Source organism: Nicotiana tomentosiformis, chromosome 4 (genome assembly GCF_000390325.3).
Source record: "Nicotiana tomentosiformis chromosome 4, ASM39032v3, whole genome shotgun sequence".
NCBI lineage: Eukaryota > Viridiplantae > Streptophyta > Magnoliopsida > Solanales > Solanaceae > Nicotiana > Nicotiana tomentosiformis.
In genome coordinates this window covers 126046943-126119031 of record NC_090815.1, presented here as the reverse complement: position 1 = coordinate 126119031, position 72089 = coordinate 126046943, and the positions used below count along the sequence as shown (strand labels likewise).

Sequence of the window (72089 nt, the reverse complement as noted above, 5' to 3'; positions counted from 1 at the left end):
TTCTTCACCCAGAATTTATTATATTCCATGATTTTATCTTTATTTTTATCATTTAATTTATGTTTTGAGTTGAGGAAAATGGAGGTTTCTGAAGAAAATTTTTAAAATGAAAAATTATGATTTGAGGGACGAATTGGTATCGGAATTTGATAATTTATTATGGTTGAACTCGTATCGGAATGGGTGTTCGGGTTTTGTGAAATTTGTCGGGTTCCGAGGTGCGGGCCCGGGGGTCGACTTTTGGGTCGATGTTTTTTGGATTTTGATAAAGATTGAGGCTTTATGATCCGAAATAGTTTCTTATGAGTTTTATTTGTGCTTTGAAGTTATTTTGGTTAGATTTGAGCCGCCCGGAGGTCATTTCACCCGAGAAGTTCATTTTAGAGTATCGGTTTGTCTTCTTTGAGATAAGTATCTTGCCTAACTTCGTGTGGGGGAACTACCCCTTAGGATTTGAGTCTTCTATGCTAATTGTAGTCCGTGTACGTGAGGTGACGAGTACGTTCTCGGATTTATTTGTGGAAAGTTGGCCTTTTAGGGTTCTTAGGTCCTTGTATTCACTAAATATGCAGTTTTTCTCGTTATGATTACGTTTCTAAATTACTAGTTTCACCTCTACCTATTTTAATTTGAATTAATTGCTTCATGATCCGCACTTGATGCTTATTTGAGTCATCTGTGCCTTAACACAAATTGTTATCTCTTCTATTGCCATGTTATCTTTCCCCTAACTGCTTATTTTTATTTGAAGTTGTAGTTATCCCTTTTGTAAATGTTCACCCTTAATTGAGGCTATGGTTATCTTTCCGCCACCTACCTTTCTTTGAATTTGTTGCATCTCTTTCGTAATTTTCCAAACTTAAAAGAAGCTTAGATATCTTATGTCTTAGTTTATTTGCCCTTATTTGGAATTATTTGACTCGTGTTAGTTTTCTTGTTGTTGAATCGTATATTGTGGGATCACTGTTACATATTATTTTCTTCCCTGCTGAGCTGTTCTTATTACGGCTAGTATTCTTTATTATGGCTATTCCTTGCGAACTAGTTTTACCGTTTCTTGCGATCGAAGGTTCTTGAGTTGATTTATTTGTCGTACCCTTGTATTAGTGTTATTGTTGTTGTTGTACTTGTTGTTCTTGCATATTTACTTTGGGACTACGAGGCGGTACTTCGGGAGATCCCCCTGTCTTGCATATTTACTTTGGGACTACGAGGAGGTACCTCGGGAGATCCCTCATGTCTTGCATATTGACTTTTGAGACTACGAGACGGTATCTCGGGAGTGCCCTTTATTGACATCTCTTTGTTATGGGGTTGCACGAGGTTTCTGCCGTGCTATTGTTATTATTGATATTTGCACATGCGGCGTGATAAGGTGGGATATATATATATGTGGGTTGCGCATGTGGCGAGACAAGGTGGGAACATTATTATGCACGTATGGCGTGACAAGGCGGGCATTTACTTTACTATTACACATGTGGCGAGACAAGGTGGGATGTGTCAGGGATTGATTTGTGATGATTTGTGATAGCCTGGGGCATCCTTGTTGTTGATATTTGTGTAGTGGTACACTTACCTATGTGAGCTTTATCTTGTGAAAGTTGTGAAGAAACATTCTACGTGTTATCCGTTCTTTTCCCCTTATGCTCACTAGCTGGTATGAACTATGTTAGGACACTTGCACAAGAATACACATAGTTAAGCACTCTTATCGGATAAGAGGTTTTCTTGATATTGTTGAGTACAGATGTACACCCTTGCTTATTTGCCTTCTATGTGAGAATGACTCTATTTGGCATGCGAGTCGTCAGTGCAGTTATGAGGTGTAATGAGGGCACAGGATGCCAAGTGTTAGGGTTCGGATATTGAGACCCGTGAGTTGTGAGTTTGATTCCATGGCACCATATAGTGACTCTATATTGTTGATATCCGTATTTTCACCATATGATAAAGTAATTGAGCCATCAATCATGCTAGATATAATGTTTAGGCTTTATGTAAGTACTGTTGGGACCCCTAGTGGTCGTTTCTTGTTGTCATCTCACTGATTTCATTGATACTTTGTATTTAATCATGTTCATGCATTTCATATCATATCTCAGTCTCAGTTGTTATTTATCGACACATCATATCATTGTTTCAGGCTAGTTTTCATGACATTGTGAGCCCGTGAGTGAGACTGGAGAGATTGATAACTGAGTGAGGCCGAGAGCCTGTTTATGAGTGACAGTTATGGGATCAGGCTGCACGCCGCAGCGGTTATACTAATTTGTGATAGCGCTTGGGCTGTAGGAGCCCCTCCGGAGTCTGTACACACCCCCAGTGAGCGCGATTGATATTATCGAGGGATGGATCTTCCCTGGACATAGATCTTGTTCGAAGTACTTGATACCTGGAGATGGATCTTCCCCATAGGGCTGGATTGGCCTTCCTCGGTACTGGGTGACTGATGGTCAATGATGTATATATTCCGGGATGGATCTTCCCTGGGCTGTATGAGCCATATACAGTACCGAGTGGTTGAGCATTTGAGAGCGTGAACACATGAGGCTGTCAGTATGGTGCATCACATATAGTATGTGCATTGGCATGTAGAAGTAGAAGAGATATATTCTTCACATTGTTCAGACTAGATCTACTTTACTGTTTTGACCTATCTATTTAACTTGAAAGCATGCCTACGTTTCTGTACAGTTATTTCTATTTTATTTGTGCCGGTTGAGTTCGTCACTACTTTCAGCCCACAGTTTGGGTTTGTTACTTACTGAGTTGGTTGTACTCATGCTACACCCTGCACCTCGTGTGTAGATCCAGGTACTCCTGGCTACGGCTGTTGCTGATTGAGGAGACAGGATCTCGGAGACTATCGAGGTAGCTGCATGGTATTTGCAGGCCTTGACTCTCCTTCATTATCTTTATCTGTACTTCAGTTTTTACTCCTTAGATATTGCAGTAGACTGTCTTCTGACATAGATGCTCATGTACTCGGTGACACCCCGATTTTAGGATGGATTGTACTATGTTGCGAGTTATTTTGTTTTCAAAAAAGGGGTTTTCTTAAATATTAATTGTTTCCGCCTATATTTTAAAAGCTGGTAATATGTTGTGATAGTTGAGTATTGGTTTGCCTAGTTCTACGATAGGCGCCATCACGATGGTTGGTTTTTGGGTCGTGACAAGTTGGTATCAGAGCCTAGGTTACATAGGTCTCACGAGTCATGAGCAGGTTTAGTAGAGTCTTGCGGATCGGTACAGAGACGTCTGTACTTATCTTCGAGAGGCTGCCGAACCCTTAGGAAATTACACATTCTTGTATTCTTGTCGTGCAAATTTGTTGATTTTGGTAACTAAACTTTTGCTATTCTATTCTCTCACAGATGGTGAGAACTCGTACTACTGGGCAGCATGGACAACCACCAATACCAACAGTTAGGGCCGTGAGAGGCCGAGGTCGTGACAGAGGCCGCAAAAAGGGCAAAGGTGTAGCTCGCACAACAGCTAGGGCAGCACCTGCTAATACACCGGTTGCCCCAGTTCAGGAGTAGGTTCCAGTTATGGACGAGCCTGTGGGATTAGCTCAGGCACCAACTATGCACATTGTGATTCCAGGCCTTCAAAAGGCTTTGTCCCAGATATTGACAGTTTGCACTGGCCTTGCTCAGGTGGTTTCGGCTCAGGCTGCACCAGCCACTTCTTAGGCCGGGGGAGGTATTCATACCCCTGTTGCTCGTACTCCAGATCAGGTAGTGTAGGGACTTCAGATGCCGGGGTTATTTTCAGCCCAGCTGGCTGCAGCTGCTCAGGCCCCAGTAGTCCCCGTTATGGCAGACGATGAGCAGATGAGGCTTGAGAGGTTTGGAAGGCTTTGACCTCCATCATTTAGTGGTGCTGAGTCAGAGAATGCTCAGGGTTTTCTGGATAGGTGCAAGCGGATGCTTCAGACAACGGGTATTCTGGAGACCAATGGGGTCTCGTTCACTACTTTTTAGTTTTTTGGGGCTGTCTTCAGATGGTGGGAGGCTTGTGAGAGGCGCAGGCCAGTCGGTGCAGCACCACTTACATGGCCGGAGTTCTCCGTTCTCTTCTTGGAGAAGTTCGTGTTGCAGTCTCATAGAGAGGAGCTGCGTAGACAGTTTGAGCAGCTTCGTCAGGATGACATGTCTGTGACGCAGTACGAGATAAGGTTTTCTGAGCTGGCTCATCACGCATTTTGGCTAGTTCCTGTTGATAGGGAAAGGATTTGAAGGTTCGTCGATGGCCTCACATATTAGTTACGGTTGCTTATGACTAGGGAGAGGGTATCTGGTGCTACTTTTGATGAGGTTGTCTATATTGCTCGGTAGATAGAGATGGTCTGCAGCCAGGAACGGGATGAGAGGGAGGCCAAGTGGATCAGGTGATTTCAGCGGTGTTCCTTCAGGGGGTCTATTTTACCGCGGCAGGAGTCGACCTTACAGGCACGCTCAGACAGGTCGTCCAGTTCACCGTGGTGCATCATCCAGCCATGGTTCATATAGTTATCATCAGGGCTAGTCATCTCTCGGTGCCCTACCAACTCAGAGTTCATCCCATGCACCTTTAGTTCAGGGCTCATCGGCACTGGGTTCTTCTAGCGGGTATTCTGTTGCTCGGGGCTCTCTCAAGTCCCCACCGCTATTTGCAGGGAGGGTTTGTTTTGAGTGTGGAGATATGGGTCACATTAAGAGGTATTGTCCCCACCTTACGGGAGGTCCAGCTCAGCAGAGGAGTCAGCCTATGATTCAACTCCCGTTACTTCACCGCCCGCTCAGCCAGCTCGGGTGGAGCTCAGCCAGTTAGGGGTCGCCCCTAGAGGGGAAGGCCGATTAGGTGGCGGTCAGGCCTGATTATATGCTATTCCTACCAGACTATATGCTATTACTTTAGACACAGTGATCACAGGTATTGTCTCAGTATGTCACCGAGATGCTTCTGTATTATTTGACACTGGTTCCACCTATTCATATGTATCATCATATTTTTCTCATTATCTGGATATGCCCCATGAGTCTTTAGCTTCATCAGTTCATGTATCTACGCCGGTGGGCGATACTATTATCGTGGACTGTGTGTATCGGTCGTGTGTAGTTACTATTGGGGGATTAGAGACCAGAGTTGATCTCTTGCTGCTTAGTATGGTTGATTTCGATGTGATATTGGGTATGGATTGGTTGTATCCATGTCATTCTATTTTGGACCGTCACGCTAAGACTGTGACGTTGGCGATGTCGGGGTTGCCGAGGATTGAGTGGAGAGGTTCTCTAGACTATGTTCCAAGTAGAGTGATTTCATATTTAAAGGCCCGACGGATGGTTGGGAAGGTTTGTTTATCTTATTTGGCCTTTGTGAGGGATGTTAGTGCAGATGCTCCTACTATTGATTCTATTCCGGTGGTGCGGGAATTTTCGAATGTGTTTCCTGTAGACCTGCCGGGCATGCCGCGCGACAGGGATATTGACTTGATGCCGGGCACTCAGCCCATTTCTATTCCACCATATCGCATGACACCAGCTGAGTAGAAGGAATTGAAGGAGCAACTTCAGGAACTCCTTGATAAGGGGTTTATTAGGCCTACTGTGTCACCTTGGGGCGCACTGGTATTGTTTTGAAGAAGAAGGATGGTACTATGAGAATGTATATTGATTACAGGCAGTTGAACAAAGTTACAATCAAGAACAAGTATCCTTTACCGCGTATTGATGATCTGTTCGACTAGCTTCAGGGAGCGAGGGTGTTGTCCAAGATTGATTTGAGGTTTGGGTATCACCAGTTGAAGATTCGGGACTCGGATATTCTAAAGATAGCCTTCAGGACCCGTTATGGTCATTATGAGTTCCTTGTGATGTCTTTTGGGATGACCAACGCCCCAACAACATTCATGCATATGATGAACATTATGTTTCAGCCTTATCTCGACTCATTTGTCATATTGCTCATTGATGACATCCTGGTGTACTCTCGTCCCCAGGAGGAGCATGCCCAGCATCTGCGGATTGTGTTGCAGCGATTGGGGGAGGAGAACCTTTATGCCAAGTTAACCAAGTGTGTGTTTTGGCTCAGTTCAGTGGCATTCTTGGGGCACGTAGTGTCCAGTGAGGGCATTCAGGTGGATCCGAAGAAGATAGAGGCGGTTCAGAGTTGGCCCAGGCCGTCCTCAGCTACAGAGAGGGCTTCTCATCTATTACGTCGCCCTTGACCAAATTGACCCAAAAGGGTGTTCCTTTCAGGTGGTCGGATGAGTGTGAGAAGAGCTTTCAGAAGCTCAAGACTGCCTTGACCACAACTCCAGTTCTAGTTTTGTCGTCAGCTTCAGGCTCTTATACAGTGTATTGTGATGCTTCTCGGATTAGCATTGGGTGTGTGTTGATGTAGGAGGGTAGAGTGATTGCTTATGCTTCGCGCCAGTTGAAGCCTAATGAGAAAAACTACCATGTTCATGATTTTGAGTTAGCTGCCATCATTCATGCATTGAAGATTTGGAGGCATTATCTCTACGGTGTGTCTTGTGAGGAGTTTACGGATCATCAGATTCTCCAGCACTTGTTCAAACAAAATGATCTAAATTTGAGACAACAGAGATGGTTGGAGCTGCTAAAAGACTTTGATGTCATCATTCTGTATCATCCCGGGAAGGCTAATGTGGTGGCCGATGCCTTGAGTAAGGCGGTGAGTATGGGTAGTCTTGCATTCATTACCGTTGGGGAGAGACCTCTTGCAGTCGATGTTCAAGCTTTGGCCAACTGGTTCATGAGATTGGATATTTCGGAGCCCAGCCGAGTTCTAGCTTGCGTGGTTTCTCGGTCTTCCTTATATGACCGCATCAGAGAGCGTCATTATCATGATCCCCATTTGCTTGTCCTTAAGGACATGGTTCAGCACGGTGATGCCAAAGATATGACTATTGGAGATGATGGGGTATTGAGGGTGCAGGTTCAGATTTGTGTGCCCAATGTGGATGGGCTACGTGAGTTGATTCTTGAAGAGGCCCACAGTTCGCGGTATTCCATTCATCCGGGTGCCGCGAAGATGTATCAAGACTTGAGACAACACTATTAATGGAGGAGAATGAAGAAGGATGTAGTGGGGTTTGTAGCTTGGTGCCTTAACTGTCATCAGGTGAAGTACGAGCATCAGAGGCCGGGTGGATTGCTTCAGAGGTTAGAGATTCTAGAGTGGAAGTGGGAGTGGATCACCATGGATTTTGTAGTTGGACTCCCACGGACTTCGAGGAAGTTCGATGCTATTTGGGTGATTGTGAATTGACTAACCAAGTCTGCGCACTTCATTCTAGTTGGAACTACCTATTCTTCAGAGCGGTTGGCTGAGATTTACATCTGAGAGATTATTCGCCTTCACGGTATACCAGTTTCCATCAGTTCAGATAGAGGCACGTAATTTACATCGCAGTTTTGGAGAGACGTGCAGCGAGAGTTGGGCACTCAGGTTGAGTTGAATACAACATTTCACCCTCAGACGAACGGACAGTCCGAGCGCACTACTCAGATATTGGAGGACATGTTGCGCGCTTGTGTCATTGACTTTGGGGGTTCTTGGGATCCGTTTCTGCCACTCGCAGAGTTTGCCTACAACAACAACTACCAGTCAAGCATTCAAATGGCTCCGTTTGAGGCTTTGTATGGGAGACGTTGTAGACCTCCGGTGGGTTGGTTTGAGCCTGGGGAGTCTAGGCTATTAGGTACTGACTTGGTCTAGGATGCTTTGGATAAGGTTAAGATGATTCAGGAGCGGCTTCGCACGGCGTAGTCTAGACAAAATAGTTATGCTGACAGGAAGGTCCGTGATGTTGCTTACATGGTTGGGGAGAAGGTACTACTCAAGGTTTCACCCATGAAGGGTGTTATGAGGTTCGGGAAGAAGGGCAAGTTGAGCCCTCGGTATATTGGGCCATTTGAGGTATTTCAGAGGATTGGGGAGGTGGCTTACAAACTTGCCTTGCCATCTAGTTTGTTGAGTGTGCATCCAGTATTTCATGTTTCTATGCTCCGAAAGTATGTCGGTGATCCGTATCATGTTTTGGATTTCAGCATAGTTTAGTTGGAAGGTGATCTGACTTATGATGTGGAGCCGGTGGCCATTTTGGATCGGCAGGTTCGAAAGTTGAGTTCAAAGGACATAACTTCAGTAAAGGTGCAGTGGAGAGGTCGGCCAGTTGGGGAGGCTACTTGGGAGACCGAGCGGGAGATGCAGAGCAGATATCCACACCTATTTGAGACTCCAGGTATGTTTCTAGACCCGTTAGAGACGAACATTTGTTTAAGAGGGGGGGATGTAACGACCCGGCCGGATATTTTGAGAGTTATAGCCCTGTTCCCCCATTTACTGCTCATTTGTATACCTTATATCGGTTATGTGAATTGCCGGGGTAGTCGGTACGGGTCCGGTGTGATTTCTGGAAAAATCCATCCCCAAATATATATGTATATCCATCAACTGACAGTCAGTCACTCGGTATTGTATAAGGCCAATCAAGCATAATCACTTTTCAATCTCTACAATGGTTATGCATTTAAATTGGAAATTTACGGCTTCCAATCACCATACCATGATTTCTAATACTTGATTCATACTCATATTTCCATAATAAATTCGTACATGTAAGTCTAAGGGTGTAGGATTACCTTTTTGGAAGAGATCTTGCAAAACCCTCCTTTGAGTTCTTGAAGAAATTTCTTGAAGATCTAAGGATTTCATGGTGGATTGAGTTAGTTTTATGGTGGAATTGATAGAATGAAACACCAGATTAGTAGGGATTAATCACCTTGAAGATGGGAGGAGTTAGAGTTCTTGAGAGAGTGGAGGAAAACCCCAAAGTTCGGCCAAGAGAAATGGGGGAAATGAACCCCCGAATTGACTTAAATAGATTTCAGGTGGGGGTAGAGTGCCAATGCCAGCGCCAACTTCTATACTTCACTGTTTTTTCAAACTTGATGAGAGGGCTGGCATGCCACAGTTCGCGTGTTGCACGGACTCTAGCACGCTTCTAGTGGTTTTATTTTCCATCTCTTGCTTCTCTACTCACCCTCACTTGATACCTTGTTATGATATAGATCCAAATTGACTACAAATTTTGCACACAAGTCTCATTTGACATTACGGACGTACTCCAACTTCCGGAATCGAAATCCAACCCCGATATCAAAAAGTCCACTCCCGGTCAAACTTCCCAAAAATTCAACTTTTGCCATTTTAAGCCTAATTCCACTACGGACCTCCAAATAATTTTTCGGATACGCTCCTAAGTTCAAAATCACCATACGGAGCTATTGGAATCATCAGAATTCAAATCCGAGGTCATTTACACATAAATCAACATCCAGTCAACTTTTCCAACTTTAGTTTTTAATTATGAGGCTAAGTGTCTCATTTCACTCTAAAATCCTTCCGGACCCGAACCAACTAACCCGGTAAGTCATAAAATAATTGTAAAGCATAATTTGAGCAGTAAATGGAGGAATGAAGTTGTAATACTCAAAACGATCGGCCGGGTCCTTACAACACAAGAGAATAAATAATTTAAAATAATTTAAAATACACACATACTATAAGATCACACTCATTTTTATCCTACAAATAACAGGTCCTTGACTCGCCCCTGCAACACTAATGGTATCTTACATAATTTATGTAATAACTCAAGTATAGAGTATTGTATAATCTTTAGATAGAAGATTGTACGTTCAGTTGGCAATACCACGATATAATTTACATACATATCGCATCTTGCATACTTGTTTTATTATTCATCACATAAAAACTAATGCATTACATATCTTCGTCATATCGCAATTGTTGTGTTATAAGATTAGTATAACTTGGAATTATCAAGTACAATAATAATAATAATAATAATCCTAGTATAATTTCACAAGTAAAATTTGGGAAAGATAAAACATACGCAGACCTTACCCCTAACTCGTAGGCTGCTTTCGAGAATTCTCAAGTACATGACTAATAAGAATATATGCAAAAAGACGTGATGGGTTAGAGAGAGAAACTCCAACTTCTCACTAACCATCCACACACTGCACTTTCTTCATCATTCTTCTTCCTCCTTGAAACTATCGAAACGATGACTAACACTCCACCGGTTATCCATACAGATCCGCCTGATCTAAGTTCAATGAATATTGTCGACCCAATCACTACACACCAAAATTCATATTTTGTGCAAACACTACTAAATAACTACACTATGTCTTTACCCCATCTCTACTGGAGTACCCAATACTATCTTGACATGTCTACTGAAGTAGTAGAGGACCCACCTCCAGAAAACTTTATTTCTTTATCCACTGAGGACAAATTCAGACTTTACTCTCCTTGGAAATACTCAATTATTGTTAAGGTGTTTGGCAGGAAAATGGGCCACTTAGCTCTTAAACAAAAACTACAAACATTATGGAAACCCATGGAATCACTGTCACTCATTGATTTAGGGAATGATTCTTCCTAATTAAATATCAACAGAAAGAAAATATGAATAAAGCATTACATGAGGGTCTGTGGTTTGTTCTAAACCATTTCCTCTCAGCTAGATGCTGGGAACCTAAGTTCTTAGCCTCTGACGCCAAATTTACCTACACTACTATATGGACTCGACTGCCAGAGCTATCCACGGAGTTCTATAATATTGAGATCTTAAGAAAAGTGGGAAACAAATTAGGTAAACTTCTCAAAATCGATACATGCACGTCGTTTACGACTAGAGGGCGTTATGCTCGAATATGCGTATAAGTACCCCTAGAAAAACCACTCAAGTCACATGTCTTCATTGGGACCCATAGTCAACAAATCCTTTATGAATAAAATATATAATGTACCGCTTGTGGATGTATAGATATATTCCTGTCAATTGCCCCAATCACAATACTCCAACAGTTACATCACAACAATTGAACACAAATTCATCGACTAAAGATAATGATAGGAAGGAGGTACAAGGTTAAGAATCGGAATGGAAAACAATCATATTCCCCGAACGACCAACAAAACACATGATGAAACAACACACACAAATCCCACGCAGCAAGTATACACATACGTCCACTTCAACGAGTTCCCCTAAAGGAAACCTACTATCAAATTATCATGTGGAGGTGATTAAGGAAGATTATCCAGGTACGCACTATATTAATATTTCTGCTACCCCTAACCCTTGTCTTATCACAGAAAATAACAGATAACAAATTATTAGCAATAAAAATAGTTTTGACATGTTAAACAATTTTAACGACCAGATGGATCAAATTACTGAATCTACAAATGCAAGCCCAACCCAACACCAACAAGCCTAATAACCAAACACGGTTACATCCAACGGGCACACCCTTTTACTACCTCAATTACAATTACAAAATCTAGAAAATAACCTATCTACTAACCTTACCTCACACATTACTAAGATGAATAGTATACCTATGGACACTACTCCACTACATTCACATGCCACGTTAGAGGCACCTCACAAACTAACCAATCAAATTCTGGGAGAAACCCACTATGCAAACCCTAGCACAAGCCCACACACAACTGCACAAAGAAATCATGACCCCGCTACACTATACCCTAAGCCCAATTCACAACACAAGATTTCCACTCCAGTTCTCATGCAGACTACCCAATCGATTCCTAGCCCATGTGATAAGACTACTATACACAAAACTAATTCTTCTACTATAACACAATCGCCTTCATTACCCTCTCCCACCTCTACTAATACTGACAAGATATCATTAATTTAAGACTCCCACATACATTATACTCCTTCTAACTCATTATCTATATCATACTCTAACCATGCAAGGACGCCATGCACCAGCGTTCCCTCTAAGAACTCACCACCAACGACCATCCCAAGTCCCATATAGACCACTCAACATCCACTTCCTAGCCCCAACAACCATGCAAAACCATACATTACCTCCCCTAATTTTTCCAGTGATATACATATCTCAAGCACCAAATCCCTTCCACCCGCCTCAATCATAGTTGGAAATGGGATTACAAAACTATGCACTCACTTTCTCAATGATAGTGAACAACCAAAAGGTGATAGTTCGACTCCAAAACCCACAAGACCTGGCCCATATAGTAACGGAGGGCATCGCAACAACCATGACTCTCTATGGCTGGTACCATTGGGAGACAACACAGATGACACAAACCACCACATGGTGGAACCCTATTCCTCATCTCCAGAATCAATTCACTCATCCAACCTATGCAAAGCTTCCTTTTTACCCACCATCACAGTCTCAAATTCCTTGGATACACGACTACAAACACATGCCACCTCCCGTAATTACCATGTCGCCAATGATCCCATTCGAACCACTCACTCCCTCAACTAACTCAGTGAGTCCACAACCTCCAAGCCCAATAGATCAAGAAATACTCACACCCCAGAAAGTAATGGAAGAAATGAGGAAAACAAGAACGGAACCAGTATGGCTACGGATATCTCCGTCCTCAAGGAGCAATACGAAAAAAATACTACTCAATTGTTCACCAGAGGTGACCAAGTGCTTGATCAAACTGAAACTAATAGTGAACCCAGAAGCGGGAAAATTTATAGTGGTGATCACACCAATACTCAGGGAGGCATATCAGCCAAACAACGAGGAGAACCAAGTAGTGGTTGAGCATGAAACAACCCCCAAAACAGCTAGCTACACATATTAAATCCATAAATTTTGTCATCTGGAACTGTAGGGGTGCCCAAACTCCAGAGTTTAGAAGGAATTTTTGATCCATGCTGAATTACTATAAGCCACCACTGGTCGCGCTCCTAGAAACATACTAAATGGATCATGCACTACTTAAGGAAGATTTTGACTTCACAAATATCTCACAGGCACCAACGAGGGGACAGACCCGCATAGTTGTTTTATGGACTAATACTCTAGTTAATGTTACTGAAATTATCGTCATAAACTAGGAGATTCACTGCATTGTACAAGAATGTCCCCAGGGTCCACCTTTTTTTTTTATTATCAGCTATTTATGCAAGCACATTATTATTATCTAGGAAATTATTATGGAAAAATCTAATGGTTATCGCTTATACTTATAAAGGTTCATGGGTCGTAGGTGGTGACTTCAACGACATACTATATTCGAATGAAAAATTTGGCGGTTGTGCTTTAAATAACAATAGAGCAGATTGAATGCTAAATTATTTTAACTATTGTAATCTCATAAACTTAGGTTTTAGGAGAAGTAAATATACATGGACAAATAAATGTAGAAGAAGAGCCATGATATTGGAAAGGCTCAATCGCGTAATTGCAAACTATGAATGGCTAACCATTTATCCTGAAACCCAAGTTCACCACTTACCAAGAACTCATTATGATTATTGTCCATTGTAGTTAACTCTCCACAAAAAACCCCATCAAGAACTAATATTTTTAGGTTCAAAACTATGTGGTTAACACATCAAGAGTTTCCTCAATTACTAAATCAAATGTGGAATGACAACCCTTCTTTAATGGAAGCAATTGATAATTTTACTAACTTAGTTCAAATTTGGAATAAAGGAACCTTTGGCAATATTTTTTACAAAAAAAATAATATTACTACCAGACTAGCAGAAATCCAAAAATTACCAAATTACCCCACTAGTAACTTCTTACAAGAACTGGAAAAATAACTTATTTACCAATATAATCAAGTACTAACTCTTGAAGAGGAGTTTTGGAAATTGAAATTGTGTCAATTGGCTTAACCAAGGGGATGCAAATACAAGATGTTTTCATTTATCTACACTAAAAAGAAAACGTTGTAATCGCATAATTACCCTCAAAGATTCATCCGGCAATTGGATTTCAGATCACCACCAACTTCAGCAATTAATTACGGACTATTATCAAAGCCTTTAGACAACCTTCCATACAACCTCTCACAAAGGTTACCCTACAACTAATTATAATGCACTATCACAAGATGATACTAGCAATTTAACATCTCTAGTAGTTGATCAAGAAATCTTTGAAGCTATCCATTCTTTCCAGGCACTAAAATCACCACAACCCGATGGCCTCCTCCATTATTTTTTCAAAAATTCTAGCCTAAAATAAAGCAATCAGTAATTCACTTCTGTAAAAATATTTTCCATCAGGCATCCTCATTGAGTTAAACAAGACTTATATTTGTTTAATACCAAAAATTAAAAGTCTATCATCCACGATTCACTTCAGACCTATAAATTTATGCAATACCCTTTACAAAGTCATTACCAAAATAATTGTTAATCGCATCAAACTTCTTCGAGACAAAATTATTCACCCGACATAGTCTGCTTTCCAGAAAAATCGACGAGCGGCAGATAATGCCATAGTTGTTCAAGAATTACTAAATTATTTTAGAAATTTTAGGTCAAAATGCTCAAGCATGCTTCTAAATATAGACCTCGAAAAAGCTTTCGATCGAATGAAATGGAGCTTTATATGCCAAACATTAACCTACTTTAATTTTCCAAAACAATTAGTATCACTCATCATGTCATGCGTATCCACAACCTCTATCGCCATACTTTTAAATAGCTCCCCTATAAATTTCTTCACACCGACTAGAGGTATTAGGCAAGGTGTCCCTCTATCACCATACCTTTTTATTATGTGCATGAAAATGTTCTCTCGGAGTATAAATAATGTTATGGACTACAATCAATGGAAACCGATTTTCTTAAATGCCAAAGCTCCTCAAATATCTCACTTGTTCTTTGCGGGTGATATTATATTGGCCTAAAAATAAACACTCTTAGTTGTCATAAAATTATTGATTTGCTGGATCAATTAACTCAGTACTGGGGGTCAAAAAATCAACTTTTCACTCTCCGAATTTTGATCCTCACCTTTCTGGTGCCAAAGACCTACCCTTCCACTTTACAGGAAGTTCTAAAGGAAGAAGTCGAAAAGGAAAAGAAAGTCACCTTTCCTGCCAACCTCCTGGTTTTATTCTTGTACCGATCAAGCTTTGGAGTGGTTGTGGATGGTGTGCCACATGGGTACTTTTCAGCTTCTCGAGGGCTGCGACAAGGGTTTCAAACCTAGCCTGTTGATTTTTGCTGAAAAAAATCAAGAGTTTATTTCTCCAAAATTGTACACCGGCGAATAAAATTTCATACTTATTTCTTTCAATGTGACGGAAAGAAAATCTTTTGGCAAATACCTAGATTTTCCTCTCTTTACTTCCAAGCCCACCAAAAGGGATTTTCAATTTAGCCTTGATAATTTCACAAATAGGCTTGCAGGGTGGAAAACGAGTCATCTCACAATGGCAGAGCGTACTACCTAATAAAGGCAACGCTGAATACCATACCCAACCACATAATGCAATTTATATCACTTCCTACTCATATCATTCCAAAATTAGAAAGCTACCAAAAGAATTTTCTTTGGGGTACTACCTCTCAAAAAAGAAGGCTTCACCTTCTTAAGTGGGAAAAAATAATTGCTCCAAAGGAACAAGGAGGACTAGGTATTCAAAGACTAAGGGATAAAAATAATTCCTTACTAGCTAGTACCGCTTGGAGACTTTTTCATAACCCTCATGCACCTTGGGCAGTCTTTCTAATTTCTAAATACATTAGTACGGCTAGGCACCCTCTTAAAAGAGCCTCCACCTTATGGAAACATATCTTAAATGGGTGGAAGGCATGTCAAAATGGATTACTTTGGCACGTCACAAGAGGTACCCATGTAAGATTGATAATTGGCTGGCTCCAAATACAACTATTCAAAGCCTTATTCAAGGGCCTTTAAATCGTAACGAAGATAATTTAAATATCTCTACTGTTCTACACCTTAATAATAGCCAACCCACTCACCTATCATTTGATTTACCAATAAATATAGCTGACGGAATAAAAAGCACGTACATACCTTTATACGCAATAACTCTTGATCGTATCGTATGGGGTCTAAATTCAACGGGTAATTTTACTGTCAACGTGTGCTATAAAGTGCTCACACAATCGCACCAGGGAGAAAATAATCATGGATGGATTTGGCGAATCCATATAATGCCAAAAATTAAAATTTTCGTATGGTTGATTATCCACAATCGACTGCCTACAAAATCTTACTGACACAAGTTAGGAATTACTTCTTCTAACGTGTGCACAATTTGCCAATTAGGGGAGGAGCCAATAAATCACATTTTATTACATTATATAAATGCAAACCAATGCTGGCAAGCTCTAAAATTAAGGTACCTTGTACCATCAATAAACACTGCACGAGTTCCAAATCATGTGTAGCTTAAACAACTCATTCTCCCTAAGGCCAACCACATACAAACGCCATTCCTTTACAACAATTAATTCTTTTTACCTTATGGCATCTATAGACTATTCTAAACAAAAATTGCTTTGAAAGCGTTAAGGTGAAGCCATGTCCTAACACAATTTACAAACTAGCTAACGAATACCACTACCTAGCAACCACCTCAGTCCATAAGAACACTAAAGTGCCTATGTATGTCCAATGGAAACCTCCCCCATATGGAAATTTTAGGTTAAACACGGATGGGGCATTCAACAAAACAAAACACTACGCTGGCTTTGGGGGCGTATTCAGAGATGACAAAGGGGACTGGGTAATGGGCTATGCAAGACAACACCCAATAACCAATGTTATCGATATCGAACTGCTGCCATTGCTACATGGATTGCAAATTGCAGTCACACACAACCTAACTCCACTGAAATTCCACATGGATGCACAAGAGGTAATAAAAATGCTTCGCAGCCCACTCATAATGTACTCACCATTGCTAACTGATTGCAGATTTCTGATCCAGAGACTGAGTAATCCACCAGTAATGCACACTTACAGGGAGCAAAATATGGCAGCGGATCAATTAGCACACTTTGGAATGGAACTGACGGGCAGCACTATCACTTTTTTGGCAAATCCTCCACTTTATTTGGCAGCAACTCATGTAAGACGAGCAGGGCCATACGACACTTAGGATGGCTAGTATAAACAATACCACAAACACATGCTCCAACACAATTCTAGTTAATGAGCCCGTCAGAAATATTAGCTATAGTACTTATCGCCATGCACAAAGGCACACTAGTGCCGATAGTAGATTTAATAGGATTTTTTGTAGTTCTGCCCAAGAGCAGATGCTCCCTGTAATTCATGTTTAGTTTTTTAATATAAAGTAGTCTTTTAAACCAAAAAAAAAAAGACTAATAAGAATATAGCTCATTGTTTTAGGGTCCAGATGCTTTCCAAAAGAAATAGGAAAAGCTTTTGCCTCCTGTTCATATATTGCATCTAGATCTAAATACTAAATAACTTTAGAATAAATGATTTTAAGCATTTAAATGTTGATACTTCATCTCTATTTAAAATCTAACAGATAGAATTCGAATAATTATCAATAAATAGTATATCCACAAATATATTAGACAACATATAAATTTACTTGGTAATATATATTGATTCTTAAATGAAGTATCACTACTAGAAATACCACGGCGATCCATCTTATGTGTTAGACTTCAGTTCAGTTCAGTTGGACAAGGATCTATCTTATGTTGAGGAACCAGTGGCTATTTTGGATAGGCATGTTCGAAAGTTGAGGTCAAAGAATATTGCTTCCGTGAAGGTTCAGTGGAGGGGTCATCCGGTCGAGGAGGCAACTTGGGAGACCGAGCATGATATGCGCAGCTGTTATCCACACTTATTCACCAGCTCAGGTACTTTTTCTAACTCCGTTCGAGGACGAACATTTGTTTTAGAGGTGGAGAATGTGATGACCCAAAATATCATCTTTAAATTTAATGATTAATTATGTGTTCTAAGACCTCAAAAAGTACTATTTATCATTTCTCGACTTGCGTGTGCAGTCCGTAAAATTTTTCGAAAAGTTTTCAGGTGAAAATGGATTAAAATGTGAATTAGAGCTTTAAAACTCAATTGAGTTGACTTTAGTCAATATTTTGAGCAAACGGACTCGGATCAGTACTTTGATAGTTCCGGTAGGTCCGTATCGTGATTTGGGACTTAGGCATATGACCGGAATCAAATTACGAGGCCCCTAGCCCGAGATATGGAATTTTGATGAAAAATAAAAAATTTAAGTTCAAATAGAGACCGGATGTCAAATTATGTGCAAACGACCCCATAATAGAATTTTGATGATTCCAACAGCTCCGTATGGTAATTTTGGACTTAGGAGCGTGATCGAAATTTTATTTGGAAGTCCGTAGTGGAATTAGGCTTGAAATGCCAAAAGTTAAATTTTTGGGAAGTTTGACTGGGGGTTGACTTTTTGATATCGAGATCGGAATCCGATTTTGGAAATTGGAATAGGTCTGTTATGTCATTTATGACTTGTGTGCAAAATTTGAAGTTATTCCGAATTAATTTGATGTGTTTCGGCACAAAATATAGAATTTGAAAGTTCAAAGTTCATAGATTTTGATTTGAGGTGCGATTTATCGTTTTGATGTTGTTTTATGTGGTTTGAAGCCTCGACTAAGTTCGTATGGTATTTTGGGATATGTTGAAATAATTGGTTAAGGTCCCGAGAATCTCGGGTGGATTTCAGAAGGTAAACAGAATGGATTTCGGACAAAGAGTGCTGGAAATTTTTGTTGCAGAAATTTCGCGTGGAGCCAATTTTGGAAGCTTATATCTCGCAATTTATAAGGAATCAGAAATTTTCAAAATATGAAAATTGTAGTCGTTTGATTCTAGTTTCCAGAAAGTTAAACCATTCATTATTTGGACATTTGCACAGAAAGTTATGATAGATTGAATGAAGGCTGGTACAGCAGTTTCGCCAGAAATTTCGCCAGAAATTTCTGATGCGTGGAGCCGATTTTGGAAGCATATATCTCGCAATTCATAAGGAATCGGAAAAATTTTAAAACATGAAAGTTGTAGTCGTTTGATTCTAGTTTCCAGAAAGTTACACCATTCATCATTTGGACATTGGTACATAAAGTTATGATCGATTGAAGCAAGACTGGTACAAGCAAGTTATGGTGGACTTTTAGTGACGGAAAATGGACTTTTAGTGACGGATAGGCAGAAACTTAAGGACCAAAAATTGTCATTTCCTTCATTTCGTTTTGGATTTTTGGAGCACGGTTCTTGGGCGATTTTTACGGAAAAATATTGGGGTAAGTGTTCCTTATCCTATATTGATTATATTTCATGATTCCATAGTCATTTACATCATGAATCTGTGAATTTATGGAAGAAAAATCAAGATTTTTGCAAAATCTTCCAAAAATAAAAATTTAAGATTTGGAGGTCGAGTTGTTACCGAAATTTGGTAAAATTGGTATGGGTGGACTCGTAATTGAATGGGCTGTCGGATTTTGTAAGTTTCGCCGGATTCCGAGATGTGGGCCCCACAGGCATATTTTGAGCTAATTTCGAATTTTATTGAAAAATATAATATTTTCTTATAAAATTGATTACTATAATTTTTTTTGACTGTATCGAATTAATTATGACTAGATACGAGTCGATCGGAGTCGTAAAATCGAGGAAAAAGCATAATACTTGGTTAAATTAGAGCAAGTCGAGGTAAGTGACTTGTCTAACCTTGTGCAGGAGAAATTCTTCCTAGGATTGATAATTGTAATGTGTGAAAAGTCGTGTACACGAGGTGACGAGTGTGTACACGGGCTAAATGTGAAAGATTATGTTTTAAATTGTGAAGATCATTGTTGAGCATTAATTAAATTATTTTATTTTGCTATATTCTTCATTATTGATTTAATGTTTATATTTTAAATTTGCTTGACATTTTCCTGCTAATTGTTTTATCTGTTTAGTTGGAACTTAGTTTCTTTTATTCTGTGCATTATTTGAAGGTTGATTTTCTTTAAATTAAATGTTATTAATATGAAGTATTTGACATTTTTAAACTTGATATTGAAGCAACGTATTAAAGATTTTGAAATATTATTTTCCTGAATTATTTACTCCTGAATATTTTTGTAAGATTTTCGTACTCATTGTGATGGAGCAGTGAGCTCTTTATTGTAGAAAAATATTATTGTTGAATTATTTTGACATGAGCTCTTTATTGTGAAAAAATATTGTTGTTGAATAATTTTGAAAAGTTAAATTATTTGAGCACCTGAGGTGCAAATTATGATATATTGTGATATTGATACGCATGCGATGGTATAAGGTTTGGGTATTGAAACGCATGCGGTGAGATAAGGGTGGCTTGATACGCATGGCTAGTAGGGGGAACTACTAGAAGTCATGCGGTGTAATAAGGATGGCTAAAACGCCGGATGCTATTTCGAAAAAAAAAATATTTTCTTTCAAATAAATTGTGAAGGCTCCTGCGGTGAAATAAGGAAATGAGATATTATGAATTTATTTATGATTTGGGACTACAAGGCGGTACCTCAGGAGTGCCCTTGTTGATATTGATTTATGGCCGCAGTTGCCTTTGATTATTTGTTGTGATTTTTCTTGAAGTTGAAAGGATATTTTATTTTGTTTTCACGAGATGTTATTTGCCATTATTTTGTGTAATTAAATGGTAACATGCTATTTGATTCATTTTCATTATCATTTTATTTTATTATATTGTTAAACATTTTACCATGCCAATTATTATTTTCCAATAGGGCCTGACCTGACCTCGTCACTATTCTACCGAGGTTAGGCTTGGCACTTACTGGGTATCGTTGTGGTGTACTCATACTATGCTTCTGCACATCTTTTTGTGCAGTTTCAGGTACATCTTATCAGACCAGGTATCAGTAAACTAGCTGTACGAGGAGACTTCGAGGTATATCTGCCAGCGTCCGCAGACTCCGGAGTCCCCTTCTATCTTACTATGTTGTCTTCCTTATTTGCTTTAGACTCTGATGTATAGAGACATCGAGAATAAATTCTTAGAAGCTTGTGACTTATTTCTACCGAGTTTTGGGAGTTGAAATTGTTTGAATTGTAGTTTATTTATTTCAGATATTTATTATTATTCCACATTGATAGGCTTACCTAGTATTAGAGACTAGGTGACATCACGACCTCCTACAGAGGGAATTTGGGGTCGTGACAGGAAGTGACATTGCATGTCTAATAAAGTCATCAACCCGTTCTACAAAATCCTCCCGCAAGCTCCGCCGATTAGGATAATTCCTAGTGTACAGCTAAGTACGATGTTCCATCTATACAAATAAAACAAGAACAAATTAATTTATTCTACAATTATAAATTAATTATATCATTTTTAGTTAATTCAAGATAATTATTTTTTCCTGACAAGGTGGGTTGATCGGATGGTAAGCACCCTCCACTTCCAACCAAGAGGTTGTGAGTTCGAGTCACCCGAAGAGTAAGGTGGGGAGTTCTTGGAGGGAAGGATGCCGATGGTCTATTGGAAACAGCCTCTCTACCCCAGGGTAGGGGTAAAGTCTGCGTACACACTACCCTCCTCAGACCCCACTAGTGGGATTATACTGGGTTATTGTTGTTGTTGTATTTTTTTTCTAATTATACTAATTTATATCCTAAAAGTTCAATTCATATCTAAAAGGTCCAATTCATATCCTAAAAGTTCAATTCACAAGAACAAATCCTAAAAACTAAGAGTTCAATTTATATCCTACGAGTTTAAACATAAACTAAAAGTTCAATTTATATCCTAAAAGTTCAATTCATATCCAAAAGGTCTAATTCATATCCTAAAAGTTCAATTCATATCCTAAAAGTTCAATTCACAAGAACAAATCCTAAAACCTAAAAGTTCAATTTATATCCTAAAAGATCAATTCATATCCAAAAGGTCCAATTCATATCCTAAAAGTTCAATTCATATCCTAAAAGTTCAATTCACAAGAACAAATCCTAAAAACTAAAAGTTTAATTTATATCCTACGAGTTTAAACATAAACTAAAAGTTCAATTTATATCCTAAAAGCTCATTTCATATCCAAAAGGTCCAATTCATATCCTAAAAGTTCAATTCATATCCTAAAAATTCAATTCACAAGAACAAATCCTAAAAACTAAAATTTCAATTCATATCCTATGAGTTTAAGCATAAACTAAAAGTTCAATTTATATCCTAAAAGTTCAATTCATATCCAAAATGTCCAATTCATATCCTAAAAGTTCAATTCATATCTTAAAAGTTCAATTCACAAGAACAAATCCTAAAAACTAAAAGTTCAATTTATATCCTATGAGTTTAAACATAAACTAAAAGTTCAATTCATATCCAAAAGGTCTAATTCATATCCTAAAAGTTCAATTCATATCCTAAAAGTTTAATTCACAATAACAAATCCTAAAAACTAAAATTTCAATTCATATCCTACGAGTTTAAATATAAACTAACTAAACTAAAGAAATTCAACACATACCCTAAAAGTTTGATTCACAAGAACAAATCATAAACCCTAGATTCTAACTAAACTATTCAAGACAATACAAAGTTAATAATTCAATTCTAACTAAGCTAATCAAGACAATACAAACTCAAAATTGAAACACTCATCAATTAAAACTAATTCATAACTAATTGACTAATTAACAAAACTAATTAGTTAATAAAACTAATTAACAAAACTAATTAAAACAAGACCTAAACCCTAGTCCTGAATAAAATATAATGTTCAAATAATCGAAACACTAATCAATTGAAACTAATTCATAACTAATTAACAAAACCTAGAAATAAAAAAAAAATGGGTTGTAATTCAAACCTAGAATTTTTAGGAGGTGGAGAAGGAGAGGGGCGGCAGTGGCAGCGGCGACAGCGCGGCGACGACGGCACGGCGACGACGGTAGCTGGGCGATGGCGACACGGGGTGGGGAATGGGATTTGTGTGAGGAAAATAAAGAAGGAGAGGGGAAGGTATTGAGTGAGGAGTTAGGAAAAATTTGGGGAAGAAAGGTAAGAGAAATGGGGGTTCCCCCGTTATTTCAATTCTGATTTCAGAATTACTGACCAAAGTTGGCTGGTAATTTTGGTCGGTACATTAAGTGTTCACCGTTTGACCAAAAATCGACCAATTTTGGTCGGTTTTTTTTATAAAAAAACTAAATTCTTTTTTTGTGCTTTTTTTAAAATATTATAAACTATAAAAAAAATATTATAAACTATAAGTATTTATTTTATTTAACTATACAATTATTATAAATAATTATAAACAATAAGCATAATCTTTATAAATAATTGTATTAACTATTTACTTTTAAGAAATTATAATAGCATCTATCTAAGTAAATTTTCTAAGTTATAATTATGTATATGAGTAATTTCTCTCACACACACACACATACACTATATTGTAATTGATGTTAATAACTTCTTTTTTTATTCGTTCATCACTAATAATGCATGACATAGATTAATCGATATATAGGTCGAGACATTTTGATGAATCATCGATTAATATTCATCGATGCATCTAAGTTATAAGTCGATTAATCAATTTATAAATAGATATATTTGATGATAAAGTATATATACTAATTAGGATCTTCACAAGTCTATCCCTAAAATAACCTGACCCTATGGTCCTAGCGTTTCGTGTTCTTATATATATACGGCTATACCTATCTATACACACACACACACACAAACACACTTCACTGTAATACTTTAACTATATATATAGCTTGTTATAGTATATGTTAGTGTGTATATATATAGCTTGTTAAATTTTGACTATGTTTGACCTATTAATTTAACTCGTTTACTTAATACTAATAACTTCTTTCGTTTATTTAATTTGTGATCCATATATATATATATATATATATATATATATATATATATATATATATATATATATATATGTTAAAGATGTTTAGTATTAATTCTTCTATTTTTCATTCATTCATCACTAATAATGCATGACATAGATTAATCGATATAGGTCGAGGCGTTTTGTTTTTACTGTTAGTCGGTATAGGTCAAACGTTTTGTTTTTAATATTCATCGATGCATCTAAGTAAATTATAAGTAGATGAATTAATTTACAAATAGATATATTTGATGATAAATTATATATACTAATTAGGATCTTCACAAGTCTATCCCTAAAAGAACCTGACCCTGTGGTCCTAGCGCTTCGTGTTCTTATATATATACGGCTATACCTATATATATATATAACACGTTTCGTTGTACTACTACGGCTATACCTCTATATACACACACACACACACACACACACACACATTTCATTGTAATACTTTAACTATATATAGAGCTTATTATAGTATTTTTTTTTTTTGTGTGTGTGTGTGTGTGTATATATAACACACGCTTCGTTGTACTACTTTAACTACATATATAGCATGTTATATATAGTATATGTTAGTGTATTCATTATTTGTATTACAAAAGTGTTAACGGATTACATTTATATTATTTAGATAGTAAATATAAAAATAATTCAAAAGTTTGACCAATGTTGATGTAATAACCGACCAACTTTGGTCGGTTATTTTGCAGAAAATAAAAATTACCGACCAAAGTTGGTCGGTAAATGCTTCCCCTGCATTAACCGACCAACGTTGGTCGGTAATTTTAAATATAAATTCTTAAATTTTATAAAATATTTTAAATAATAAAATAATTATTAAAATTTAAAAAATTGACTAAGCAAGTCTAGCCAGCTGTGTCAATTTGTTGACCAATTTACTAACCAAAGTTGGTCGGTATTTATTTTTAAAAAAATATAAAATATTTTTTTTCCAATTTCCGTCCAAGCTGGACGATTTTTGGTCGCTTTTTTTGACTGACCAATGTTGGTCGGAAATTTTTGGTCGATTTTTAGCGAATTTCTAGTAGTGTATACTTTAAAAGCTAGTGGTAGCAGCTTCCTATGATGACAATTATTAGGTGGTGTCAGGTTGTGGCTGTGGCGGTACGGAGGAAGTTGGCAATGGTGATTGTGCTATTGAGTACGGACTCGAACCATAGACCTTCTCGGTAAAACAGTTCAAACTTATTATTATTAAAATGTTATGATATAAATCGATGTCAGTGAAGGTAATGGTTGTGCGACGAAAATCAGTGATAGAGGTAGTTATTACAAATTGTTTGTATAGTTGTTATGTATCGTATAATATTGTACTGTATCGTATATATGGATATATTATTTGGATAGACTGTATTGTTTTCCCTCGTTTCATGATGTCATGCATGCACCAACAATATGAAGAATAAACTTACAATATTATAAAAAAATAATAAGGTCTGAGGTAGAATTATTATATAAAAAGGTTGGGTAAAGAATAAAATATGATTATTTAATAATATGGAAGGGCAAGATTAGAGAAAAAAATAAGGGAGTGATGCGACCACATCAAATCGGTCGTTCAATAAAGTGGCACTTTTCGTCGTTACGTAACCTCCGATTTAATGATACGATACAATAAAATTAAAGTAACAATCAAAACAAACACTATATCTAAAGTAACAATACGATACAATACAACATGTAACAACCATCAAAACAAGCTATAGAGAGGGAGAAAAAAACTATTTAGGTTCATAAACCTTCTAAAAAAGGAACACACATTACCTGTTAAATGGAATTTTATCATCTCTCACTTGAATATTTGTATTTAGATCATCTCCCATTCCAGCATAACTCACAGTAGCTTTAGTAAAAGGTTGCCAACCCATACCCTAATTGAAAGCTGCAAATCCTCCAACATTTCAGCTGTTGAAAAGCAAAAAAAGAGCTAGATCATTCTTCTAGCTATTGTAACTTGCCAAAACCATGTTATGCCCATACTAGAGACGGGCAGATCTAGCCCTTGGTATCGGGTTCATCTGAACCCAGTACTTTCGGTACGGGACCATAATTTTGTGTAAAAATTCATTAAAATGGCAACATATAGTATATACAAACTCAAATTTAAAATAATACTAATAAGTTCAAAACTAAAAGCTTTAAAAGTTGAACCCATAAAGTTTAAATCTTGTATGCGCCTCTGACTAGAGACCACCTTTAAGCTAACGAAAGTTGATAATAGAACGAAAAAAAGAACAAAACTTATTCACACCCGGTGTTTATACCAGATTATAGTAGTTTATCAAAGATGGAAGTGAGAATACATACTAATTAACTATGGTTAGTGATAAAAATATACGTGAAAGGCACACGTCCATCTATTAGTCGATTTGGATTTTGGTGTAAAAATTGACCGTGAGTAAATTTTTAATTTTTTTAAAAAAAAATTCCAGAAAGGTAAATGTGATCAGGAGGTCACGGATTCGAGCCGTGGAAACAACATTTTGTAGAAATACAGGATAAAACTGCGTACAATAGACCGTTGTGGCCTGACCCTTCTCTGGGCCCCGCGCATGACGGGAGCTTAGTACACTGAGTTGCCCTCTCCAGAAAGGAGATTGTTCATAAAGAAATCTTTTGTGTGAAGCTATTTGGTGCCCATACAATACATTGCTTGGATTAGAATGAAAGCCAAGCAACCACAATGTTTTTGATAGAGAAAAACAGTGAGTGAGAGAGCTAACTTTCACGTCAATCTTCTCAAGTGGTGTGTGATTAACAATTATTTTTTTTCAACCTCAAATATTATAGCTTTTTTCCCAACTATCCACCCTACCCAACACTGAAAAATCCTTCTCACCAAAGTGACATAACAACTTCACATTACATTCCTATACCTTACCAATCTACTAGGAAATTGACCTGCAACACAATCTAAGAATATTCTTCTTTTTACATTTATTTGCTTTTATTGATTTTGCAGTTTCCTTATGGAGGTTTAGTCCAAAACTGTTCCACATTCAGAGTGAAGTAAGACAACAAAATGTCAGCTAAGTCGGATTTCGCTCAGAAGCTACTGCATGATCTTAGGCTTCGTAAAGAAAGGGTGGCTGCTGCTCAAAATTCAAGCTATTCATACTCCACGAGTAGAGGTAAATTAATGGAATGCCAATAAATGATTTTCTACATTTTACATCTTAAGATGTCATGATTGAATTATGCACGAGGATAAATAGAATCAAGATAGTAGATCACTTCTTCCTGTAGTTAGTAATGCAGTGATAACTTTGATATTTTAGACTGAAATGTGTTGAACTCGACGATAATTACACTGTGACAGGGAATTAGTACGTAGTTTGAGCACTTCGGCTCGTGCTGATGAGAGATGCAAGTTTGCATTGTTCAAAGACAAATTTTCAGATCAGAAGAATCACAGATAAAGGCTTTTGCAATATACAACTAAGAGTTGTTAACCTATCAGATGACTATTCATACGTCATTGAACTTCTGGTTTTCTTTCCTTTTCTCGTGTCCAAGAATGATTTGTTGACGCCCTTTCATGATTTGCACCATATCAATTAGAATATGTACCTTCTCTCTCTTTGCCTGTTGATACGAACTTATTATTACTTCAAGGACTAGAAGCATGAGATGCAAGAGTAAATAAAAGAGAAGCACATAACTTATATAAAAGTTTAGAGAAAACATACTTGGAGTATATGTACATTCACCAAAATATTGTTCATAATCAATCAGGAATTCCACTGTTTCCACATAGGTGGAACAAATTTTTCTGCAGGTTTCACATAGTAAGATGTTAGAGGCAGAAAAACTCTTTCCTACTACTAAGCAACAAAATGAAGCTTATTTAGAAGTTCCACATTTAGCCATATCATTCCTCAACTTTAAAGTTTGCAAAAGCATATGTTACAGATGATAGTGTCAAACTAAACTAGCGATATGTCTGAACTGACAGATGCTCGTGCTAATCCAGGACAAATTTACAAAGGATCTCGACAAACAAAAACTCTAGAATCCGTAAGTTCACTTGACAATATCAGGACACCTTGAGAATTTCTTGTAACAATATGTTCCATTCAGCTTACATGTTACAATTTGCAGGTTAATTCAAAAGTAGGGAACTTAGGTAGTAGGTCTAGCACCAGCAACCGATCATTTCGGATTGAAGAATCTTCAGGACAGATTGTTCCCTATGCTACTGGAAGAGTACAGAACTCTGAGAAAGTGGGAGATCTTTCAATGGCGCTCGCATTTGCTATTGAAAATGGAGGAAAGTTTACTAAGATGGAGTCTTCAAGTAGAAATCCTGTGCTAACATTTCTCCATCAATTTGGTCAAAGATCAATGGACATAAGTAAGATGGAAAGGAGAACCAGCATCGATAAGTATCAATATCCGAATAGTCAGTTCCCTTCCGTCTCACATGTTCATATCAATGAAGTATCTAAAGGGATACAAAAACTAAACCACATTCTAAGAGCCTGTTCCAATGGCCTTAATTTTGATAAGAACTCAATTGAAGTTGGGACGGAACTGTTGAAAGGAGCAATGGATTTGGAAGAGTCATTGAGGATGCTTGTGAACCTACAGGAAGCTTCGGATCGTATGATCAAGCCTCAAAGCAAAAGCCGGATTACATTACTCGACGAGGATGAGGAAGATGACAACAGCACTGTCAAGATTGCCGATCAGAAGCAAGTAGAGCGGCCAAGATTTTCATTCGATAAGCCCTCTAAAAACTCATATATCACCAAAGAGACAACAAAAAATGACATCAAACAGCGGCTTATGGCCTTAACATACCCCGATGAAACTCCTAAACTGCACGAAAAGCAACCTATCGGCCCTAAGAAACTGGTGGCCCATAAAAGGTCCGCTAGTTGTGCCCCGGACTTAAAAAATCTGGACCAGAAGATCCAGTCAAGTGGAACGAAAGCTGGATCAGAGAAAGGGAGAATTTCAAATGTCATTGCGAAACTAATGGGACTGGATGAACTCCCAGCAAAAAAAGATAACAAGGCATCGAGGAAAGGGTCGGATTCCAAAAAGAAGCAACAGCCAGTTTTGAAGAGAACTGCAGATCCTATTGGCACTCCGGACACTAAGAATGGGTCATCTCTTAGTGTTGACAAAAACATGATACAAAGAAGTAACATGCTACCAGTTCAGGATGCAAAATTCACGCTTAAAGCTGAATATGTCCGTGCATCTCCTAGCAGGAGCAATGACATGGTTTCTTCTGGTAGAGTTAAACAGGAGGAGCGGAGTATAGCGGTCAACAAAGATACAGGTTTGTTGCCCTCGGGCTTGCCAATGACAAACAACATGATGGATAAGCAACATAGTAAAAATATCCAAGTAAATCAAGTACCAGGACATCAAGTTAACTTGCAGCAGAAACAGAAAGAACAAAATCCGACTAGTGTAAAGGAGAAAATCACAAAAACAGTTGAAATCAAGGAGCCTGTCCTGAAGAGTGACTCACAGCCAAAAATGCCACAAGCATCGCGGGTGCCTCCAATCCATATTGTGTTACAAAAGCCTACTGAGTGCAAAGAAGATAAAATTCAGACAGCAAAGAAAGAGACAGATATATTCCCTTTGAGCAATGAAAAAAAGGAGTTAGATAAGGATGAAGTGCATCAATTGCAGAAGCTTAAAAAAGCTGAAGGACAAGATGAGAAGCATCAAGCAGGTAAGAAGGAGAAATCGCTCTCAAACAAAACTGTGCAAGCAAGAAAACACAAAGCAAATCAAGTGGAAACCATAACTTTACCAAAACCAAGGAATCGTTCAGCAAGTTTAAAGAAGAAGCAGTCTTGTCTGAACCAAGCCACACTTGGTACAAAAAAATCTACAAAGTCCAAAAATGAAACACCTTCAAAAGATTTTTCTAATGGTATAAAGCATGTTGCTCTTGCCAAGAATCGGAACTCTTCTACCTCTATAGTGATCACGCAAAGCAGCGAGAAGAAAAATGCCGATCAAAATGCATTGTCAAAGGAAGTATCATCTAGAGAAGAGAAGCTAAACAGTATCAATCAGTCATCTAAGCAAGAGAAGCCAATCATCAATCTGCCAGCTACAGACAGGAAGGGACGTCATACCGAAATTCATAGAACTGAGACCTCTCCAACTTTGCAAAACATGGAACTGCAGAAGGATGAGAGAAGCTGCTACAGTGGAGAAGAACAGTTGACTGAAAGCTTGGCAATAGAAGCAAATGTGGACAACAGAAGATCCGATGAGCTAGATGTGAGCATGGAGATACTCAATTTGCAAACAGAACTACATAGTGAAATAGAAAACAGTACCTCCTGCGAAGCAATTATGGAAAAGGAATGCGACAACCTGATAGGTTCAGAAAGTGTGATTTCAAATGAAAATGTAAGTTCATCTGTGAGAAGAAAGTTCGATCTAGTTTGTGATCTTGACAAGTTTTTAATGATTCAGAGTAATTTTATGTCTAGAAAACTAGTCGTACGTGTGCAATATCTTCATAACATGTTTTTTTGTATTCCTGCAGCATCAAGATAAAACACTGGAAGTACTTGAAATATTCATGGACCAGAAACATGGAGAAGATATGCCAAAGATATCAGAAGCTATCGACCAACTTAATGGTATGTTTAGACCATGAGTATTTATTTCAATTAGTTTGATTTCAGAAGAAAAGTAGTCAGATATACTTAGACATGTAAGCCATGTAGTTTTAACACTTCGGTTGCCTTAAGGCTTAAACCAGTATTATCACCTTACAATTAGAGATAGCAGTCCTATTATCCATTCACCCCAATGATTAGTGCTTTTCAAACTCCAACTAACTATAACCAAATATCACCAGCATCAAACTGGATGTTTCTACGCCAAATTATTCTTACTCTTCAACCTTCTTCAAGTTTTGTGGTCTTGCAAAATAAGATAGTACATAAGATGAAAAGCACAATAGACAAGCCGTGGAAACAACCTCTTGCAAAATGCAGGGTAAGGCTAAGTACAATAGACCCTTGTAGTCCGGCACTTCCCCGGACCCCGCGCATAGCGGGAGCTTAGTGCACCGGGCTGCTCTTATTAGATGATATATAGCTGATATACTGCAAGCTGGTTCTCATAGTTGACATTGCAGGGATTCATCAAGAGGTCTCACAGAACAGTAAGCTTTTCGATGATGAACAAAATATAAGTTTTTCAGCCAAATTTACAGGTACTGATATGAAAATCTTATTCCATTCATTTATATGTAAATAAGATAAACATTATAGATGAAGTTCCTCACCCTCTGATATTGCAGAAAAAGGAGGCACAAGAATCTCCAATATTGTTAGAAATGATCAAGAAACAACTCTCCCATTAGTGGCACAAGAACCTTTAACAGAACCTGAAAAGCTCTTCAAGGAGTCAGTAATTAAAAATCAACTATTTCTAAACACAGCCGAGGCACTTTTCAAGCTCAATATACCAATCAGCATTCTCCATGCCAGTGATCAAAATAACCAAGGGGAAGATGTTAAACTTATGCTAGACTGTGGTTATGAGATAATGAAAAGGAAAGCGAGAAGACAGGAGCTAGCATTACATCCTTATGCTACAATATCCATTGGATATATAAAGACAAGGTCTTTGGATGATCTTATCAAGCAACTCTGCAAAGATTTTGTCACATTAAAGTTCTATGGCGGCGATGGGAATATGAGCGATGAATGTGATGCAGCAGATTACCTGCATAACATGATCGGAAAAGATATGCACAACAGAAATCCAGATGTGAACTCCATGTGGGACTTTGGCTGGAGTGAACAAATAATGTTTGCTTTTTTTGAAAAAGATGATGTTATAAAGGATGTGGAGAAGCATTTGCTCAATGGACTCATCGACGAGATAACGATGGATTTATTACGAATAGCCATTTCAGTATGATTGTTTGATAGAGTAAGAAAGTCATTTTGAGAAAGATTGTTGGTCTTATAATTATTGTGCAGTCTAAGTAGAGTTGAAAGTTGATGAAGCAAGTCTTGTAAGTAGTAAATCAAGAGGCAAAGTTTATAAGTAACACATTTTTGGATTTCAAGTCTATGCTAATTCATTTTCAATCATCTTATTTATTTAAGAAACGTTAAGAAAAGAGAAAAGTAAAACTTGCATCTTTTTCATATTGCTCAACACATATCAGAAGATCTTGAGCAAAAAGAAAATGAAACCAGAGTCAATATGATATTAGCTCTCATTATTATCAATGCTCCTTGTAACAGGCCTTAGGATTTGTACATTAGTAAGCTTATCAACAACTACCAATAAGATCTTTACAACTTTCTTCTACTATTTTGCTGTCTTTATTTTCAATTTATCTGCATCTACCTTGCTACAATAACAAATATTTGTCCCGAAAAATCTGACAAAGAAATGAACTTTGGACCTAACTCAACAACTAACGCACGACCAAGACTATATATTTGGAGTACCGATAATATAAGATAAAGTCTCAACATAGAGTAAATAATGAATTGTACATCTCGAATGTTGATAATATAAGATAAATTACATAACATAGGGGCCCAAAATTGGATAAATAATGAATTGGGGTGACTTAACTTAGCATTATAAAAAAATAAATCTTGGATCTAACTCAATTCCGAAAGTCAGTTCATGAAGCGAGGATTGTCCAAAACTATTTAAAGAAGAACATAAATATCGATGTGGGATTCACCGCGAAAATCATAAGGTAAGGTACAAACTACACTTAAAGTAGTATGGAGGAAAGCAAACCAATGTGCCGACTTTCCAACCGAGGCGCACAAATATGAAGAAGATTTGCTAATATGAGAAGATGTAATCAAGGATATAGAGTTTCTTCTCCTGATATGAGTCATGCGGTTTATGAAAAATATTGTTATAAATAAAATTGTATTTAAGGTATTTTAGAGAGATTTTAGGGTTTGTTACTTGGTGACTAAATTATTTTTTTTCTATAAATAGATGTGTTCTATTTCATTGTAATTCATCTCAAATCAATAAGAATTCCCTCTCTCTACTTTTCTATGCAGCACGAGACTCTAACCAATTGAGTAGAGGCATATGCTTTGGTCACCATGCTTTGGGATATGTGCATGTTACTTAACTTGTACATAATATTGAGCATCATGATTATCAATTGTTCAATGACCTGACTTCGTGATTAAATTCTCGATTTAAAGTAAGTATTTTACCTTATTTTTCTCTTTTAAATTCTTCAAATTCTATAATTTAATTTAAATACAAGCAAAGACAATAAACTTTGATTATAACTCTAATAGAGTTGTAAGAAATTATAACCATCCGAAGTGGTAAAATTTTTATGTCTTGCCATGATTAAATTCATGTGTGATTGTAGTCAAAGAAGTGGAAACACATCCCATTGAATTTGCTCCATTCTCATTCCCTTAAGATAATGTGGTATCAATATGTAATAAGTGTGAAAGAAAATAAAATTACTACCGTAAATGTATCAAGGGATGTGGACATGGTAATAGACGAAATTATAATCGTCATCATTGTGGTAATGAGAATAATAAGGATTCTCAAAATAATCCTTCACTCTATGAAAGTAATATGTCATCAATTTGACATGGGATTTTATAAAGCACATATAGATGGTTTTGGTCCATTCATGATCTGAATGTGACAACATGTGATTTATGAATACATATTCATTATTGGAAGAATATAAACGTTGCTAGTGGTAGTGAATATACCACACTCACCTCTAGAAGGAGGTTTGAGAGGAAATAAAAAAATAATGTCATTATTATGGCATGAATGAGCATTGGTCACATACCTATTGTACGCCAAAATATTTTGGCAATGTGATTATTAAAAGACAACAGTAATGCAAGAGACAGATCTTACATATAATTTTGACCATGACCATAATGATATAACTTTCTCTTTGAAAGAGATATTCACCATATGTATGTTGATGAATATGTGGTAGTACAAAATTAATTGAGAGCTCTAGAAGAGCCAATTATTACTATTTGGGAAGAATACAACTGATTATCAATAAGGTATTGTCTCGTAGTAAGTCTCAAAGAAACTTATAGAGTTTCTAAAGTATTCGCGAAAGCGGTTGATTATATTGAGACTATAAATAAAGAAAAAATTTAATATCTTCTATTACTACAACTTGTAGGAGTCTGGAACCAAAATGTGATTTATTTGGACTCAAAGAATCAAAATGTGTGAAAAAATAATTTGGGCACCAAAAAAAATATATATATATATATATATATATATATATATATAGCGGTATTTTATCGCGCTATACCTTAACGGTCGTTTGTCTGTTAAGGTATAGCGCGGTGAAATACTGCGCTATATTTCAACCCAAATTGGCGGGAAGGTATAGCGTGCATATATACCGCGCTATATTATAGCGCGGTATATATGCGCATTATACCTACATAAATAAGCGGGCCATCTCCTTCCCCAACAAAACAGAACCCCCCCCCCCCCCCCAATTAAAAAACTCCCAACAACGGTGACTATTTGTCTCGCCCCCTCCCCTCCCCTCCCCCACACACAAAAAAAAGCAAAAAAACTCGCTTGGAACCCACCGGTCCCACAAAAAGTGTAGATTCTCGGTCTTATATCCTAGCTAAGACGTTATCTCATAGTGGGTTGCTCATTTCGGCTCCAAATCACCAAATCTTCAAGTTTCCAAAAAATTAAAATTAAGGTATTCCGACTTAGTTTTTGTTAAAACTCGTGTATAAAAATGCCTATTAGTTGATTTTTACTGTGCTCTATGTTATTTCGTAATTATTTTATGATTTAATTAATTTGTTATTTTTTTATCCAGATTATATTATTAGTGTGCTAAAAAAATTAGTAAAATAAAGAAATTATTATTAGTTGTTAAAAAATATTAATTAGTAAATTTTTACTGTGGTATATATTTTTTTGTGATTATTTTGTGATTAAATTAATTTATTATTTTTATCCGATTTAGATTATTTATTTGCTAAAAGACTAGTAAAATAAATAAATTATTATTTTAGGAATAATTAATCTTATTTAGATGTTATTGTTGTAATATATGAATATGTGACTTTAGTTTCTTGTAGTGGTATCTTGTGCCCTAATGTAGTGCTTGTATTTGTAATGTAGTGCCATTTTAGCGTAGTAAAATATAGTGCCCTTTAGCGTAGTATCTTTATAGTTATTGAAATTAATCATTTAATTATCTATTAAACCCAAAAATATCTGAAAAAAGCTGATAGTTCAAACACAAACTCTCTCGAATTCTAGTCAACAAACATAAGAAAATAACATTAGAAAACAACAATATTTGTCAAACTAAATATTGTTATATGAATATTTAATAATTAAATCTTGTATAGTTATGAAAATTAATTATTTAATTTTATTATAGTCAAAAATAGGTGAGTAACAACAAATATATAAAATAATAAACTAACATATAAAATAGTAAACAAACATATAAAATATTAAACTAACATATAAAATAATAAACTAACATATTAAATATAAAATTATAATATAGAAAATGTATCAACTTAATTAACAATATAGTAAAAATATCGAATAAATTTTAATATTAAAGATATTGCAATATATTTAAAGATGTTTAAGCAATGAAAAAGAAAAATACTTTAATTAATATTGTTCAATTTACAGTAGTCGTCATAGAGGTTCCGCATGTGCATCCTGGGCCTGCCTCGCTATAACTACTGTTGCTACAGGCAGAGCATAGGTCTTTCGTACATATGGGAGGGGCAGTTATTGGCCCAGACGTTTCGTGCTAGACGAGTAGACGATATGTGAAACTTTCTTAGGGCCCACCATCTCCATCCCCGTATAGTCAGACGCCTTCAGGATACGGGTTTCTATAGGATTATTGAGATCGGCCGGTTGCAGCTGGACTGGTCGTTGATCACGGCTTTGATAGAGCGGTGGCGACCGAAGACACACACATTTCATTTACCCATTGGCGAGGCTACTATCACGCTTCAGGACGTGGAGGTTCTGTATGGGTTGCCGGTTAATGGACATCATGTAGCTTTACTGCATGCTCTCATAGATTATACGGGATTGCAGTACCTGGAGATGTTGCAGCGGCTCACCGGGATTGCAGTACCTGTAGGTTACTGCTGGACCGACGGTCCTTTCTACCGAGCCTGCCAGCCTTACGGACGATCATGCTGCAGCGCATCCTCCGATAAAGAGACGACGTGATGAAGATGATCATAATAGTGTAGTCGGGCGGGATGGGATGCGCCTCAGGCCAGCCAATGCTTTAAGGCATACAGGCCGTGGGACACATTGACGTTTTTGATTATCTGTATATATGACATTCAGTATATAATAGCAACATTATTTATGGTTTATAATATATGCGCATGTATTTTAATTTTTCGGGTTATTTATTAGTTTAATACTACAACACAATAACAACACATAGCAACTTAACATAATTTAAATTTGGTACAACTAATGAAAATACATGACACGAAAAACATAAAGATAAAATATTACACTCAACACATCCATGTGTTTGTTTAGTCACTATCGCCCATTATTTTCTATTTTAACCACTTAAATTTCTCTTCCAACCTATTTTTTTCTTCTTCCGCCTCTTTTAATTGCTCCTGCACTGCCGCAAGTTGTTGTTGTAGTTTAAAGATCTGGAGTTTGTATTTACCGGTCATATTCCAAACATACTGCAAACATGATTTGTAGTATTCCTGGTTAATGGGTTCATCATACAATTCTTTAAATCTACATTGATTTCCGTCCTACCAATGGGGATTATAACACAACACTATTAGTTAACATTTTATATAAAAAAAAAATTAACAAATATTTTTTCCAAAACAATAAATTACAAGTTGTTGGCATATCCAACGTTTGCGCCCCACATTACTATTTGACCAACATGGCTTTAAAATTGCACATTTGCCACAATAACACCTTAGTACGTCACTGCGTCAAGACATTTTTTAATGCAAGAAAAATAAAAAATTTATGAAAAGTTTTTCTATTTGTTTTGGTTAAGCGCAAATAATAACTAAAATGCGCTAGGCTTTTACAGGCAAGATAAACACATAACGCATATTGGTGGCGCATTATAATGCACGTGATAATGATTTTTTAGGGTACAATACAGCTTTTCCAGAACGACAACTTTTTCCGCTCGACAAGACAATACACATAACATACATTGGTGCCGTATTATGTTTCGTGTGATAATGATTCTTTAGGGTATAAGACAGCTTTTCCAAAACGGAAGCTTTTTTAGCTCGACAAGACAATACACATAACGCATATTGGTGTCGCGCTATGCATCACGTGATAATGATTCTTTAGGGTACAAGACAGCTTTTCCAGAATAACAGCTTTTTCAGCTCGACAAGACAATACACATAACGCATATTGGTATCGCGCTATGTTTCGTGTGATAATAATTCTTTAGGGTACAAGACAACTTTTCTAGAATGACAGTTTTTTCAGCTCGACAAGACAATACACATAACGCATATTGGTAGCGCGCTATGCTGCACGTGATAATGATTCTTTGGGGTATAAGACAGCTTCTTAAACTGGTCCAAGACATCTATATTCAAAGACCATTTGAAGAAACATTACAACATCCATTTAAAAAATGCCACTAACATTTAATAAGTGGTTCAAAAGAAGCCAGAAGGGTGAAGGTAGTTCAACAGATCCCCATAGAACACGTCTTAACACTATCGATCCCTACCTTTAAAAAAATATACTAGGCTGCTATACTGACTTGGTTGATGACAAGTGGTATGGTGTTCTGCGTCCCTTAGAAAATAAGCCTATTAATAGACACACTGATCTCAAAGTTGCAGGGCATATTATTGAGGGCGAAGCGCATTCTACAAAGCCTGAAGGTATGCAAATTTGGGGCGAAAAACTACTATGGGTTCCCCCTTATTCAAAACGATGTGATTATGAAGTACTATGTCACTGGCATGGGATTGTTATGCCACAAGCACTGTCTGCAACCTTCCTAACAAGTACACATAAAGATGAACCAGAAGTGATTTGGCATTTGATGAATGAGATTCTAGAGATAGAAAATGTACTAGATGTTCATCATGCAATGGATGATCTTAACTTTCTGGGAGGAACGGAGGATCAGTATTGGGATTTATTAGAAAATGAAAATTACATAGAGACGATGATTATCCTGTTTTCCCAACAGTTGTCGAGTGAGAGGGACTACCTAAGTTTCTACCAAAGACGTTGGACGTTGGAGTCCCATATTGTTGTAGAAATCAAGCAAGTGGTCTTATTGATGATAACGATGAAATAGGAGAAATGTGTGTCAATTGGGGCCTAGATTATGATGCCCTCGGTCCCGAAGGGTGTGTACACTATGTTGACAAAGAAGATGAAGACAGTGACAATGAAATAGTGCCAGACAACGACGATAATGGTAAATGACAATTGTTTTTTTTTTGGTGTATGTTAAATTGTTGTACTGAAGTATTAATGCTAAATATCAATAAGACTTAACACCAATAGAAACATAATTTTATTTCATACATTCTGCAAGATGAACATGTACATACACTTATTACAATAAATTACTGAAATAAAACACTACGTGTATCCTTAATAATTGGGCACATTGGATGAGCTTCCACCAGGAGCTGAATTACCACCGCTACCCAAACCAGCTGAAGGATATTTACGACGGTCGTATCCTGTTTGCGAACATATGCCACATTTACGGGCATAAACAGTTGCACCAACATCCATTTGGTTCCGTATACGCGTTCTTTTTTGCACTTGTCGTTGACGCAAATACTCCTTGTTACACACCATTTTAAATGGTTCCGGCGGCTAATAATGCTCAGCACCCACTGGCTGCAACTGTCCACTATAGGTGTTTAAGTATGCAGCAACACTATATTCTTTATCAACGTACCATGTTGCCGCAAAACCTGTATGTTAAAAACACTTCATGGCATGTGAGCACGGCATGTGATAGATGGACCATTTTCCACAGGAGCATAACCTTCTGGATTTATTGACGGTGAGTGTATTATTCCCCGGTTGTGATGGATAGCGGTGCGAACTTCAAAAATATTTCGCTCGTTGCAATACTATCAAAAATGAATGCCAATGTGCTCGCTTCCTGTATTTCTCAAATCTTTTCATTGGTATTGGCATAAATTCAACACCCCTTTCCATCAATGACGATGCACCTCTAGCCCTTTCAACAAACATCTGTGTCATCTGCTTGAATGACATCTGCACCATGGCAGTGACAGGCAATCCACGTGCAGACTTCAATAACCCGTTGAAAGACTCTGACACATTTGTAGTCAGAATTCTCCATCTTTTGCCACCATCCACGCAAAGTCCACTTGTCAAGCTCATGTCACATCAACTAACGATAGGCTCCTTGGTCTTCCTGCCTGATCAATTCCATTCGCCTACTGAATTTACACTATTGGTGATATGTTGCAGCCATCCACATTAAATCATGCAAATCCTTGTTGGGATATGCCTTATGGAAATTGGCCTTCAGATGCCTCACACAGTAACGGTGGTAGGCATATGGTTCCTGCCATGCATGCAAATTCTATACATAACTTAAAATACCACCATGCCGATCAGATATTAGACAAATACCTGAACGTTGTCTGACAACGTGCTCCTTCAAGTGGTTCAAAAATAGTGTCCACATCTCTTGGCTTTCATTAGAACAAATAGCAAAAGCTAGGAAAAATATACTTCCATTAGCATCTACTGCAACGGCGATCAACAACTTAATATCATACTTTCCATAGACATGAGTGTCGTCTATGGATATTACCGGCCGACAATGCACAAAACCATCAATTGCTAGTTTAAATGCCATAACACATATCTCAATATATGTTCTGGTATTCCCGGACTCCGCTCAAGCTTCCATTCAACAAAAGTCTCGGGGTTAAAGTGTTGCAATGCGGCCATGTACCTGGGTAGAGATGCAAAGGACTTATCCCAGTTACCATAAACAATTTCAAACGTATGTTTGCGTCCGAGAAATGTCTTTCTTTTGGTAATAGTACACCTATATTCCTGGTGGACAGATGTTATACTCTCTTTGATCTTGTACCTTATGGACGCTTCAATGTGTGGAATCAAGACAAGAGAAATCAAGTCAACATTCAAGTTAAAATGATTCCCACTGAATGTGTCCATTTCACAATTGTAGGTGCCAATGTATTTACCCACAACCCACATATTTGTTTTCGTCTTCCTCGCACGCAACATCTAATTACAACTCGTAAACCATCTACAACAAATAACCTTGTATACATCCGGGGATGACTCATGAACCACGATCTCACGACACTCTTTTATGTTGTACATTCGCACTGCCCTGCTTAGGCGCGCTTTATCAGAAAAAAGCATGCCTTTTGACAGCACCGTTGCTCTAGATTCATCCCACATTGTTGTCCGAATTTTGTCAAGATCCCTTGTAAAGGCATCCACATCCGGCTACTTGGAAAATGATCAAGGTAGGGAATCTCCCTTGAATGAAACGACACGTGGGACTCGTACACTCTTGGTCTAACGGGAGGTGAAGCATGCTCCATCGTCAAATCAGGTTCAACATTCTCTTCCTCCTCATCATCACCCTTATCAGGGAAGGGTGTGTCATCTCCAGACTCATCAACATTATTGTCATAATCATTATTCTCTTCCTAACTCTGCGCATCTGCCAGATCCCGATTAAATATGTTATTTTCGGGAAATTGAGTAAGGACAGGACCTCAAGTTGCTCGTTTTTACTACACAACCAATAAAATAATGAGTTACTCAAATTGATCGAAACTTTACATATAGCTTTATCACTTTACTTACAAATCATAATGTGTTGATATCCCATGATGGATATTATTATGTTGATGATGACTCCCGGATAGACCACCATGATCCAACACACCAAAACTAATCATATTTCAACTGGGTGTTGGTTCATAACTTGTAATATTCATATCTGGCTGGTCCCCCCTGTAAAATATATGAGTGTTAATACAAATTCAATATATAAAAATAAACATCGTAACACAAAGGAAAATTGAAGTTTACCACTCGGCTTGTAGATTATGTAAACTAGGTGAGAAATTATTTTCTCGCTCCTCATTCGCCCGTGGAGATACGTTTAGATCAGGCCAAACTCTTTCACCCGGAACCTGTTCGGCTAAAACTGCTCCAAAATAACCACCCGATGATTGAGGGATATCCCTACTTTACGCAGCCTCATTATTGCGAACGTCTTCAGCCTTGACGTACATTTCCAACATTTTATCACAAGAAATTTTCGGTATTCATCCGGAGTCCTCAAAACATCTCTTAGAGTTTCATCGTCTTCGATGTTAAAGAGAATACGGATATCTTTCAGTTACTTTAATATTCACCGAATATTTACTCACACTCATTTTTTATATGACAACGATACCAATGTATCGTACTCCATTGTAAGTGGCAACTTAACATGACACTGTGGAGATAAACTATAGCTTACTGAGTTATTCGCCACCACAATCTCACCCCCCCTCCCCCCCAATATAATGAAACCCTAATTCTTCGCTTTTCAAATATTATGACAAAATGCAAAATAACTTAGCAAAGAAATATTTCAGAAGACTTGAAGGATCCTCAAAGAACCTCCTTAAATAAGGCAAAAATCAATCCTGGGGGTACAATTATTTGAGGTATAACGCCTTAAATATACGCGCTATACCCAGTTGAATTATTGGTATGTCAGTTAAGTCCAGAAGAATTATTGGTGGGCCCACTCCTTAAGTATAGTGCGGTATTTCACCGCGCTATATATATATATATATATATATATATATATATATATATATATATATATATATTATTGTGCCCAAATTTTTTCCCTACATATTTTGGTTCTTTGAGTTCAAATAAACCATATTTTGGTTCCGGACTCTAACTTGTAGCGGCATAATATGTATATGATAAGCTACCCGCTTTATTCTCCAGTTTGTACTACACTAATAAAGGAATGCCACAATAAAGTAGAAGTTTATTAATATAAACACTCATATCATAATAAACTTGAAGTTTATCAATATTGATAATTTTTCTAGTAGGCATAATTGGTTTAGCCATGTTAATTTAAGTATGATGTGCAAAAATAAAAGAGAATTCACATGGGTAAACATTAAAGAACTAGAAAGTTTTTTACGAATTCTCTTATGTTGTTTGTTCTCATTAATTAATATACCAACTAAAATTGGGATTGAGTCCCGTGAATGCTGGAAATACCAAAGGTGAATATGGTTACATTCACCTGCCATGTATACCACATAAGATGCATCTATAAGATGGTTACATGTGTGATTATTATTAACCTGTAACATGGTGTTTGCTAGATAACTTGCTCAATAATTTAATTTAGAGCATATACCAGATTTTTTATTCAAGATAGTTCATCTTGATAAGTTGGTTTACATCACAGTGGGTTGAGCAAAATAATTTATTGAGTGCCTTCACTTAATAGCTAAAGTATTGCTTATGAGAACACTGTTATCTACATCAATTTGATATACATTGTATACGAAAGTATATTACATTCTACCCTCACAAGTGGTTCAGGCTCAAGAATTATATAATTCCATTTTATTATATTGATGTGCGGTGTATATTTTGATGAACATCATAACGCACAAAGGTGGGTTTCCAAAGTTGAGGAAGCAAGTTAGTTTTTCTAATATGAGGGGGGAAAAGGATAAGCAGTTGAGAAAAAATTATGTGGAATGAATTATCATTTGTACATCTAGATCCTCAAATAAGATAATATGAACTTGAAGTCAATAAAAAGATAATTCATCTGCAATATATGGCAAAGCATGCCAGACGCATTTGCGGACCCAAAGACAGTAATTATATTCTCACTGCAAATGCTCCTATTAGAATAAGTCCTAGAAGGACAAAATCTATGGTACGCTTAAAGCGTATAGACAAATCGGTTCCAATAAATTTCTTGATAAAGAAGATGAGCAAATGATCATAATAAGGAGGCAAGTGATCTAAAAGATCACATGACATAACACTTCATAAAATCTCAGGAGAGGTTTAGGTACCTGAAAATATGAATGAAGAGATCTCTATGTTATGTCTTTATGAAAAAAGGAGGTTGGAACCGATACGATTGTTCATCGACGACATCTATGATAGCGCTAAGTATAGATGAGGATCTTAAGTCTGTCGAATACAAACACAAAAATATTGGCCAAATGGAAGAGTCACAATTCGAACAGAATTTATTTCATATGAAAGACATATAGTTTAGACCTGCAGTTCAAACACTTGAAAGTATTAAGTCAATGGTGTGTGTGATCTAGCATTGTATCTTGCTATGACATAAAAACTTGATATGCATCTAAAGTCCATTCATATGGCTTATATGACTTAACTTATTTGACAATTCCTGAAGGATTTAAATTGCTTAAAGCATATAGAATTCTTGGTCATGAAGTGCAACATCCTAAGTGTAATTTGTGCACATTTGTATCTTGCTATAACTATAAGCATAATAATGTGATAGAAGGATTTTCAAGGTGCAACATATTCATTGGAGTTAATATGGCTGATTTATTCATTAAATCTCTGCCGACGTTAGCCTTCAAGAAGTTAGTGCACGAGATTGGAATGCGAAGGCTCAAGGATGTGAATTGATGCTCTCATCAGGGGGAGTTAATACGCGTTGTACTCTTTTTCCCTTACAAGGTTTTGTCCTACTGGGTTTTCCTTGCAAGGTTTTTAACGAGGCAACCAAAAAGCGTATTGTTAGATATGTGTACTTTTTTTCCTTCACTAAAATTATTTTTTTCACTAAGTTTTATTTTAGTTAAGGTTTTAACGAGGCACATTATCTGTTAAATAGACATTCCAGGGAGAGTGTTATAAATAGGATTTTATTTAAGGTAAATGTCTATATTTTAGAAGGATTTTAGGGTTTATTACTTGGTGGTTAAGCCACTTTTTCCCTATAAATAGAGGTGTTCTATTTCATTGTAATTCATCCCAAATCAATAAAAATTCTCTCTCTACTTCTCTCTGCAATACTCTTCTTTTTCTTTTATTGTTTATAATAAATATTAAGTTTTTGTAGTTTTTTCCATTATACCAAAAAGAAAAGAAAAGTATATTATATACAATTTCATTTGTTGGCGCATATACAATTTCCTAAAATCAGTTCCATTGACAGAACAATTCTCACTTTAGGAGAAGAGAGAACATACAACCATCAATTATGCTAAGAGATGACACCAATAATGTTAGGAATATTAGATGCAAGAAGAATTGTCACATAGTTTCATCGTCATAAATGTTGCTTACATTCTTTTTCTTGTTACAAATTTATTCTTACCGTAAACAATTATTAGTACTATCTTTTTAAGTAATTTGACGACGACAACAACAACAACCTAGTTGACTCCCACTAGTGGGGTTCGGGGAGGGTAGCGTGTACGCAGACGTTACCCCTACCCCAAATGGATAGAGAGGCTGTTTCCTGGAGACCCTCGACTCAGAGACAATACATCCATAACAACAATAGAAACCAGAAAAAGAGTATCAGCATCGTAAAATACACCAAATAAATGAAAAGGCCAAAATGTGAAAGACAGAAAAAATGTGAAACACAACAAAAGCTGCTAGCAGTCCTAGACAAAACACTATCAGACTAGCCGGAGCAACGAGAAGAAACACTCGACTACCCTCTAACCTACAACCCTAATGCTCGACTTTCACACCTTCCTGTCAAATTTTAAATAATTTGACAGTGTAAATTAAAATCAAAAAGATTAGCCAGCTTGAATTAAATTACCTGTTCATATTGTAAATATTAACTGATCATAAGAGATATTTTCTCGACTCAATGTTCATGGTTTCCAAAAAAGGGCAAAAACAAAGTTTATGGTTTTTCACAGTTAAAATTAGTATTAACTCCCAAAACTTGAACAGCAAGCCGTCTTAGCTCAGTGGTAGAGCGCGTGGCTTTTAACCACGTGGTCGTGGGTTCGATCCCCACAGACGGCGGAATTTTAATTTTTGTAATGAAGCATGCCTTGCTTGTGAAAATTACATCTTTCTTGTCTGGGAGAGACGTAGTATTTGTGCAACACATTAATTTACTATATATACTTTGATTAAACCGTATATATAGAGTTGTATAGTCTTAATACTAGTATTAATTTGTAGTAATATTTTGTACTCAGGGGTTTAAAAACTTCAGTCACGTTTTATTTATGAGAAAGAAACAGAAAAATAAATAACCTTATTGTGGCTGTCTATTTCTACATTTCTTCTCTGCATTTTTTTCAAACTTACGTGATAGTTAGGTCCTCTACCAAAACTTTACCTGCTGCCCTCCCTTTAGTTTCAACATTAACTTTACAAAAAGAAGTTATTTAAATCAATCATCACTTTTTTCTTTCTCATCAAATTTAACATTGAACTTTTATTGCGTACATACAAATTTTCATAAGTGGTGTCACAATTTACAGAAGTGGACAAATGAATAACTTAGGTAATGATATATAGCGGTATCATTTTTTATATTTATCTCCAATATATTTTTATTTTTCTTAAATATATATCTACTAAAAAATTTCGACGAAGCGGTGTCCCATGACACCGCATAGGACAAGGTGTATACGCCTCTGACTGTATATACTTTTATTTGATTTGTATATATATACTCGGATTATTATAATTAACATATTAAGTTTCAAACAACAAATTTGAAATAAGTGTATTAGTATTCCGTATTCATCTATTTAAAACAATCAATCATTTTTATCTATTTTTGAGAAAGAAACATGAAACAGTGACTATCCATTTCTACATCTACTGCTGTACGTAAAATCGTAAATAGATTAATCGGTCTTCTCCGCTTCCTTTTCAAGCCTACAGGATAGTTAGGTCCTCACCAAAACTTTACTAATCCTTACTTTAGTTTAAAAACTTTGTAATATAAATTATGTACATATTGACTTTAAATCAACTTTCACTTTTCTTTCTCTACATAGTTAAGCTAAGAAATATAGAGGAAAACCTGAAAGGTCCGACGTAACTCGGTTGCACTAAAAGAAAAGAATAAAATGCTTACCAAGTTTAAAAGTTAGAAAACTTAGCAATGAAATGTTTGAATCTTGAACTTTTACTTTCTCTTATTGCGAGGAGATTACTTGTCAACAAATTATACCATCCCCTCCTTCCTAAAGTTGGTTTTGCTTTATGAATTTGTCCTAATTCCTAAAGTGGAAGTTCACTTTATTATTTTTTTGTAGGGTGTCTGCTCTCCACAAACACTCATATTCTAAAGCTTCTCTTTATCTTTTACTTACATTTAGGAAATAATACAGAGAATGTAGGGACATGTTGTCACAGTTCCAAATATGCAAAAGCGATTCCTTAGCATAGAAGGATAAGCTATTCAAAGCACTTAGAATTTTGAAAAACCTAACTAGACGGAATATACATTAGCTTATATAATAATAATAATAATAATAATAATAATAATAATAATAATAGAATTGGCGAGAATATACATTAACTAACAACATAGTTAAGTAAGTAATAATGTATGTAAAACCACAAATATATGTTTTTTGAGTTAGTGTAAACACCAAATCTTTTAGGAGGTTGGATTATTTATTTATAGAAATAATTTTGATATAAGAGGGGTCTCTCTAGATTATTTTCAGACTCAAATTAAAGAAAGCGTTACTCTAGAATGAGACTGATGAGCATGATTATTATTTACACTTTACTTTATAGTGATAAATGATTAAAACCTATGTCGTTTGCTTTTAGAGTGATTCCAAAAAGTAATCACATTTAGTTTTTACAGTATTATTTAAAAGGAGTATTTCAACAGGTATCAACGAGCTGTAAACTAATGTGTTTTGTGCAAGCATAAAAAATAATGAAGAATTTATCCAAAATAGTCGTTTACCTAATCTCTTAAACTAAAAATAATGGCATAATTGTGTATAATTACTTCCTCCGTTCACTTTTACTTGTCCACTATGGACTATGCACACCCTTTAATCAATGGCGGAGCCAGGATCTCCGCGAAGAGGGTTCAAGAAAAAAAAAATTGTAGCAAGGGGAAATTGAACCTATGACCTTTCAAAGATTTTGAACCCCCTTGACCACTAAGCTACACTTTTGGGTGTGTCAAGGGGGTTCAAAACTTAATATATAGAGGGAAAAAAACAGATTTTTCTTATATACAGTGTAATTTTTCGGCGAAAGGGGTTCGGGTGAACCCCTTCCGCCCCCTAAATCCGCCCCTGCCCTTAATAAATAATAAATGAAGTGCATAATTTACCATGATACCCATATTAATTGATGCATATTTTCAATGGGTTTAAGAAATGATTTGAAATGAGCAATTAATACTGTAGATATAATATGAAAATAAAAATTGTCTTATCTTGATATACTAAAAGTGACAAGTAAAAATAAAAGTATATTTTTAGAATACTTACAAGTAAAAGTGAACGAAAGGAGTAATATATAATCTATGTATACCAATTAAGAAAAGTAAACATTGAATCTTAATGACTATTTATGCAAAATCCCATACTTGCCCCCATTGATTGTAAAATCTTGACTTTTTTCACCTTTTTAAAATATTGATTAATTCCCACAGAATTTATAACTCAATAATTGAACTGGAACGTTTTCCTCTATAAATGTCTGCAACTCACGTGCAATCAGCCGTGGTATAGAATTTCAAAACTTGAACGGTAGAATTTTACACTTTCCCTCTTTATATACAAAATCATTATCTCCCTCCAAAAGCAGAGAATATATAAAATAAGCCTCTTTCTGCCATGGCTAATCTACTTCAGACTTCTTCCTTCTTCTTTCTCTGCTTTTTTCATCTCGCCCTCTTCGTAGGTAAGCTATTTTTAACTCCTTAAAATATACATTATTATTCATTTTGTTCTATTCACAAACGGATTATATCTCGATCCTAAATTAGTTAGAGTTAGCTATATAATTCCTCTATATTTATTCCGTTCTATTCAAGTTCGTGCTATTTCAATACTTAATAATTTGTCTTGTTGGTACGGCCTATCCAAGTGAACGCAAGAGTCGAAAAATTATACTATTGTTCAAATAGAGCATTTTTTGGTTTATATATAAATTGTTAAATTCGTTTGACATAAGAAAATAATTTAGTTTGTGCAGAGGAGTTCAAAAATTGCTTGTCACATGCTAAATTTTTTGGTGTTGAGATTTTTGCATTTTTTTCAAATCCTTGTATTAGAATTACTGATATGCTAATGTTCAAAACTTCCTGGCTTGTTACTGAGCAAAATTATATATATATATATATATATATATATATATATATATATATATATATATATATATATATTTCCTTTTCAAGTTTGTTTACTAATTATATGCTAATATTGCAGAGTCAGATCCATTTATCGGTATAAATTATGGCCAAGTTGCGGATAATCTGCCGGCACCGGAGGCAACAGCAAAGCTATTACAATCCACTTCGATTGAGAAAGTTCGATTATACGGATCCGACCCGGTAATCATCAAAGCGTTAGCAAATACCGGCGTCGGAATCATGATCGGAGTAGCCAACGGCGATATTCCGCCTATGGCCTCCGACCCGAACTTCGCCAAAGGATGGCTTAGTTCAAAAGTACTTCCATTTTATCCAGCGAGTAAAATCATAGTCATCAATGTAGGAAATGAAGTTATGTTATCAAACGATCAAAATCTGATGACAAATTTGTTGCCGGCGATGCAAAATCTCCAAAATGCCCTCAATGATGCTTCAATTGGAGGGAAAATTAAGGTATCTACGGTCCATGCTATGGCTGTGTTGAAGCAATCGGAGCCGCCATCTTCTGGAAGTTTCGACCCGAGTATTACTGATTTGTTGAAAGGATTATTGGAGTTCAATAAAGCTACTGGTTCTCCTTTTGCAGTTAATCCTTATCCTTATTTCGCTTATCAGAGTGATCCTAGACCTGATACCTTGGCTTTTTGTTTGTTTCAACCTAATTCTGGACGATTTGATGCTGGTACCAATATTAAATACACCAACATGTTCGACGCTCAGGTTAACTTTTTTCTTACTCTTGTCGCATTTTATACGTATGAGTTTAGGTTATATATACTGAGTGTATTTAACCGGTTGTATCAACTTATTACACTATTTCCAGGTTAGTATATCAGGTTAATATGCAGAGTTATATGTTGTTGTAAGTCAATATAACCTGATAGTGGGACACTTTAATGATTGATTTTCTTAATTAAAAAGATTGAGATAAACTGGGACGTTTTCTAAAAGAAAGACTTACAGGTTCTTGGAATTTATGTGAACTTTAGCTAAGAACAGAACATAATGAAAGCAAATGATGTATATAAACGATGCCAGCTAAATGATGTTAAAGTTTACTTCATGTCAGTACACTTGCATTAAATGGGATATTTTGTAGAAGACTTTTTGTTCTAGTTTGTAACTTGTAAATGTAGAAAATAAGTGTATGATTTAGTCAACACCATTTGAGCGAACTCTTAGTTTATCTTAAAAATAAATTAGTAATTGGAATGAAATGGCTCCCAATAGAGCATATGGATATAGATGAGGTGTAGTTGACTGATTGGTTAACGGAAAATTTCCATAACTTTTGAACACAGAAGATAGTAAAATTTTGATTTTTTTAAATCTTGTATTTCGAATCATGTCATTCATCTTGACAAGGAGGAGGTATTTTGTGGGCTTGTTTGAGATTCAAGAACCTAATTAATTTGGCTGTATGCAGGTGGATGCCGTAAGATCAGCGCTTAACGCCCTGGGATTCAAGGAGGTAGAGATTGTAATTGCTGAAACAGGATGGCCTTATAAGGGAGACAGCAATGAGGTTGGCCCAAGTATTGAGAATGCAAAGGCTTACAATGGCAATTTGATTTCTCACTTGAGGTCAATGGTTGGAACTCCATTGATGCCTGGCATATCAGTGGATACCTATCTCTTTGCTTTGTATGATGAGAATTTGAAACCAGGACCAACTTCTGAAAGGTCCTTTGGACTTTTCAAGCCTGATTTAACGATGACTTATGATGCTGGACTTTCTAAGGCTAACAGCCAGGTAAGGAAGTTGTATTCATAGTAGATCTAAAATCACATGAAAGGAAGTTGTATTCAAATACCTACAATCTCTTGGAAACTATGCAGACCTAGCAACAATAGGGAGCAATGAAATGAAAAGACCTATACATATGATACCAATTAGTTTGGATTAAGTTTTAGGTCCAGTATTTTGCAGGAGTCTTTTGGTGATGTCAAAGATTTATATGCTAGTAGAAAATATGGAGAACTTCTAGCGCTTTTTATTTCTTACTATTTTGTAAAATATTGGATTGAGACGAGCTCAAATGGAGCGAAATGGAACAACGAGGATTCATATAGCCGATTGCAACTTGTTTGGGATTGAGGCGTAGTTGTTATTGTAGTTTCTTGATTTTTGTGATTATTAAGGTCTAAGAGGAGTTTTTGTCTTTGAAGGATCCAATGCCAAAAACTCCGGTGACTCCCTCAAACGCTTCGATGCCTCCCTCGTCTCCAAAAACTCCAGTGACTCCCTCATCGCCAGAAACTCCGGTGACTCCCTCATTGCCAAAAACTTCAATGTCTCCCTCATCGCCAGAAGCTCCGGTGACGTCCTCATCGCCAAAAACTCCAGTACCTTCCTCGTCGCCCAAGACAAAAAGTGTATCCAAGGCAGATGTATCAGATGCCCAGTTGCAATCAAATATCGACTATGCAGTGCAATTCAACCTGGGGGTGCTTGTTTTGAGTCAAATACTGTGGCATCCCATGCTGCATATGCTATGAATCTTCTTTACCAAAATTCAGACAAGAATCCTTTGAACTGTGATTTCTCAGACAGCCACCCTCTCATCCACTAATTCTAGTAAGTTATTGTTACTAGATTTCGTGGTTTTGTTATTCCTTAGGTATTGTACCCAATATTGGATTTAATGTAACTATCTGCTGCTGGAAATGCGATTCTTTTAGGTTATAATGGGTGCAGTAATCCAAGTGGAAGTACTTGAGAGCAAAGGCAATTTGTTGTAATATTTAGTAGGATAACTTTATTAGTCGGACTGTTTTCAGGTCAATGTTTTCTTGTGAAGTGGAGTATATTTTGCGTGAATAAAAAGATCATACAAAATAGATCTATTTCATGGAAAAGGAATTTATGTGATTCCTTTACCTTGTAAAAGAAAGTTATGATTTTCAGTGGGCGTATGGTTTACTACTTTGTTAACTGTTCATATATAGATATATATCGAGTTGCAGTATGTATTTCAGTGAGTGTATGGTTTTTACTATTTCGGTTTCCTATCATCAGCGTCAAATGTAGATCATAATTCGTAGTTTCATCTGAACCCAGCAATTTTGGATTTACTAAATAAATGCAAAGAATAGATTTCGAACCCAATAATTAAACTTGACAGGGTAGAATTCGAAACTGAAACTACAATGTTCAAATTTTAGATCCGTCTCGTTACCATGAGTAAGTTTAATATTGAAGCACAGGAGATAAATTGGTCCAAGTAAAACGAAATTGATATAGATGAAACCTATGAGATTGAGGCAATACTAAACTGACTACGATTCATGAAGCAGGTTTATGTATTTAGCACAAAAAGCCAAAAGAAAATCAATTTACATCAATTAATATTGAGGAGTAAAATATGCCCTGGTTTTGGCTTTTATTCGACTTGAAGGTCCTAAGGTAATAGCTAAGTGTAGAGGTCAAAATTTGAACTACTATGTATGAGTTTGAATTCCTATGAACAATTAGACCTTTCCTATTTCATAGAATAAATTACGCAAAATCAAACAATAGCTAGAACCGACTATATATTAAAAAAGGTGTCATCTCTAATAACAACTTCCGTTATCGTCCAGCGGTTAGGATATCTGGCTTTCACCCAGGAGACCCGGGTTCGATTCCCGGTAACGGAATTGTTTTTTAATAGATTAATCTGTTTTTGGTTTTGTAAGCAAGTGAAAAATGTGTTCGTTTACTGGTTTGGGTTGGTTGATAACTTTTCGTTGAATTAAAAGATCCACTGATTCTGCAGAAAGTTTCAATTTCAATTATGAATACACATTACCGACAATGGATGTTACCCCCAAATCATGTTAATTTATTATAATAAATTAATATAAAAATATATATTAATTAACTATGATTTAGTGATAATCATACTTTAAAAAATAGTCGTTGGCTATTTTCTTAGTTTTAACCTCAAACTTTTTATAATTACACGTATTTCCTATTTTCAACTATAAATAACCTCCACATTCTTTCATTTTCTTACAAAATTAATATCAATCTATCACAATCTCTCTCTAATTTTCTTCTATACTTGTTACTATTGCTTACTTTATTCCAAAAAATAGTCAAAAAATATTGAGGATGTTGCTTCACCCGACAATGGAAGCGGCGATGACCAAGCTACTTTTCCGCCACAAGATACGGAAATTCCTCCGGACCTTGAAGGATTTTATGAAATTTGTAAGAGATACCATGTAACTTGTATGATAAAAAATTAGTATGTATTATGTAACTTGTATTCTGACACATCTTGATTAATTTTTTTTTCTTCTCAATGGTGGTATTAGCACATTGTTGTGCTCATTCCATATGGGGAAGAAGACTAAGAAAGATATTGCCATGATTTTTTAATGCTATATTAAAATTACAAGGCATTGCTTTGAATATCTCTTTATAATATTTTTGTCTTTAAATTTGAATTAAAAAATTTAGGTCACAATTTTATAATAAATTTACAAGGCATTGTCTTAGATATTTTTTTAGCATCTTTTTGTCTCTAATTTCTATTTATTTTTATTTTTTTAAAATCAATATTTAGCCGTCGGGCCCACTTAACCCGTTTAGCCCAGGACCATGAGTTCGTGGGCCCGGTCTCAGGCCGATTCCTACAAAAAGATCATTTAGCTCGGGACCGCTAAGACCGTTTATTTAAGGACCGGCTCGGGACCAGGACCGCTGCCCACGAGACTTGCCCACTTGGCCTGTTTAGGGCCCGTACCAGCCCAGATGCCACCCCTAATGTCAATGATGGCGTATGATACTTTGAGGTGAAGAAAACTTTTGGTTAAATTCTGAAAAATTATAATAAACAGGCGTAATATTTTATTATGAGGTGCTTAACTCCTCCCCTATAAAGGGTAAAAAAATAAGTCTTGAAATAAACAAGACATTCGATTGATCAAAGAGTACTAAACTTTAACGCTTTTCACCACCAAAATAGAAAAAGAAAAGATTACTTATCTCCTAAGGCTGACATCAATCTTTCTGATGAAGATTTATTATATGTTGTTAGCTTTCCTTTTCAATGTCATTATATTATTTGTCATTCATCACAAGTTATCTCTCAAATTTTCTGTATTACGAAATGTAAAAGAGATCTCGTGCATTAGAAGGAAGAAGTATGTGAGAGGAAATTAAGAAAGTCCAATCTAATTTTCAAGAACAATCAAAAGAAAAGCAGAAACTTCTTTCTTTTTCTCTATTTTAATATTTTAACGTCAAATATAATTGATCTAAATAAGAGATATTATACAACATGTCCATATGGAATTCCTGGTTCAACTCTTTTGCTACTCCCCCCCCCCCCCCCCCCAATATTTTTTTATTTTATTTTTTTAAAGATTTTATCAGAACTATGGGCTTTTCTGCAGCTGAATTGCCACCCCCTCTTTCTTTGATTGCCATTTTCGCGATTATCATTGTGTACATAGTAATGTGTTACCTCGTTCTTGATCTAATTGATCAACAACAGGGTGATTCCAACGATGAGATTTCACGAATGGATGTTTGTGCCTCGGGGTTATCTGTTGAAGAGTTGAAAGAGCTAAGTTGTTTCTACATCAAAGGACAAGCAAATTCGACGTGTGCCATTTGTTTAGATATTCTTTGTGATGCAGAATTGTGCAGAAGTTTTCCAGCTTGTAATCATGTGTTCCATGCCCAGTGTATTGATCCTTGGTTAGCAAAAAAAACAACTTGTCCAACCTGTAGAATGCCATTTAGGCCACAGTTTTCATTCTTACAGTAACTCCAAGGCTTACATTTTAGTGGTATCAGTGGCAGAGGCGGAACCAGAATTTCAAGCTTTTGGGTTCGGGATTCTAATTTTTTTAAGTTACTGGTTTGTAAATTAATAATTTGTACATATTCAATGAATTTTTAAGACAAAAATAGGGGTTCGAACCAAAGCTACTGAGTTTGGCCAAACCCATTTCCGACACTCTGCTCCGCCCCTGATCGGTGAGAGTCTTCCCTTTCCCCGACCCGCCTAATGTGAGAAATTTTTTTTGTAAAAAACATTCATATACTGTTACGTGTAGCATGCCTATTCAGAAGATGAATTCCTGAATATTAGGCTGAATTTTAGACTTTTATCATTTCTGGAATGCCCTGTTTCATGATGTAAATAAAGAGTACACAATTATTTTCAACTACTCCAATTAATTCGAAGAGAATGATTTCAATTATTCCACTTCTGCTATTCATCTCAATGAGACATCAATGGATGAATGGATGGTTGTTGGGATTAAAGGGCACAAATACATTATAAGGGGAGGTTTGGGACGACGGTATAAGGGCATGTATACAACATTCAACAACATGAAATGACTCAAATCGGGATGTATAGTGGTTCAAAAATAAATGGTCTTATTATATGTATACATTTTTAAAAAAAAATCGCAATATGCATAGTTCGAGTTGAAAGCAATAAGTTCCAGTTGAATCCACATAAGCCGCATACAGACATAGACACAAAGCTTTGAGCTATATCTTGGACTTGGATCTGCCAATTCAAATGCTAATCATTATTATCATTGATAAATCTCAACAACCGCCGGTATGGCATGGAGCTCAATGATTTTATTTATTTATTATTTTTATAAGAGCATGGAGCTCTATGCTATGTTAACTTTTCTGAAAATCTTATCTAAGCAATGGGTTTGTCTGCAGCTGAACTCCCATCCCCTCTTTCTTTGATTGCCATTTTCGCGTTCATCATCGTGTACTTGGTAATTTCTTACCTTGTTCTTGATCTAATTGATCAACAGGGAGATTCCAACGATGAGATTTCTGCAATAGACTCTTGTGGCTCGGGCTTATCTGTTGAACAGTTGCAAGAAATCAGTTGTTTCTATCTCAAAGGACAAGCAAATTCGATGTGTGCCATTTGCTTGGGTAGTCTTTGTGAAGCAGAATTGTGCAGAAGTTTTCCAGCTTGTAACCATGTATTTCATGCTCAATGTCTTGATCCTTGGTTGGCGAAAAGACCAATTTGTCCAACATGTCGAACACCATTCAGGCCATAGTTTTCATTGCCAGAGTAAGAAACCATTAAAATGCACAAGCACATTGGGCCGAGGCATAAAGGCGTTTACAACGACAACTGTTACAACATTCACCAACATGAACAGATACCAAAATGTAGAGCCAGGGGATATGAAAATGAGCTCAATCCTTTTATATGTATATACATTTTGATTTTTTTGAACATGTATACATAGTTCGAGGTGAAAGCAATGAGTTCAGTTGAACCGAAGGAGAGCATGAGAGCTAAACAATAACAGTTGCATAACATACATAAACACACAGCTTCTTCAGCAAATCAAGGACTTGGATTTATCAATTCAAATACCACAACTTTTATTATTGATAAACCTCAACAACCTCTGGTATGGCATGGAACTCAATGACTAGCTGTGCTATGTAATCGCCAACTTTTATCTCAAAATCAACATTAGACTGGTTGAATAGCATCACGAAAACATGATTCTTGTCTAAATCAACCACTCCACCCCAATTTTTTATTTTTTGTTGCTCGACGGTTATCATACAATGTGCTATAGCTTGAGAGATGGCAAATTCTATCAGGAAGTGCAACTATCACAGGCCTGATAACACTTTTTAGCAGCATTTTCAAACTTAATATAAGAAATATTCTTCTTGCAAAGTCCATCTTAGGGGTTTAGCAAAGGCTCCTGCCTCTGACAGTACCAAGCAGAAGTTAGAATATTTATATATACATATAATATGTGTGTGTGTGTGTGTGTATGCTAAAAGCATATTCATCCTGAACAAGGGCGGATGTACTAAAGAAGATATGGGTTATCTGAACCCAATAGCTTTAGCTCAAACCAGTGTATATGCATTAGAAATCCGCTAAATTAGTAAAATAATAGATTCCTAAACCAATAAATCAAATGATTGTAGTAGAATTTTGAACTCAACTCATAATGTTCAAATCCTAGATCCTAAATTTGACCTCTTAATTTGTCAGAACATGCGCGCGCACACATATAACCAGGATCTCATAGATAGGTCAGCAATACTAGTCAAAAAATTACTAATACATTGTTGCAAATTTACCTGAAAAGATCATAACCTACAGAATGAAAGAACATTCGTTTAGGCAAAGTGGCCTTATCTGATAGTCTTCTCACATGTAAGAATGGTATGTAACTCTTAATTGCTCCAGACAGATCAGCTCCATTTTGGACTGCAAATTTTGTGATATTTTTCTCGGCCATCAGTAAAATTTACAGAACCAGAGCTGCAGACGCTGGAAGAAGACTGAAGAAATGGTCAATTTAGACCACTCTCTAATTACCTTCCTTTCAAATTAAGGTAGCTACTCCATTTTTGACTGATTGATCAATGATTGTTGTATTCGTTAGATGATTGTCGTATCTATGTGACGGGTTTGAAGTTGATTCAAGATTCCTCCTTTTTATGCATTGAGTATTTGAATTGATTGATCTGACTAACTCAAATTCATGTTGTGTTGTGTAGGACATAATAAAGGAAAGTATCTCTTACCAGGAGGCAGGAGCTTTTCTATTTTCAAGACTCGAGCTCGATCAAGCTATTTGGTTAATGTGGAGAAATATCATCCATCCGAGCACACTCCTAGTGGGGGCTTTTGGCTCGATTTGTTTCTGATTTAATAGGATACAAAAGCAAGTGATCACAAAAATCCCAAACCCACCCTCCCCCCCGCCCACCCCACCCCCCCCCCCCCCGAACCAGCAGCATTTAGATTACAATACTTAAAGCTACAAATAAAATGCATATTACCATGAACAAAACACTAGTTCATGAAACAAGTCCTCCAGGATGGAATTAAAGTAGGATAAAGCATAGAAGCTAAACCACTCCCTTCAACTGTCATCTTCAACCATTCCCTCTTTTACATCAAGTGCGAATGTATATTCCTGATCACAACCTAGATAAGAATCACACATGAAATAGAGTGTGTACGTCCTTGTTCCAGCTTCCGTAGGGGCAGCAAAATCAAGCTTGATCCTTGACTTCCTTTGCAGACTAACCCTCTTAATAGCTAATAATTGGTTGCTCTTCGTATCTCCAACAACAAGCCACCATCCTTCTTCCTTGGCTTTAGGATATCTAGGTGCAAACACAGGTCCAACCTCTGTTCTATCCTCAAGATCTCGCTCAAGAGTCACCTGTAAACTCACATCATCTCCTGCTCTCACATTCCCACCTTCCAACACATCATATGTCAAATCAACATTTGGAAACCGGTTACAGAAACGGGCAATATCCATAAGCTGTGGCTCTGACATATGCAAGAGCTCATGCCTCTCGTTATCTTCCATCTCCACTAAATCAAACATTGTCTCTATCTTCCCCGGATTTTCTTGGCATTTCTTAGCCAATTCCTTTGTGAAGTGTGGAAGTTGGAGAAGCATAGAGTCATGCTCCCACATTCCCTGAGTGACCATCTGGCTCACTTCCATTGCTAGAAGTGCCAGATTCAGCCATCCGTTACTGGATATTACATCAACCATTGCTTGGAGCAGCCTACTAGCAGAAAGAAGTACCTCTTGCTAGTCAGAAGCTAGATTCCCACGCACCATTTGCCTGGAGAAGTGAGCTTGCAACAGAGCATTAGCCTTGACATGAGGGTCTACGTATTTGGGATTGTCAAAAGAGAAGCGCTGATGATTAATTAATCTTCTTATCAACTCCTCGTCGCCAGGTCTTATTGGCAGCTGTTCATACTCCGATGCTGAAGCCAAAATTTCAAGCAAGCCCTTCAACTTCGTTTTGGAGGTCAAAGAAGAGCTAAAACGTTCTATCGTAGTGTAACTGATGTAATAATATGATGCGATCATGCCAAGATTCAGGGGCGAAAGCAAAAAGTCATCTTCCACAGTAACACATTTACTCGACTCCAAGTCACCGAGAGTATTCTCCACCAGCTCCGAGAGGTGATCCGAAAGATGCCTGTGACTAATACCCTGCAGATTATAGTAGTTTGGATTCTGAGTTAGCCTTCTGTACATGAATGTCCATGTAAGGTAATCTACAGCATCCTGCTTGTTCTGAATAACACCAACAACCACCTCCGCATTGAAATTGCCGTGGAGATAGTGTTGCAAATGGCTCTCCACTGGGAACGCTTCGTATAAGAACTTCTTGTAGTAGTCCTTGCGTGGTGCATGGCAGAGGATGACACACTTCCCCGAGCTATCTACGAGAGGTCGACTGGCATGACCTATCATCTGCAACAAATCACTCACTGGATAATCACTGTGCGCATTTTCCCTACCATCATAGTACTGAGTTCCCATAACCACCACCAGATGGGCAGAGAGGGGCACTCCCCAACACATTGTGCTGCTCATTACACATACTTGAATCCATCCAGTTTCAAACAATGTCTTCACTATATCCTGATCTGTGCTGGACAAGCCTTCGTGCAAGTAGCCAACACCATACTTAAGTGTCTCTTTTAGCATGGGCTCGCTGATCCTCTCCACAAAAGGCTCTAGCTCCATTTCGGACTGCAGCAAAAACACGGGTGTGTCTTACTGTCCATGTCTGAGTAAGTCATCAGATCCACTGCAATGAGGCGTGCATGCTTCCTCGTGGGGACATACACTATTGCTGGTTTTCCCATCCTTGCATGCTGTACTATTGCTGTGTACGTGGGTTTTGTCATGGCTTGCATCCTAGCCTCAAAGTTTGCAATATCAACACCCTGAATATGTATTTCCAGCGGCACGGGCCTTACACCCGGAGGAAAGTTGAAAAGACCATGAGTCGTAGCCCCAAGCCATTCCTCCAAATCCTTGGCATTAGCTAGAGAAGTCAACAAAGCAACAACTCGAATCTTGTTCTCAACCTGGCTTGAGATGTATCGCATCCGAGAGACAATCACCTCCAACACAGGACCACCTTGGCCACCAATCAGGTGCAGTTCATCGACGATAAAAAGACTTACTTGCTAAACATACTTTCGCTGTTTCCAGCGACGAGATAAAGCATCCCATTTCTCAGGCGTGTTTATAATTAACTGACCCTTCTCTGACAGTTTCAAATCAGTTGTTGTTTCCCCAGTTAATTCGACCACTCTCATTCCAAGAGAATCTCCAAATTTCTTCTTCCAATCACTGTAACGCTCCTTAGCAAGGGCCTCAAGGGGAGCTATATACACTGCACGTAAGATACTACCAGATCCTTTCTGATGATTCCTCAATATGGCAAATTCAGCACAAGTGGTCTTCCCTCTACCAGTTGGAGCTGCGACCAAGACGTTGTCATCTGAGTTGTACAAGACTGTAAAAACCTGAGTCTGAACAGGATTGAAATGCTTAAAATCTTGATAAAGTGCTTCATAGGCTGAATTCCTCAATGCAGTAACTGGCAGAGGTTGCAAGTATAGTAACTCCGTGGGAGGAGGATACTTCTCTGGTAAAATTAGGTGCCGGAAAGAAACTGGTAAAACAGTTTGGGACCCTAGCCATCTATCAGACACAACATGGATGAAGTATTGAGAAGGCAGTGGTTCATAAATTGGGACTGTGAAGTTCAAAGTATGGTCCTCATCAATGTACTGCTTCTTCAGCATGAAGTATTCATGATGAAGAATATAGTCCCCATCATTATTTTCCACAATAATCCAGAAAGGTTCCACATAACCATGGACCTTGTCCTCCCACTGGAAATCTGGTGTGATAGTCAATTCTACCCTCAGAACCGAGCGGGTAATTGGCTGAACATGTGCTGCAAGGTTGAGCTTTGGAAACTGATGAATGAACTTGTGAAGTGTTCTTCCCATCTTTGGAAAACGGATAAGTTCCCCCAACTCTTGTGATGAAAGATCATAATACCGCTCCCAAGCCAAATCTTTCTTCTCCAATTTCATCAAGATTTCATTTGGGATGCCGTTGAATTGGCGAAGTGGTGTCTGCACACTCCACATCCTCTTACTTATCATCTTGCACCATTTCAAAGCCGCCTCAGCTAATATAGCCCATCCTCTTTTCAGAACTATCTCAAAAAGGGCTCACATCAGACGTGCAGCACTCTGCAAAGAAAATCACAAAATTAAAAAAAGATGGACTACCGTAGTCTGCACCAAAGAAACAAAGAAGCAACCAAAAAATGTTCACGTATGTGCCAAACAAACCTGAGTTACATAAACCATGTCCGATGACAAAGACAACCCTTCAAGCTTCAGCTGTGAAATATATGCCTGCAGTAGAACATTGATCTTGGCACTGGGCTCCTCAAGACTCTCTTTGACCGGAATGGGAACACGATCCAAAAGCTTTGCCAATTCCATCTTCTCGTCTTGCCTTACTGTTACATATTCAAACTCCTCACTGAGAGAGAAGAGCCTACACAGCTCAATATCACCCATTGTCGGTTTCAAGTGCTCATTGAATGTGGAAATCGTCCCATGAGTTATATAGTAATAGCTAGCAATACGATCCAAGTCAGTCACCTGGAAATATCCACTTTTTCTGTCATACTTAACCAGGTTGTTTTGGTCCAGTAATGTAGCTGCAGAATGAACCTGCAAAACAAGTATCCTTTCAAGACACTGGAAACTCTTTGATACTCCATGGCCCAACAATGAAAAAAAAATTCAATTTTAAAGCTACACATATTTATCTGGAAAAAGAAAAACCACACAATAAAACAGACAACAACACAATGACAGAAAATTTGCAGATCCATTAACTGTTAGTACTATGAACTATTACTATAACGTCTAAAGAGGTCTGTCAGAGTAGCGTTCAGCCTCCGATCTGCTTTAGTGAAGTTCTGTATTAATATGCTGCACATGCACACAATGGGTTTTAGCTCACATCATATCTCCAACAAGGACATTGGGGCTTAATGATCTAGGCAGTTCTATCAGACAACAAAATGCAAACCACTATATGCCATGTTCATGTGCAGCTGTCCCTCACACAGATATTACCTGTTCCTCAACATTCGTGACAACTCAAGATTTTAAACACGCATAGTATGAGCAAACAATTTCAACAACAGGTAGTGGAATATAAGATTCTTACCAAGTCTGCACGCCTTTCCTCCAGAGTATAGTCACTTTTGAGAGCATCAGCAGCGAGACCATAAAGAGTGGGGCTTCGCATCATTCGAACATAGAGGTAAGTATAGAGGAGCCACTTGCAAGCCTCTCTGGCATTCTGCACCGTCCCAAGGACAATCTCGGCGTTCAACTGATCAGCCAACTTCGATATAAATTGACTTTCAATAGGAAGCTGCAGATTCATTAAAGAAAGATAATATCTCAGCTCACTGTGTCCAGTTATGATGATTCCTTCACCATAAGTGTCATACTGAGGCCTTCCAGCACGGCCAAGCATCTGCATAACATCAAGGGGACTTAGTTCAGTCCAGGCTCCTTTTTCAGGATTGTATATCTGGGTGCCTTTTATGATGACAGTATGTGCAGGTAAATTGACACCCCAGGCTATGGTTGCTGTTGAAACCAACACTTGCACATGGCCATCAGCAAAAAGATCCTCCACAAGTTGACGATCGGTCCTAACCAACCCAGCATGATGAATTGCGAAACCATAAGGTAAAAGATTTTTGAGATCATTGCTCTTGACAAGCTCTGTTTGAGACTGAAGAATTTCCCGAGCTAAACTATTCTCCTTCAAAAACTTACTAAGTGCGTCATTAGCAATTGCAGAATCTCGTATTGCGCGAGCTGTTTTAGTGGTTTCCTTCCTGGAGTGTACAAAAATAAGCACTTGATGCTTTCCCGCCACACTGATTACCTTACCTTCTCATAGCAAACATCATTCATCAGCTGGAATCTCTGCAACGGCTTCTTAACAGTGATTCCAGTGATTCCAATATACTGTTGAGCCAATGGGACAGGTCTGTAACTATTGTCAAAATAGAAGAGGCCCTTCTTCAGATCAACTCTCAAAAACACAGCCACATCCTCATAATTTAATAGAGTTGCTGATAATCCAACCAGTCGGATATGATCTTTCGTGGTCTCAATTTGTCTGATAGTTCTTGCAATTATACTTTCCAAAACGGGACCTCTGTTGTCATGCAGAAAGATGTATCTCATCAATGATAAGAAGTTTAACTAGCTGTGTATAGGTGCGATCACCTGACTTTCTGGTTATGATATCCCATTTCTCCGGGGTTGTCACAATAATATGAGTTTCTTCAATCTGCTGACGAGTTAGTGTTTGATCTCCACTCAGTTCTTTCACACTGACACCATAGTGTTCCAAACGCCTGGAGAGATTGCCAACTACTTCAGCAACTGGGGCTTTCATGGGCGCCACATAGACAATCTTATAATTGTTATGGTTGAAAGATCCATCTTCGTTACGGTGCAATCCGATTTGTTGAAGTATAGCAAGCATAGCTACATTAGTCTTTCCAGCTCCTGTGGGAGCACACAGTAAAATATTTTCAGGAGAAAATAGGGCCGTTTCATATACTTTACTCTGCACCCTGTTCAATTGGGCCATCCCACTGAAAGCTGGCTGTGCCCACTCTGGAAGGGAAGAGATCTTCACAAGCGCTTCGCCGGGAGCTAATGGCTTTGGCATCAATCTTGGCACATGAACTTCCTCATAACCCTTCATATGAATCCTACAAGATGTCTCCGGAAGCTTACACTCTTCATTTTCCATGACTAAACCACCCTGATGGAAGGCAAGGCTGTTAAGATCGAGCAACTGACGATGACCCATCAACCAACCATTATCAAGATCCCTATCAGCATGTCCCTTCCTTTTCAAGTCACCATCTGCTCTAGTCTCGTCTTTAAGCCGACTAGCTTCTTCCCTAATGCTTTTCTCCAAATTGTTTTGCCTCTCTTTCGCAGTTGCCCTAGTAGCATGCAACTGTTCTAATATTGCAGCATGGTCTGACCCTAAACCCAACATTTCTTCTTCAATTTTCTTCCTCTTTTCTTGGTCTTCAGCCCTTGCAAGACGGGTACACCACGCTACCTTCAGCCGGTTTTGCAAAAGATACTTTATGAGACTGAACTTCTCAAATTGCAGATGCACCAGCAGCTTGGTTTCCACTTCATGGTCATCACCTTCAGCCAGGATTTTAAGAAGCTCCTCAACAAGTATTTGACTCTGTTGTGCATCAATCTGCTGCTCATAAGCTTGAGAAATCTTTCTTTGAAGCCAATAAGCATCTATATCCTGAACATTCAAGGCCATTCCTTCCTCAAGTTCCTGCATCCCATCATCATCAATGTCACCGCCCATCTGCATAGTGCTAGCCCCATTAGCTTGCACATCGTCATCCTCCTCTTCATCCTCTGGCACCGCATCAAGGTCACTTTCTTCATCTTCTTCTTCATTCTCCTCAAACTCAACTGCTACACCAACATCACCATCAAGAGCTTCATCAACATCGCCTGCACCAGCCACTGCAACATCACCATCACCTTGATAGTCAGTGATGAGTCTGCCAATTGACACCAACTGCTCAAATACCTGGATGGATATGGGATTCAACAAATTCTCGATTTCTTTTTTCTTGTCGGGGTTCTTCAAGTTATCATTCTTTAGCACAGCCAAGATCTCATCAGCTGCCCCACACACAATTTTCAGGGGCTGTCCACCTAATTGCTGCTGAATCATACTGAGCATGGCCTCATAAGCAGCCCTAGTTTCCTTGGTTTTTGGCTGGTAAATGCCTTCCTCTGTCGAGGTAAGGACACTTTCTTCCTGAAACCATCTCCCCTTCTTGCTCGGCCTAGCGGGCTCAGAGCCAAGTCGCTCCCGTTCCTTCTTCTTCCTAGCCCTCTGAGTATTCTCATCCAACTCAGGAGGTCTACCCCTGGAGACACGATCCCCAAACGATTTGGGGTCTATTTTTCCAAAAAGAGACTCACGTTCACCGGAGGGTTCATGTGTGTCTCGTGGGCGAGAATCAGTTGCTAGAACAAGACTGGCATTGGCACTATAGTCATGCTGTTTGAAACGTGCATGTGCCTCTGCACCACCACCAATGTTTGACATCTTCAATCAATCAGATATCAACAAAGACCTGAAAATCAACAACAACAGCAACAAGCCAACAAGAACAGTCCTATTTAGAATTCTCAAATAAACAAACAAAGAGCCAACAAATTGTGTGCAAAAGCTTGAATTGTATTGTAAAAAAAAAAAATTAAAACTACAAAGCAACCCTAGGTTTAGATAGAATAAACTGAAAAAATCGCTATATCAATGTGTTAGAGAAAAATAAACTAAAAAGTTTGCACGTACCAAATCAGAGTAACTCAAAATCGTCTGTCGAAGTAGGAAATAAATTAGGGCAGCTCGAAATTGCAATGTACTATGTAGACCGAAGCAGAGAGGATACTCAAATCGAACCGCCTCTGCATGGGAGTTGAATGTTAAGAATACGAGGCTTTATATCTTTTTGGAGAAGGCCCTTGGCATGACGTCACTACTACTATCTACAAAAAAGGAGGATTTTTAACACACAGTCTCTCAACACAAAAATTATTTATTTGATTGAAGAAAAAATGATCTTGGATTTATTTTCATCACTTTGAAAAATATATATAAAGTCTCCATAATAATATACTTATATAACATCAATTTACTATAACTTTTCATCGGAACTGAATTTTTAAGTTATATTTCACCTCTTTATAACAACTTTTTACCTATAACAATAACAACATCTATATTTATAACAGAACGCTCCTTGTAAAATCACCGCTCTATAACAATCATGTAGATCTCTAATATTATTAATACTAATTCTAAATTCTGCGCACAATCTTTTTCATTGAACAAAGTTATCTTCTTGCATAATACGTAAGATTTGAAGATCTGCCATGATATATTTTCCATTAGACAAATTATCAAAACATATTTATATAGAATATTCAATTGTTAAGCTCTTAAATTGCTTCCCAAGGAAAGCTATCAGATAGTATCATTTTTGCTGGAATTTTGGACACACGTCTTCTCTAATTCAAGCGTTGTAAGAAAATAAATTCTACGAAACATTGTACAATTACAAAGTTTTTCTATCAATCTTGAAAGAATTTATTTTTCTAGTAGCTTTAAAATGTGCACCTTAAAGTTTAAATCTTTGTACGTTTAGTTATAAATTTATTAATTATATATTAGCTTTCTTAATATCTAATTAGTTAAATACACATATTTTTTGAGATTTTAAATTTTAATAATTTTTTAAATATGTAATATTAAAAAGAAAAAAATTGATTTCTGGTAATTTTGTTTATTACAGCCAAAAAAATCTAAATGTCAAATGTTATTATAGGTGTCTAACAGTCATTCACTATAAAAGTCAAAAAATATCAAAACAAATGATGATGTTATATAGAGGTTTGACTGTACATGAACAAGAATACTTTGTACAACCTATATATGTTAGCTTTGGAGTTTGAACAAACCGTTCATATTAGGGGTGTTAATTGATATTTAAAAACCGATTAAACCGTACCGTACCGAACCGATTTTTAATTTTTTTTTAATAAAACTGTAGGTTTTTATATAAATTTATAACCGTACCGATAATTAGGGTAGATTTTTTATTTTATGAAAATAAATCGAAAAAAATACTAAATCATACCAAATAAATATATTTATATATTATATTTAAAAATAATAAAGCATTATTTTTTCTTAGGCTTTCGAACTATGAAAACAGTTACAAGTTAACAAGTAATTAAACTCGAAATCCTAATTCCCAAACTTACTATGCTACTCCTATTAAATTAAATTATTCCAGCATATTCACTAGCAAGACACAAGGTAGTTTAGCGATTATGAGTAGCAAACTACAATTTATTGAATATGTTTCCTTTCGTATGATTCAGATTTATCTTTTTGAATATTTAATATATTCTTGAGTCTCAGCTTTGTTAATATCTTTCCACTCGTGTGATTTATATTTATTTTTTTTGTATTTGCTTAGTTTCTTTTACGTTGTTGTAGAACAGTTGATGGATCTATAATTTGGCCATCTTTCATATTTTAAAATGTCTAGAGAGTTTTGACAAGTCCTAAAAAAGCACGTATGTTATTTCATTCTTCTTTTACAAGTGACTTTTACATGACATTAAAAAAAACTCGAAAATTAGTCGAATCATACCGATAACGAAGACAAACCGACATGATCGGGACGGTTTTGAAAAGTCTAATTTTGGTTATACATAATAGAATAACCGAAAAATCGGTATGATATAAATTTTATAAAATAACCGGTCGAACCGAACCATTGACACCCCTAGTTCCTATGGTTGGAAGATAAATCTTTCCACAGGTAATGTAGTTTCTTTCATTAATAATATGAATTTTCTCTCAAAGATTAATTCCATGTTAATCCATGTACCTAACTCGATGGTTTCAGATGTAAGAGAAGCATCAAACGAGGGAAGGAAGGGCGCAGTTGTCCAGCGTAGCATTCAAGATTTGGAGATCACAATAATTTACTCTAGCAATTATTTAATTGGCTTTTTAATCATGACGCCTAGCTTCTTTCTAAATTCTGTTTAACTTTCTATTTATAGCGAATTAAGGGGTAGACGGAACTCTGCTCGATCAAATTACAAGTAACTTTGCGTTTTTAATTTGAATAGGATTTTTTTTTTTTTGTTAGTATAAATTGTGTGTAAAAAACAGTTTTTTCCTTAATCTTATAGATGCTAATGACTGCTGCAGATGGCTTCCTCTACGTTAATACTTTGAGGCGAAGAATTTTTTGGATTAAATTCTAAAAGACTAGAATAAACGTACTTAATATTTTATAATGAGGTCCGTAATTAATTCATCTCCCCTATAAATGTCTTAAAATAAACAAGACATTCGATTGATCTGAGAGTATACTTTTAACTCTCTTGATCGACCACCAAAATAGAAAAAAGAAAATATTACTTATCTCCTAAGTCTTTTATGGAGATTTTATCAAAGCAAATCATACGCTATGAATTCAGGATTCTAAACCTTTTAGTTTATTGAGTTCTAAATTAATAGTTTTTAAATATTTAATGAATTTTTAAAGATAAATATAGGGTTTGAACCAAAGCTACTTAGTTTCGCTGAACCCGTAGCCGACACTCTAGCTCCGCCCCTGAAAGTAATGGGCTTCTTTGCAACTGAATTGCCAACCCCTCTTTCTTTGTGTATACGGTCAAAACCGAGCTTGCCCTTCGTATCACTAATCGAGACTGGAGCATGATAGACCAAGGTTCAACCTCGTGTAATATCGAGCCATGATGCGAAGTTAGGTTGCCGAGCTCATGACCCAGAGACCGATCAAGATCAAGATCGGCCAAGATCGAGATCAAGCAAAATAGAGACCGATCAAGATCAAGATCGGCCAAAATCGAGATCGAGCAAAATAGAGACCGGTCAAGATCGAGATCAGACAAGATCGAGACCGGGAAAAATAGAGATCGAGCGGGACCGAGAAAAGCTTATCGAGCCAAAAAATAGAAAAGTCGGAATATCCGTAATTAGGCGAGAATCTCGGTGGAAATCCCGGCGCATATCAAGGAGAGACCAATTAATTAACCTATCATGAGATTCCTTATTGTATTTAGAATTATATTAAGAGTATAACTTCCCTACTATATAAAGGGGTCTAATCATTTGTAGAGGGGCATGACATTCATGCAATACAAAGCAATACAATGCCTTCTTTTAGCTTCATTATTTTGTTACTATGTTCATATACTAACGGAATCTTCACTTGGTTCGAGGATGATCGAACTTGAGGGCCAAGGCCAATTGATTCATTTGGTTTGCATTTATTTCTTTTACAGTTAATTTCAATACTAATATATATATTCTCAATTTGTACCAAGTTATATCACGTATCCTTAGAGCCGCGTATAAATTCAATTGTTATCCATTTTTCGGGTAAACAGTTTGGCGCCCACCGTGGGGCTAAGGATAATAGTGGTTATTTGATACAGATCTCTATAAAACACACAATTTTACACCTGCTCTTTGAAGTGTCTTTGATTTCAGGCTAAAGATGACGAACTCTCAATTACTGCCCCTGCATATCGACAACAGATTTGGCCATCAAGGTGAGAATAACAACGGATGCCCGGTGATGTAAGGCCACCCGCTGACCCCGTTGGGACTCGGGCCGTGGATCTGATTGACGTTAATTCACATGTGGCCATCGACGCAAACCAACATACTGGTCCCGAAAATAGCGTCCATGGTGGAACCCGAAGGGATCAGCCTATGAATGATCTTCGAAATGATGCAAGCTCAACAGGTGGCGATAGCTCCGTTGCAGAGCCAAACCCATGCATCGAGCAGGGCTGAGCCCGGTCCACCCTAAGAAGTCACCCACAGAATGGGGCCAGCCGTGGTAAGGTCAAATGAACAAGAATCGGGGACTAACCCCGAAATTATAAAAATGCTTGAGGAACTGACAAAGCGGATAGAGTCAGGAGAAAAGAAGATCGAACCAAACTACAAGAAGGTGGAAATTTATAACTCTAGGGTAGATCAGATCCCGAGGCCACAACCAATATTGAAGGGTTTGGATTCCAAAAAGTTCGTACAAAAGCCCTTCCCCCCGAGCGCGGCTCCCAAACCGATCCCCAGGAAGTTTCGCATACCCGAGATTCCTAAGTATAATGGAACGACCGACCCCAACGAGCATGTCACCTATTACACGTGTGCGATTAAAGGGAAAGATCTAGAGGAAGACGAAATCGAATCCGTGCTACTAAAGAAATTCGGGAAAACCCTGTCAAAGGGAGCAATGATATGGTACCATAATTTACAACCTAACTCTATCGATTCTTTTACCATGCTTACAGATTCTTTTGTAAAAGCACACGTCGGAGCTATAAAGGTCGATACTAGGAAGTCGTACCTTTTCAAGGTAAAGCAAAAAGGATAGCGAGATGCTCAGAGAGTTTATGTCTCGGTTCCAAATGGAACGAATGAATCTACCACCGGTCACTGATGATTGGGCCGTTCAAGCTTTCACTCAAGGACTAAATGAACGAAGCTTAGTGGCTTCACAACAGTTGAAGCAGAACTTGATTGAGTACTCGGCTGTTACCTGGGCCGATGTACATAATCGATATCAATCGAAGATTAGAGTCGAAGATGACCAGCTGGGGGCTCCTTCCGGGTCCGTTACCAAAAGGGACATTGATCGAGAGCCAAGGTCGAACAGGGATCGATACCAGCCATATAATAGAGATCGTATGGGCAACGGACTAGGGCACAAATCCGTATAAGGTGTAAGGAAAAATGATCGAGACCAAAGCTCTCGAGGGCTCATGAGCAAGAATGGTTTCGACAGGCATACCGGATCTAAGGAAGCACTGCGATTATCAGAATATAACTTCAATGTTGATGCATCCGCCATCGTATCGTCTATCGGATGCATCAAGGATACTAAATGGCCCCGACCTCTGCAGACCGAACCATCCCAGAGGAATCCCAATCAAGTATGCAAGTATCATGGCACCCATGACCACAGAACGGAAGATTGCAAACAATTGAGAGAAGAAGTAGCCCGGTTATTCAATGAAGGGCACCTTTGGGAGTTTCTAAGTGATCGGGCCAAGAATTATTTCAAAAACAGAGAGTTCAATAGATAAAATGTCACAACCCGAAATTTCCACTTTCGGACCGTGATGGCGCCTAATATTTCACTTGCTAGGCAAGCCAACGTTAGAATAATATTAACCAATTTTTAAACAATCTTTAAATTATTAATAATCAAAGAAACAAATGCGGAAGCAAAGTTTGAAATATAGTGAAATAACCCATAAAAATAACGGTGTCTAAATACCATCCCAGAATTGGTGTCACAGGTGCACGAGCTTCTAGAATAAATATAAATAAAGGTCTAAATAAAATAAAGCTATCTGGAAATAAACACACAACTAAAGTAAAATAGACGGGGACTTTAGAACTGCGGACGCCATGCAGTTATACCTCAAGTCTCCTCTGGTAGCTGAAATCCGAGCAAGTCTATGGTACGCCGCTAGGACCAACTCCGAAATCTGCATAAGAAGTGCAGAGTGTAGTATCAGTACAACCGACCCCATGTACTGGTAAGTGTTGAGCCTAACCTCGACGAAGTAGTGACGAGGCTAAGGCGGGTCACTTACATTAACCTGTACACAATATTAGTAACAACAATAAATAATAGAAATAAATCAGGTAACTCATTTATAATAATTGAAGCCAATTCAGCAGTCATAACCAATTATCATTTTCATCAAATCTGTTGCAGCGTGCAACCCGCTTTCACAATATATTCACATTCAATTTTATTGCAGCGTGCAACCCGCTCTCCCAATATATTCCTTTAATCAAGTCTGTCATATATTTATTTCAATCAAGTATATATAGACTTTTTAATAAGTCTGTTGCGGCATGTAATCTGATCCCCCAATATTCACTTTTAATAAGTCTATTGTGGTGTGCAATCCGATCCCCCAATATTGACTTTTAATAAACCTATTGCGGCGTGCAATCCGATCCCCCAATATTGACTTTTAATAAGTCTGTTGCGGCGTGCAACCCGATCCTCCAATATGGACTTTTTAATAAGTCTGTTGCGCGTGCAACCCGATCCTCCAATATGGACTTTTTAATCAATTCTTATAGAAGAAATTTCCCCAATAAATGTAACAATTAATATAAAATTATAAGACAACAAGCATACAATAATTATGATTTAATTATGAAACAAACACTGACAAATAGCAAATTATTATGAAAATCAGGGAGAAAATAGGCAGTTTAATATTTAATATGCTAAATGTCAAATAACAATTAAAACACATAATTCAAATAGCATGTAACAATTAATGCAGGAATTCAAGAATTAATATTTGACAAAGAATAGGAGAGAAATAATTATTATAATAATTAATTTATGATTTAAAATAATTTATGATTTTTCAAGTAAGCAGGCAAACAATTAATTTGACGACGTATAGACACTCGTCACCTCGCCTATACGTCGTTCACATGCTTTTCACATAACAAATAATTTAAGGGTTATATTCCCTCAAGTCAAGGTTAACCACGACACTTACCTCGCTTTGCAAATTCCAATCAATTATTCAACCACAGCTTTTTCTTCTAAATTTGACTCCGAAAGCTTCTAATCTATTCACAAACAATTCAATATACTCAATACAAATCATAGGAATTAATTCCATATGAATTTATAAATTTTTCGGATAAAAATCCGAAATTTATTAAAAGATTCTGCAGTGGGACCCACATCTCAAATCCCGGAAAAACTTATGAAATTCGAACACCCATTCCGAGACGAGTCCAACCATACAAAAATTATCCAATTCCGATGTCAAATGGACCCTCAAATCTTAAATTTTCGTTTTTGGAAGATTTTATAAAAATCCGAATTTTCTTCCATAAATTCACGAATTCATGATATAAATGAGTATGAAATCATGAAATATAATCAATATAGGATAAGGAACACTTATCCCAATATTTTTCCGTAAAAATCGCCCAAAAATCGCCTTACCCGAGCTCAAAAATGGAAAAGAGTTAAAAATGGGTCGAAACCCCATTTCCAGAACTTAAGTTCTGTTTCTGGGATTTTTACCCTTCGCGAACGCGATCAGTGCCTCGCGTTTGCGAAGCACAAATTTGTGTTGTCCAATTTTACTCTTCGCGAACGCGAGGGCTACCTCGCGAACGCGATGCTTGCCTGGCTTGGTCTTCTCGAACGCGAGATGCCCTTCGCGAATGCGAGATGCCCTTCGCGAACGCAAAGGCTAATTTTCCTAGCCAGCCTCTTTCCCTTCG

At 37.2% G+C, this 72089-nt stretch overlaps 1 protein-coding gene, 1 long non-coding RNA gene, 2 other non-coding genes and 2 pseudogenes across 7 annotated transcripts; 4 read left to right on the top strand and 2 right to left on the bottom strand.

Annotated features, from left to right (window-relative positions):
* The first annotated feature begins 26657 nt into the window (after window positions 1-26657).
* LOC104105164 (uncharacterized) lies at window positions 26658-31886 on the top strand. Of its 2 annotated transcripts, none has more exons than XM_009613426.4 (6): window positions 26658-26949; window positions 27792-27835; window positions 27920-30205; window positions 30345-30441; window positions 30945-31022; window positions 31110-31886. In XM_009613426.4, the coding sequence occupies exons 1-6, from the start codon at window positions 26841-26843 to the stop codon at window positions 31733-31735; spliced, it is 3240 nt and encodes a 1079-aa protein (XP_009611721.1). In that variant the 5' UTR covers window positions 26658-26840; the 3' UTR covers window positions 31736-31886. The 2 variants fall into 2 exon arrangements, with proteins under 2 accessions (XP_009611721.1, XP_009611715.1); XM_009613420.4 differs by having other exon boundaries at window positions 27774-27835.
* On the bottom strand, window positions 27084-32681 carry LOC104105176 (uncharacterized). 3 transcript variants are annotated; one of them, XR_011415631.1, is made up of 6 exons: window positions 32582-32681; window positions 31095-31196; window positions 29926-30169; window positions 29304-29360; window positions 27508-27590; window positions 27084-27403 (listed from the first exon to the last, which is right to left on the bottom strand). It is a non-coding gene; the product is annotated as an uncharacterized lncRNA (long non-coding RNA). The 3 variants fall into 3 exon arrangements; XR_001971001.3 differs by having other exon boundaries at window positions 32523-32653; XR_011415630.1 differs by lacking the exon at window positions 32582-32681 and adding an exon at window positions 32408-32534.
* A 12164-nt stretch (window positions 32682-44845) lies between these two features.
* TRNAK-UUU (transfer RNA lysine (anticodon UUU)) lies at window positions 44846-44917 on the top strand. The gene has a single exon. It is a non-coding gene; the product is annotated as a tRNA-Lys (tRNA).
* A 2685-nt stretch (window positions 44918-47602) lies between these two features.
* Window positions 47603-51202, top strand: LOC104088445 (glucan endo-1,3-beta-D-glucosidase-like; annotated as a pseudogene).
* Window positions 51203-51830: 628 nt separating this feature from the next.
* TRNAE-UUC (transfer RNA glutamic acid (anticodon UUC)) lies at window positions 51831-51902 on the top strand. The gene has a single exon. It is a non-coding gene; the product is annotated as a tRNA-Glu (tRNA).
* Window positions 51903-57048: 5146 nt separating this feature from the next.
* Window positions 57049-64656, bottom strand: LOC104088446 (DExH-box ATP-dependent RNA helicase DExH12-like; annotated as a pseudogene).
* Window positions 64657-72089: the final 7433 nt, after the last annotated feature.

Excerpts from the sequence above, each read along its gene's own strand:
- LOC104105164 (XM_009613420.4), top strand. The coding sequence starts at position 26,841 with ATGTCAGCTAAGTCGGATTTCGCTCAGAAGCTACTGCATGATCTTAGG. Across the intron at positions 30,442-30,944 it reads AGCTATCGACCAACTTAATG|GGATTCATCAAGAGGTCTCA; the intron begins GTATGTTTAGAC and ends TTGACATTGCAG. Across the intron at positions 31,023-31,109 it reads TTTTTCAGCCAAATTTACAG|AAAAAGGAGGCACAAGAATC; the intron begins GTACTGATATGA and ends CTGATATTGCAG.